Below are 72,089 nucleotides of genomic sequence, written 5' to 3' on the forward strand. Positions count from 1 at the left end.
TAAATCAAGAGTAAAGATGAATTACCATCTAACAACAGCTACTTTCCATGTCAAAAGAAAACCACCACCTTGGCATGTTTGGCATTTGATGAGGCCACGAGATTCACAAGTCACACAAGGAAGTTTTCCATTACCTTTACAATTCAGGCATCTGCAAAAGAGGAGGAAAAGGGATATTTTCAGTAAATCGATTACAATAGTCGGACACCACAAGGATTGGCATTTGTTTCCAGAAATATGAAAGAGAAGGAAATTTAGATGCGAAATAGTACAAGAGTTGCAAGACTTTCATCTATACTTAATCAAGGCAAAAAGAATAAACTAGATCATAAAATGCCAAAAAATTGTGCAACAGTTAACTCTCAGCCAAAAGCTCACATTGTATCAGATCCATCCTTATGAGCAAGTAGACCCCTTCCATAGCAAGTTGGACACTGAGCCATTTGACCCTCCTTGTAAAACCCCGGCTCTTGATCTGCATTGCAAGTTGGACAAACTATATTGCCTTGACCATCACAACCTGTGAAGCAAATAAGCAAAAATCATGAAATGAAAAATGTTAAAGATTACATAGACAGTACAACAGTAAAACAAGAAATAGAGGATGACCTGAAAGAATCAAGTACATTTTATTATATACTTCTTTTAAGTGATTATTTTGTTATGCTATTAACAAATGCAAAATGACTATCCCAGGAACCACACCTATTACCTGAACATTTCTCAATAGTTTCTGAATGGGGAATTCTCAGCCTCGATTCCTTGTAAGGTACAAATAAAACAGGAAACTCAGACCTTAAATCCAGCTCCCATATTCCTGTTTCAGGCCTCTTGTCCTTTCCTTCAATGCTGCCACCGGTGTACAGCTCCTTCTCTACAACTGTATCTCTCTCTTCCGTGAAAGTTTCCAGAGTTCCCACATACACATTGCAGTCTTCAATTGCATGAATCTTCCAGGACCGAGCTGGACGACTTCCCCAACAACAGCGATGGCCAACATGATCTATAAGCAGCTCTCGTACTTCTACCTCGTCCAGCACTTGCCTGCCGAAAAATTTAGTCAATCAAGATGCTGTTGGCAAAACAACCATAAAGCAAAATTAAGGAGCCAAAAAGGAATAAAATATAAACACGCATGCATAAAACTACAGTAATTATCAAGAAACATATTGGAGATCATCTTTATATTGCAACTCAAATATCGTAAGTTCCTTCTATTTCTCGTTACTTGTTTCAGAACACTAATTGGTGTCCTGAAATCAGCAGAAGAGGAAATTAGTGCAGCCATTAACGGTAATAATTTCAAAAGCTTAATATAGCCTATGTAACCCAAGAAAGACCAGTGCTAAAAAGAATGTGGTGTAATTACCTCCGTAGATCACCGGTAGTTTCACTTGCATCTCCATAGTATCCACCCTGATAAACAATCCCTTGCTCTGCAACAAGAGATAATATCATTTATTTTCTAACATGACATTACAAATAAGACATAGTGACGATACTGCAGGGAAGTCCTATGCATACTCCAGGGCAATAAAACCACTTGCGCCGCACAAGTGATCTAATCACAGTTATGAGCTTTACCAAATGAAAAACAAAAAGCAAGTATAAGGCTGGTACATCCTATCATCGGCCAAAATCAGACAGAAACATTTTATCTAGATAGCTTTAGTGAACTCGGAAAATTCACGAGAACCATAGCGGTGAAACTTAATGCAAGTCATAAGGCCAGACATTTCTGGTATTAACTACTAACCAACAGGCAACCATGATGTTGACAAAATGGATGCAAGACCTAACATGAAGAAGAAGATAGAAATTACAGAGAAGAGGATTTGGGAAAATATCTTGCATAGTCGTAATGAATCAAAGTTGTTACAATTATACATGATAGGACAGCTCATTGACAGCTGTAACTAATCACTGAACTCTAACTAACTATTCAGCTGATTAACTAACTAATCACATAATTAGTTTGGTAACTAACTTACAGAATCAGCTAACAGAATCAAGGCACATCAATGCACTTTCCAAGTTCCTTCACACATGAATAAGGAAGCACCAAATGGGTATGGGCTTGTACAAACAACAATAATTACGCCTCAGTCCCAAATAAGTTGGGTATGTTTAATAAATCGAAAAGTCCCTAATCTAGAAAACTATTTGAAAGTGCTGTACTATAAGAACCCGGAAGTTAGAAAGTCGGAAAATTGAGTTCAAGTTTGAAGGCCTTAGCTTTTGGCACCAGGCGGCCCTTCATGGAGCCCTCCACGAGCCGTGGAGAGCAACTGTGAAGGCCACTGGTAAAAAGGGAAATTCTGAAGAAGGGACCACGGAAGGCTTCACGGTCCGTGGTGTGAACCACGAGCTGTGATATGGTCCTTGAACCCAACTCCTCAGGCTCCTGTTCAGGGTGCATACCATGGGAAGGCACCACGCCCCCCCCCCCCCCCACACGTCCCAGATCCAAGTCCGTGGATCGTGGTGGGTTCCCCATCCAGGTGCAATTCCAGTTTTAAGTTGGGGGTATTTTGGTCTTTTCCTATGTTTTCATTTGTGGACGTTTTTTTGGAGTTTATCCTAACCTATTAACTACCCTAAGCCGTCCTAACCCTCTCATTATCACCGAAACACTTTGAATAAAAATCCTCTCTCTAAGAGTATTCTCTCAAGAGTCTCCTTCTTCCTCAAGCAATTCAAGGGATTTCTTCAAGATCAAAACTTCAATTCCTTACGAGTTAAGGCTTCTAAGAGCAAAGATGTGTGGGAATTCTTCCTTCGGCCCTTTCACCCATGGAATCCCAAGTTTTTTCTCAAAATCTCTTATGATTTCTTCTTCTAAAAGCCCTAATTTTATGATGTTGCGTTGGGTCTTCTTACTCATGATATATCTTATGATTAATGATTAAATTATGCATAATTCACATTACATTGCATGATTTCAAGATGAATTTCAATATCCCATACTATATACTAGTTTCAAGTATGTTTTAATGATGATCATGAATTTCAAATAATTTCAATGAAAGTTTTATGAATGATTTTCAAAGTTTATAGATGACTCATGAAAGATTATGAATGATGTTTCAATGATGCTATAAGCAAAGAAGTTATAGTGCAATAAGGTCAATTCTTGCACAATCATGTTAAAGAAGTTAAAGGTTGTGATGGAATTTCCTCACACACTCATGTTGAAGTTGATAGATGAGCTACTCTTATGTTATTTTATAAAGTTGGATTGGTATCTATTATAACATTTCCTAAAGATGTTAATGACTATGTTTTCATGAAGTTCCGTTGGGCTAATGACTAAGCACCGAGAGGACTTTAAGATGGGGTTCGGTCTAGTAGCTATTGTAGCTACCCAAGGGAATCCTAGTAGCAACCTTTAGTCCCTAACTACGTTGCCCGCATAGGTTTAAAGATGCCAATATGGCGAAGCTAGTGGATCCACATATAGCAAAGTTAGAGAAAGTACCATGACGGAGTCTATCCTGGCAAGGTAGCCTCCCCCTTCTCGATGTGGGGATCATTGAATTTCATGTATTAACTCGCATGATCTTAAGTGTCGGTTAATGTCCTATTCTACACCAGTTAAAGAAAAATGTATAAAGTTCTCATGATGATGATGTTTTAATGCTTGACCAATGATTATAATGTTTTCTAAGGTTTTCATGGTTTTACTCATGTTTTAAGATATTTGGTCTTGCATCTTATGATTCATATTGATTATGTCCTATATTCATTGTTCATGCATACTTTTCACATACTTAGTGCATTTCATGTACTAATGCACAATTTTTGCCTATATTGTATCATAATGTAGGGACAGACAATCATCACGCACCTCCTATTCGTGAGTAGATTGAGCTTGATTACTTCCATTGTTGGTGAGTCCTCACCATTCGAGGACATGACATTTTATTTTCATTGTGTCATTTGACTATTTCATTCTCTTATGTTGTCATGGGTGAACTAGGAGCTCGTCTTATGCCCCATCTAGTTAGTAGAGGCATGTTGGATGTTATAGAGTCTATGTTGTCGCTTACTTCGAGTTTGAGACTTCCGTCCCTTTTTGAGACTTTACTTCCACATCTATGTCATGCTTTATTGATTTACTTCCCTTATGTATGCTCATGAATGATATGCTAAGAGGTTTGGTTGGGGTCCCTTGGGATTCTAACCGTCGTGTTGCACCTAGGGCCTAGCTTGGGTCGTGACATGTACATTCTTAAAAAATCAAGTAAAATTGTAATAGCACCAAGCTAAAAGCAACGATTAAGGACCTTTCTTGCGCAGCAAAATAAAAGAGTTACTCCATTTGTTTCATTTTATAATTTTAAACTTCTAATTTCAACTTTAATGGCGTACTGCTATACTACTAGCTCTAATAGTACTTTCCATATGCCAAAAGTTCTCTTTCTTTATGAAAAAATTGTGTACAGTCGAACACTACCATATGATATAAAATGGAGAAGATATATAGAACTCAACGTAGAATAAGCTGGTATGAATTGATGAGTTAGTGGAGAACTTACCATAAAACTGTGACTGGGATTGGGATTGAGGAGAGCTGATCAAGGGGGCATGGAGAGAAGGAGAGTAGGGAACTGACATAGAAGCAGCAGACCGAATCTCATCGACGCTAACTTCTGATCCAGCTAAGGAAGTTGTGGGAATCACAGAACCCTCCCTTCCCACATACTCATAAGAACCCCATTTCTCACTCCCTCTTTGACCTGTTTCACTAGCTACTTTCCCTGCTTTTTGGAAGTCACATGAACACAAAATTAAGCTATGCAAAAAGGAAAAAGCTAGAAAGAACTGAAAAAATGATTCCCGCTTAAAGCAATTAAGGTATACAAAAGGGACAAAGCAAGAAGAGGGTTAAAGAACTCACAGAAAAAATTCAAGCTTTAAGCAATGAAAAAAAAGGCAGCTCGGTGCACTAAAGCCTACGGGGTCTAGAAAAGGCTAGACCACAAAGGTCTATACACAGTATTAACCTACATTTCTGCAAGAGGCTATTTCTACATATTGAACCATTTATGCAAAATTGGACTAGTAATAAAAGGGTATAGGATTTTTAGAGAAAAGATAAAGGGAAAAGCAAGAAGAGGATTGAAGAACTCACGGAAGAGATTCAAGTTTTAAGCAATGAAAAAAAGGCACCTCGGTAGACTAAAGCTACCGCAATGTGGGTTAGGGAAGGGCCACACCACAAGGCTTATATACTGTCGTACCCTATATTTCTAGGCAAGAGGATATTTCTACGGCTCGAACCATTAATGCAAAATTGGACTAGTAATAAAAGGGTATAAGATTTTTAGAAAAAACATTCAAGCTTTAAGCAATGATTCTGTGCAAAAATGGGAAAAGCAACAAAAAGGGTATAGACAATTTATAAGAAAGATTCAAGCTTCAGAATATAAGGTATGCAAAAAGGAAAAACCAAGAAAAGGGCATATAAAATTGACAGAAAAGGTTCAAGCTTTAAGAAACTAAGCTATGCATAATGGGAAAAGCAACAAAAGGACATACAAATTAACAGGAAAGATTCAATCTTTAAGCAATTTAGCTTATATAAAATTGGAAAATTGTTAAATCAAGGAAAAGGTATAGAAACTGACATAAAAGATTCAAGCTTTAAGCTTTAATGATGATGGAAAAAGACTAACCTGTCAGCAGTGGGTTTTCCATTGCTCCGAAGAATTTAAAAGAACTCAAAAAATGGATCACAATTCAAATTGTGGATTTTAGCATAACCCCACATGATATATATAACCAATTTGTGCCTTAATGAAGAAGAAAGTAGATAGTCATACTGTAAGATATGAAGAAGATTTATCCTCTCACACGCCATATGCTGTGGGGTATAGAGCATTGCTGGCACAAGGCTGTGGAGAATCATATGTGGAAAACTTGGTAAATGTCAACCATCCTTCAATTATACTCCAAACTTAAAATTCACAATTTATAGTATTTATTATATATTTTTTAAAATATTTAAATATAATTTTTATTGAGATGATTCAATCCAATTCAATTTTAAAGATTAGTTAAATTGATTATCGAGAAAAAAAAAGTGACATATAAATTAAGATAAAGAAAGTATTAGAGAAATCATAATTTTTAGTTAAAATATTTTTAAAAAAATTATTAAAGAATTTAAATAATAAAATGGATTAAGGAGAAAAAGTGAAAGTACAAATACCTAAAAAAAAATAGGAGGCACCACATGTTTATCCATCATTTATTCAAACTTCACTTACATGGAAATCTTAAAAGACAATTGCTATCATATGCACCGTAAATTTGACTAATATAACTAGAATTATCAAATATCAGCTAAGAGAAAGACGAGAAGAACAAAATATGAAATTCGAGGTTTTAAGTTGTTAGTTTATTGACCAATACTAACGAAAAGATAATCTTATCATTTTCATAATTGAAGGATGTTTTTTTGTTTACTATAATAATAAAAGGATGATGTTTAAATCTGGGATATAATTGAGGAATGATTTTGGCCAAAAGTTCTCTACAATGTCACTCACAAATTTTAATTACTTCACGCTGCTCTTTTTAAAGAGTTAATGACTAAAAAAAACTTAATAATTTATTATAGTTTTGTTAGTTTCATGTTTAAATTTTGAAAAAAAGTTAAAATTTTCGTAGTTGTTATAAAATTAATCTAAAGAAGTAGTGCAATATATCAAAAGATAAAAGTAAAAACAATAAAGAGAAATAAGAGGAGCGTATTTTTATTTCTTTCTTTTATGTGTTCTTATTATAAAATAAACTAACTTAGCAAAATAAGAAGAAGAGAATAAGAGAAAAAGAGAGAATTCTTTCCATATCTGTATCTCTTAATATCATGACCTATATGCTATTTATAGCCGGGGAATGGGAGGGAGTTAAAATAACAAAATAAGTTGTAGGAAAAAGTAAGGGGACAACAAATGGTGGGTAGGAAAGAAAAATGGACAGCCACCACTTGTGTCCACTTGTATAACACTTCCCCTTGGATGTCCATATGCAATGTGCCTCATTAAAAACTTTTACAAGAAACAATATACATAGTTATTCTGAACACCCATTGATGTTGTGCCTCGTTAAAACCTTACTAGGAAAAACCAGTGGAAAAAAACCTAGTGAAGGAAAAAGAGTACACACATTTGATAATAAGCCTTGAGTGCTGCCTTATTAAAAACCTTACCAGAAAAATCCAATGGGACAAAACCTTGGTTAAGGGAAAAAGAGTGCAGCGCGTATTTTACTCTTCCTGATAAAAACTTCATTTGATATCTTGAAGACGACGCATTCCAATTTTGTATCTCATTTTCTCAAAGGTTGAAGTCGTCAATGGCTTGGTAAACATATCTACTAAATTGTCACTTGAACAAACTTGTTGGACATCTATTTCGCCCTTCTTTTGAAGATCATGAGTAAAAAAGAATTTTGGTGAAATATGTTTTGTTCTGTCTCCTTTGATGTATCCTCCCTTCAATTGAGTTATACATGCAGTATTGTCTTCATACAATATTGTTGGAACGTCTCTTTTCAAAGAAAGACCACATGTTTCTTCAAGTGTTGAGTTATTGATCTTAACCAAACGCATTCTCGACTTGCTTCATGGATGGCTATTATCTCTGCATGATTTGAGGAAGTGGCAACCATAGTTTGTTTTGTTGAACGCCATGATATAGCTGTACCACCACATGTAAATAAATAGTCTGTCTGCGATCGACCTTATGGGGATATTTCGGCTCTTATACATGCTGCTGTCACCTTTCAAACCAAGCTCTTGTGCCTGCTTTAGCTTGCCGGGATCAGACAAATATCCCGCATTTGCACAACCAATCAATTGTGACGTGGATTCATTTGAGTAAAACAATCACATATCAATGGTCTCTCGGAGGTATTTGAATATATGCTTAATTCCATTCCAATGTCTTCATGTTGCAGAAAAACTAAATCTTGATAACAAGCTTATAGAGAAAGCTATATCTAGTCTAGAATTGTTGGCAAGATACATTAATGCACCAATTGTACTAAGATATGATATTTCAGCACCAATAAGCTTTTCATCATTTTCATGAGGTCGAAACAGATCTGTATTAATATCAAGAGATCTCACAACCATTGGGGTACTCAATGAATGTGTTTTATCCATATAAAACCTCTTTAAAATATTTTCACTATATGTTGACTGATGTATAAATATCTCATTTGTAAAATGTTCAATTTGTAGACGAAGACAATTTTTTGTCTTTCCGATGTCTTTCATTTCAAACTCCTTTTTCAGACATTTTACTGTCTTTGAAAGTTCTTTCGGAGTTCCAATAATTTTTAAATCATCAACATATACTGTTATTATGACAAATTCAGATCCAGACCTTTTCATAAAGACACAAGGGCAAATTGGATCATTTTTATATCCTTCTTTTAGCAAATATTCGCTAAGACGATTATACCACATGCGCCTGATTGTTTCAATCCGTATAAGAATTTCTGAAACTTTATTGAGCAAGTTTCTCGAGAATCCTTGTATGCTTTAGGCACTTGAACCCTTCGGAAATTTTTATAAAAATGTCGTGGTCCAATATGCCATATAAATAGGTAGTGACCACGTCCATTAGGTGCATTTCAAGCTTTTCATGAACTGTCAAATTCGTTAGATACCTGAAGGTAATTGCATCCACCATAGGGGAATATGTTTTCATATAGTCAATGCCAGGCCTTTGCGAAAAACCTTGGGCTATAAGTCGTGCTTTATATCTTACGACTTCATCTTTTTCATTTCGTTTACGCACAATAACCCATTTGTACCCTATTGGCTTGACACCTTTAGGTGTTCGGATTATTGATCCGAAAACTTTACGTTTTTCAAGTGAATTTAACTCTGCTTGAATTGCATCCTTCCATTTTGGCCAATCATTTCTCTGTCTACATTCATCGATAAATTTTGGTTCAAGATCCTTATCTTGTTGCATTATTTGAATGGCAACATTATAAGCAAAAATATTATCGACCACAATATCATTTTGGTTCCACCATTTTCTTGTCGAGACATAATTTATTGAGATTTCTTCATTCTCATTATTTTCAAGTACTTGGACCTCCTCGGTGGTATCACCATTTGTTGTGTCTCTAGGCTCTTCTTGAGCAATTGTCCCCAAATTATGATTATCTTGATCATTTATTCCTTTTCTTTTTCGAGAATTTTTATCTTTGGAATCAATTGGTCTTCCACGTTTTAAGCGTGGCCTAGACTCATTTGCCTGAACAAATTCTTCTACCGGGACATCAACTCGAACTTGAACATTAGCAGCTAGGATATGCTATTTAGTAGCCCGTGGAAGGTTAGTAAATGCATCCGATAGTTGATTTGCAATATTCTGCAAATAAATCATCTTTTGAACTTCTTGCTCACATTGATTTGTTCGAGGATCTAAATGAGATAGTGATAATGAATTCCAATCTATCTTATTTTCCAATTGCTTATGTTCTCCCCCTAATGTTGGGTATACTGATTCATCAAAATGACAATCAGCGAATCTTGTCGTCAATAAATCTCCAGTCATATGTTCCAAATATTTTATAATAGAAGGAGATTCATACCCAACATATATTCTCAACCTTCTTTAGGGACCCATCTTTGTGCGGTGCAGTGGAACAATTGGGACATATACCGCACACCCAAATATTCTAAGATGAGGTTTATTTGGCTCCCTTTCAAAAGCCAACTGTAATGGGGGAAATTTATGAAAACTTGTTGTCCTTATGCGCACAAGTGTTGTTGCATGCATAATAGCATGCTCCCATACCGAAAAAGGAAGTTTTGTCCTCATTAGCAATGGTCTAGCTATCAATTTGAGGCGTTTAATCAATGATTCTGCTAGACCATTTTGAGTATGAACATGAGCGACCGGATGCTCAACTTTTATTCCAACCGACATACAATAATTATTAAAGGTGTTACACCCTACACTCTTGAGCTCGGAATGTCTCTTAAGCTTCTTAGAAGTTATGAAGTGAGTCGGATAATTTACTACACTATCACACAACTCTAAGGACGGGAGAATGTGATACTCCCTAGTAGGGAAGGTGGGAAATAGGGTCATGAGAAGTCGGAAGGAGTTGGAGGCCAAGTAATGAGTCGTATGACTCAACTTACCTACGTAAGCTATTAATTTAGAAATCTTACATACTTAAGCTACTTGAGTACATATCAAGCTTACGTAGCAAGAAGTACACGGGTTCTTAAAATAAGACGAGATTACGAACCCACAAGAAAGAAGAGAAAATGACACGTGGCAGCATGGGAAGGTGCCACGTGGCAGCAGGTGACCCACCTGCTTGGGGTCAAGTAGGTGACCCACTTGCTTAGGGGGTGGGCCCCACAAGGACACATGGCAGCCTAGGAGGCAAGGCATGGATCCGTGGCCCAATAGGGGCTGGATAGGGATGACACGTGTCACCTCCAAAGCCACCCAATGTATGTATGTTATGTGACTAAGTACTGCATTGTTCATCAAAAATTCAGCCAAGAACAAAGAGAGAAAATGTGAGAGAAAGAGAGACTAGCTACGGCTTAGAAGAATTCAAGGTAAGCTCTCTAATTTCTCTCCGTGAATTAGTTATCTACGGTGTTCCTCAATCACGTGGAGATGTATATATATATATCTTATGATTCTTACGGAACCATATCTTCAACTTTACACTTGGAACAAACAAGAGAAAGTTGAAAGAAAAACCTAGAGGGGCAAGGAGAGGGGCTACGGGTTTGGTCTCCAAAAGGTGAGCCTCCGACTTTCGTTCCGTAAATTAATTATTTACTGTATCCCATGGTTATATATCAGTGTTTAATAGCATAAAATCACAATTTGGGGCAGCGGAGAAGTGACACAAACAGTCCACTCCATTTCAGCACATCAAGAGGTTTCCGAAGTGGGGTTTGGCGAGTTCTGACCAATTTCGGGTAAGGTAAGGCCTTTCCTTTAAATTTGGAGTTTATGGTGTTGTTATTAAGTGTATTACATGTTGTGTAAGTGGATGGAAATATGAAAAGTTCATAAAGATGTTTGACGTTAGAAACAATCTAATGTGAAGCTGTTATAGTTAAATTGAAATCGAATACGGTGTTGTGCTATGGTGTTGCGGCTGTAGGTGGTATGGTGCTGTGTTGCAGGGCCTAAAAGTATTCTAAACGAGGTGTGGGAGCTGCTAGTTGCAGCCACACGACCCTCCACTTCGTACGGTTAAAGGTTTTACAAAATAAAGACTAGAAATCCTATTTTGGTATCGTAATTTTCAGCAAGTTGTTTGGAGCTTGTGTGGTGTAATGTTGTCATGTTTTGTGTGTATATGAGCTGTAGGTTATTGTTGTTGGTTGGCTGTAGTGATTAGGGATATAATTGGAAATTCGGATAGGGCATGTTATAGGGGAGGTGCTGCCCAATTTTTGTTAACTCCTTAACTAGCTAAAGAACTAGTCGAGAAGACGAACGAGGAAATGAGTTCTATGAATACTCGTGTGCAACTTAAGATGATAAAAAGTCAAGGATTGTTAATATTCGTATTGCTTCCGTGTTGAATAGGTTCAAAGGACGACGAGGCGAACGTGATAAAGAGTAAGTCGTAAGAGGTATGTAAAGCTGTCTCTCTTTCCTTTTGGCATGTCTTAGCCGTAAGTGAATTGTATGTGAAATGTGGGGGTAATTCCATTCCCAGAACTCCAAGTACGCCTCATAATCCCTATCCACTGCTTGGTATTGGAACTCCTGAAAGAATTGAGTATTGCCTGTTAAGGCTTCTACATGTTAAAAAGTAGTGCGTGAAAGGCTATCTCTCCTTTCTCTTGATATGTACTTGGTATTAAAATAAGATTATGATGCCATAGTTGTTCACCGAGCCCCAGGATGGGCCGGGTGCGAAATATGTGCATGATGACCACATGAAGGAAAGGACAGACTATATAGAGTTTATTCTCTTTCTTTGTTTTTGGCATGTCTTAGTTGTAAGTTAAATATGATATGAGCTCCGGGGTAATTCCATTCTTAAGCATCTCTTATTTACTTCTGAGTATTGAACTCTTGTAGTATTTGAACTATTTCCCTGGAAACTTCTATATGTTAAAGAGGATACTCGAGATGACTACACTACTACTCGGATCCTCAAGCAAAAGCTTAACTTTCTTATTCTGTCAAGTCTCTGATAATGATTTAAATTGCATATAGTTACTCACTACTCTACTCGTGAATACTGTAACCCTTCTATCACTGAGTCTCGGGCCAGGGTATGTTCTCGTACACAGTTCACTACATTATCCACCGAGTCCCTCACTAAAGGGCCGGGTACACTATACGAGGACATGATAATGCAATGACATGAAAAACTCACTGAGTCCCTCACTAGAGGGCCAGGGTACGTATGTATAAATATAATGATGTGTTGCAATAAGATGGTGATGGCGTCGGGCCTATGATGGTCCTACAGAGGTGATTCACTGGATCCCCGAAAGGGCCGGCTATATTGTATGATTTGAGCATGCATGGTTTTATGATTCATTGAGTACAGGTACAGGTTTCTGATTTGACATTTTATCCCCTGCTTCTCTATTTCAGATATGCCTCCAGTCATATTATGTTATGTTTTACATGCTCAGTACATATGTCGTACTGACCCCCTTTTCTCGGGGGGCTGCATTTCATGCCCGCAGGTACAGATACAGGTTTTGGGAGTCTGTCAGCTTAGGATTCCGTTAGGCTCAGGTGGAAGAGGTTCCATTGTATCGGAACCTGGTTTTTGGCACTGGCCACTGATGTATATCTTTGTTTTGTTTATCCAAGGGTACGGCGGAGGCCCTATCCCGCCATATGTTGTCGTTAATATTTTTAGAGGTCTGCAGATATGTATATGTGGGTTGTGTATGTCAGTTTGGTTCAGCTGGGTCTACATGATGTATGGTATATGTTATTATGTTATGGCGGCCTTGTCGGCTTGCGTGCCCTTTCATGATGTGATACAAATGAAAGAGGCTACAGATTTATGAAAATGTTATCACCCAATAGGGTTCTGTTGCATGGTATTATGTTATTTATAGTTCGACTTGACCACAGCTGATACACATATATACGGGAGTTCAGATCGGACCCCAGTCGCGGCCTACGGGGTTGGGTCGTGACAAAAGGATTGAGATGTAAATTCACCAGCATTATCAAGACAAATTGTCTTTATTGCATAATTTCAAAATTATGCTCTTAACCTTAAAATTTTAGTTAATAATCTTGCAAAAGCCATGTTGCGAGTTGATAATAAGCACACATATGACCATCTTGTAGATGCATCTATTAAGACCATATAATATTTAAATGGTCCACATGAAGGGTGAATTGACTCATATATATCACCCTGTATACGTTCCAGAAATGCAGGAGATTCAATCCCAACCATAGTTGCTGATGGTTTAATAATCAATTTTCCTTGGGAACAAGCAACACAAAAGAATTCCTTAGATTGAAGAAATTTCTGATTTTTCAAAGTGTGTCCATGTGAATTCTCAATAATTCTGCGCATCATATTATAACCGGGATGGCCCAACCGGTCATGCCAAATGATAAAATCATTAGAATCAGTAAACCTTTTGTTTACTATGTCATGTGATTTAACAGTACTAATATTTGTATGGTACAATCCAGAAGAAAGTGCAGATAATTTTTCGTGCACAATTTTCTTCTCTGTATTTATTGTAGTAATATAAAGGAATTCAACATTTCCTTCATTTGCAGTCTTAATATGATAGTCATTTTGGCGAATAACCTTGAAACTTAACAAGTTTCTTTGAGATTTACTACAATACAATGCATTATCAATTACCAATATCGTTCCTCCAGGTAGTAATAAAGCCCCTCTTCTAGCCTTCAATCAATTTTGTACTATCGGATATTGTATTGACATAGGCCTTTTTCATAAACAAATGACAGAAATATTTTTTTTCTTTTAATATTGTATGAGTTGTGGCACTATCCAAAAGGCACATATCTCCATTACTCATATTGGATTCAATTGAAGACTGAAAAATTTACTTATGTTCATAAAATAAAAATACATTATAAGAGATAAAATAAGTAACAATATTGCTAGAAAAAACATAAGTCCTTTTTTCTTTTTTTAAAAAAAAATAGATAGACGTAAAAACATGATAATCAAAAATACATAAAAGCGACAACATATTGTAAATCATATAATGAAATTAAACATCAATTATAATCCTCAAAGAAGTCTTCAACCTCCAAATGAGTAATATCATTGAGGTCATTAAAATCGTTATCCTTCAAAGCCAGATTTACTTCAATATTATCATTATGCGAAGGTCTTGCCTCAACATTTTTTTCAAACGCCAAGTGTGACTCTATCCGAGCATTTAAAGAAGAGGCACCACCTCTATTTGCCTTTTTTTAAAAGGAATTTTGATAAAGCCTTACAAAATATTCAGGCGTCCGACATTTATTTTTCCAGTGGCCTTTCATGCCACAACGATGACAGTTACTTCTTGAAGGGCTACTTCGAGAACTCATATTATTCTCCCTTTTATGTTGACCACCACCACGACGATTATTATATCTTCTTCTGTCATTGTCACGTTCACGCACATTATTGTGGCCTTGATTTTTATTTTATCTTCTTTCAGACTGGCCATGTGTTTCTACCACATTTGCTTTCGGTAACGGAGCAGTTCTAGTGGGACGAGCTTCATTATTTTTTATTAAAAGAGCATTATGTTGCTCAAACACTAGAAGACATAAGATCAATTCAGAGTATTTCTGAAAACCTTTTTTGCAATATTGCTGCTGTAATATCACATTGGAGGCATGAAAAGTAGTTAGTGTCTTTTATAACACGTCATCATCATTTATATTTTCCCCACATAATTTTAATTGGGAAGTTATTCTAAATACAACAGAATTATACTCAATTATAATTTTAAAATCTTGAAACCATAAGTGCATCCACTCATAACGAGCCCTTGGCAATACCGTTGCCTTGAGGTGGTCATACCTCCTTTTTAAATCTTTCCACAATTCAAGTGAATCTTTCACTGTCAAGTATTCAACCTTCAGGCTTTCATCTAGATGATGACAAAGAAAAATCATAGCCTTCGCTTTATCCTGTCTTGATGCTTTATTTCGTTCGATTATAGCATCACCAAGACCCTTAGCGGTAAGGTGAATTTCAGCATCAAGTACCCATGACTAATAATTTTTGCCAGAAATATCAAGTGCCACAAACTCTAATTTTGACAAGTTTGACATGATGAAAATTAATTTAAAAATAACAAAGAAAACTAAAATTAAATTTCTTCAGTAGATATACCTAATATAGAAGTTAATTTTCTGGAAAAAAAATTACAGCTTCGTGCTGATAACGTATTATAAAATAAACTAACTTAGCAAAATAGGAAGAAGAGAGTAAGAGAAAAAGAGAGAATTCTTTCCATATCTGTATCTCTTAATATCATGACCTATAGGCTATTTATAGCCGGGGAATGGGAGGGAGTTAAAATAACAAAATAAGTTGTAGGAAAAAGTAAGGGAACAACAAATGATGGGTAGGAAAGAAAAATGGACGGCCACCACTTGTGTCCACTTGTATAACAGTTCTCCAAATCTTCAAGTGCGTTTATAATATGACTTCTCGTCCTATTATGATTACATACAGGTAGACAAAGAGAATATCATAAACATGACATGAAAGGGAAGATCATAAAGAAGGTAAGAGACATAGCATTAAAAATTTGAGATTGTGGAGGATGTGGAAACTAATTGTAAAGAGTAGGGGGGGCACATTTAATGAACATTCACATAAATAATATATTTTATAACACTCCATCTTGACTGTTAATTGATAATGTGTCTCATTAAATTTACTAGAAAACATTCAGCAGAAAAAAAATTAGTGAAGAATTATACATATCTTGAAACACACATTGCTTGCTGCCTCGATAAATATCTGGACAGGAAAATTTAATGGGATAAAACTAGCTAAGCAAAAAAGAGTACAACTCTTATTTTACTCTCCCGATGAAAATATCACATTATTTTTTGGAGACATACATTCTGTTGATGCTCGTGTCTGAAAAAGAACATTGAAGAAATGTATTTTATTTTGTCTTCTTCAGTATATTCTTCTTTCAATTGAGTTATGCAAGTAGCATTGTTTTCAACAATATTAGTGTTATGTCAAAAAATGAACAAAGTGTAAAATTAATTTCATCTTTATAAGAAAAAATTAATTTTAGTAAAAGAGGAGTCGCCACTTAATTTTTTAAAGAAATTAAGAAAACTTAATTTAAAAGACCCTAACAGATTTAAGTCTTAAAAATTCAGAGAAAAAGGTACGAGGTTCCTATTACTATTTTAAGAAGGTTTTAGCACTTAAAATAGCCGCTAACATGCTGTTATCCAACGACATAAATTATTTGACTATTTAAAATATATATATATATAAAAAAAAAAGACACCTGAGTTTGTTTTGACAAATTTAGTTATTTGAAAATACTTAAAATATTTGAAAGGAGGATTTATGATCAAAATGAGCAAGAAAAGAAAAATAATATAGATATCATTTAGGTAAAATCATTTTAAAAGGATAAATATTTCATAAGAGAAAACAGTTCCTCTTTTGGGGGATTTAATAAGTTAAACCTAACTACAATTAATATCTAAGCAGAATAAATAACATAAATACGTAAATAAATTATTACAATCCAAATTAAATATAAATGAATAAAAATAATAAAAATCTGGTCCGACACTTAATTTCTGTACGTCTGGACTAAGTAGTTGGGCCACCTGCATTTGGGGGCTTTAGGCCCAATTTTCTTTGTATACAGTGTATACAACTTCTGTAGAGTGTGTATACACCAAGTGTATATCTCCGGTTATCTTGTATATTAGCTTCCTTTTCCAGAATATCCGAGGCTGACTCGATAAGAGAAATTTGAGCCTCCATGGCTCAAACTCAGAAATGCATAAAGGAAAGATAATCCACAAGGGACTCGGGTAGAGTTCACATGTAACAAAATAAAATCACATTAGCTAAGTAACATGAGATAGAATTATTCTAACACATTTTAAGAGGATGAACAATCACTAAACCACTCAATACATTCGAATGTAGTCAAACATAAACAATACTTGATCATTCAAAATTTAATTAACTAATGAGACAAATTAGGTGCTTCATTCAACAGCTATTGGAATGTTATAACGAGAATAAACTATAAATACAATTATTAAATTTACATGGCAAGTAGGAGCGGTAAGATATCCTTCAATTTTATTACAAATAATAAATCATTTAGCAAGTTTAACATTACAATGACTAAAAAAGACAATCATAATTTAGTTATCAAAAGGTTCACAGTAAACATATGCTTAAATAGTTATCATCCTTATCTTCACAACACATTTCGATAATCTAAACAGGACAGATTTAGCCATTGTTTCTTCAACTTAGCAAGTAATTAAAAGTAGGAAGAACGAAAAATGGAGAAATTGATAGTTTATATATTTGATTAAGATACCCATTAAAATTATGAACTACCACAATGATAATCAAAACATGCATATCATTATAGGATGCTAAACCAAACTAAAATCAAATAAATCATACTCAACAAATAACTTCATGATTTAAATAGCTACTAAACTAATGATAAGCAAATGATATATGACCTTAGGTTCGACATTACGAGATTACATTCAAATTGTTATCACAGTAAAATGGCAAAATAGAGTAAACGAGTATGCAGACCAAAACTTTAGACGAGCATAAGGCTTAAACGGATTGGTCATGACAGAAGAAAAATATTAAACCAATTTGAACAAGAATCCAGAGTCATTAACAGAAGCGAGCTTAAACAGCCACAAACTCAAGACAAATTACAATCTAAAAATTTAAACTTGAACTACAACAGTAACATAGTAAACTTAAGACATACCATAATCTAAAATCTAAATAAGGTAAGAGCAGAATCATACTATAGCGAATGAAGCCGGAACTAAGCTCGAAACAACGAGAGAGAGTGGAGATTTAAATGCGAATCGAGATACTTAACACTTCTTTATGACAGCAACAAGAACAAAATACATAATTTATATTCAACTAAAATATAACAATAAGCTACTGAAATGAAAATCTTTAAGGAGAAAGACTAAGATTTAATTCAATCTTCAGTCCAAACCCACAACATATTTACAAGCAACACAAGAATAAATGTAACTAGAACAAACCAAGAACAGAAATGAGTTTACCTTTTTCGGAGCAGCGAACTAGAAACGAGAATGAGCTAGCCGTGTTTGAGCTTCCGCCACCACAATTTCAAATCGAGGAGTAGAGAATAACGAACAAAGTTTTCAATTATCGTCCTTGTTTTTTTTTTCTAAATTTTTTGTTGTTCTCTCTTCTGTCCCCCCAAAAAATCGCCCCCCCCCCCCAACAAAGAAATAGTGCACGATATTTCTCGAGGAAAAGATTATTTTTTCTTTTCAAAAATCTGAAGTTGTACCATTTTTTTTGTTTGGGGATGGGTAAATGCTTATTTTATGTTCTAATGGCTGAATGGGATTATGGGGTATATAATTAATATTAGGGGAAGTAGGCGTGGGGGACAAAAGGGAGATGGGAATGTGCAATCATATATTATATATATATATATATATTCAGATTGGCATATAAAATTTAATAAATTAAAAAATTTAACTCTTAATTTTTTGACAATCAATTGTGTAAGACAACATTGGTCGATTGGAAGACCATTACATTTAATTATGTTATATTATTATTTAATGTGATCGTTTATATCATTGTATTTTATTTAATATATATATTTTTATTATTATTATTTTAATAGAAGGATGGGCGGAAATATTATTTATTGTTATTATTATTATTATTTTTATAAGAAGGGATGACGGAAATTTTATTTATTATTTACTTATTTTATAAGAAAGGATGGTTATATTAATATAGTAGTGTTGGGGTATGGGTATTGTAATATTTAGTAGTGTTAGAATATGGGAGGGACACGTATGAGTTTTCTGAAAAGGGGTGGGAATATTGTATGGGTTAGAGTTAGTAGTATGGGATGGAGAATATAATAATGTAAGGAGTGGTTAGATGTATTTTAAATGGTTATAAAAAATGCCTACAACAAAAAAATAATTAACCTAATCATAAACTAATTAATTCGAAAAATAAAAGTTGTTAATTTACGAAATAATTTATAATAAAAAAAATTAATATAATCTTTTTTTTAGATCAATTTTGAATATTCTTAAAAGGTAATAATTATACAAACCATATACATTATCTTAAAACAATAAAAATGATAAAACTACTAAAAATAACTAAAAAAATATTTTAGTATTTTACTAAAGTAATTATTTTGAATTGCTTAAAAATCAAAAAAGTTCGATAACTAATTTACATTGCGGATGATCAAAATTGGGTGTCAACAATTACAATCTTCTTTTCAAAAAAAAAAAAACTACACATCTCCAATGTGTTGAGTCATTTGCTTTAGAAGTTGTTAGTATTTTAATAAGACTTAAATAAGTATCAATAATTGACTGTCTTTTAGAATATGATAATATGACACTATCCTCACATGCAAATAGAAAACTTTCGTGTGATCATTAATTATGTAGATTAAATAATCTTTTTGCATTTACATAATCAACAATCTCTTGACAAATTAAAATAATAAATTTATGCTAACATTTGATTTCAATCAAAATATCTTCACATAAAAGTAAAATTATATTGTGCGTGCATATTAATAAAAAATATTATGTCTTGAATAGTAGTAGTGGGATATATAAGTGCACCTTGCATTAAGACATGATACTTTCTAACCATTTTCATGAGATCAAAATTGATTTTATTTATATTAAGCTATCTCAAAAGCATTGTGGTATTCAATGGAATCGCACACAACTAAAAGATGAAGAGAAATCGACGGACTAAAACTGACCGATTATGTAGGTCTTTTGATGAATTTATTAAACAAAAAAAAAGACGGACTTTAAAAGAAAATTGTTGGATGTCTGTTAGTTATTTTTTGCGCAAAATTGCGCCAAAAATATATATAAAATAATTTTCTTATAAGAAAAATCGACTGAGTATCTCAATTTATTTATTTATTTTCAAGAAAATTGAAGGACTGCATCGATTTTTGAAATGTAAAATTACAGTTAAGGAATATAAATAAAAAACAACCAAAGCATTTCAACAACAAGCATGTGTGGTGTGTTGGGATTTAAAGGTGTGAACAAGAAATAAAGGTTTGTGACCTTTACAAAAGGTTGTACCTTTTCTAAAGGGTTATGACCGTTCTGAAAGATTATGCATTTTCCAAAGAGTTGTGACGTTTCTAAAATGTTGTGACTTTTGCGAAGGATTGTGACTTTTTTGAAAAATTGTGACTTTTTTAAAGATTTGCGACTTTTCTGGAAGGTTGTGATTTTTGCAAAGGGTTGTGACTTTTTTGATAAGGCACAATAAACACCTGGTCATACTACCCTTTATTGTCTGTAAATGGGGGATTTTTCACTCATTTTTCAACATCGAATTTCTCCTTCTTCTGCATATATTTTCTTACAAACAAAGTTGAGTCTTTGTGTGATTTCGTTGCTGACTTTTGAATTCGCTGAAATTATTGAAGTTTGCGGTACTGCTACTTCTTTAATAGGTTATTCATTTTATCCTGAGAGGAAATAATCCATAAGCTTGAGTATAGTGATGTGATTAAATTTCTTAATGACACACAGTGAAATTTTGTGGACTCGGATAATTTCATTTCTTTTCATCTTAAAAGTATTTTTATTTTACTATATTGAATACAAGGGAAACATGGTGTAAATTGTTCAATGCCACGATAGATATTTGAGTTTGATTCCAAGTTACTACATTTTTTATATATGTATTTATGAAAATCGATGGACAAAAATTTCGGTCCGTCAATTTTTTTTAAAAAATTATATCAATTGTATGGAGTGGAGTGTTGGCCAGTAAAGAACTCTCATGTTTAGAAGATGCATGTTGCGGACATGAGGATATTGAAATGGATGTATGGACACACTAGGAGTGATAAGATTAGAAATGAGGTTATTCGGGAGAAGGTGAGAGTGACATCTGTGGCAGACAATATGAGAGAAGTGAAATTGAGACGGTTTGAGCATGTGCAGAGGAGGGGTGTCGACGCCCCAGTTAGAAGGTGCGAGCGATTGGAGTTGAGGGTTATGCGGAGGGGTAGGAGTAGACCAAAAAAAGTATTGAAGAGATGTGATTAGACAAGATATGGCGCTACTGCATATCACCGAGGACATGACCTTAGATAGAAATGAGTGGAAGTCGAGGATTAGAGTAGAAGGCTAGTTGGGATAGAATGGTGTCTTGCCGTGTGTCGGTTTAGAGGGGTCGTAGGTCTAGGCGTGCCTTTATAGTTGTGTTGTTATTGTCTTTGATTATCACATTATTTTGCTATCGTTATTGTTCTTGTCTTGTAAAATTTGCATCACTTTTTTTGCCATTATGCTATATATATATTGTTTGTTTTTCTCTCTTACTTGGGACTGTGACTTTTGAGTTGAGGGTCTTTCGGAAACAACATCTCTATTTCCATGAGGTAATGGTAAGGTCTGCGTACATCTTACCCTTCCCAGACTCCATTTGTGGGATTTCACTGAATATGTTATTGTTGTTGTTGTAAAGCTGTCAGTTGATTTTCTAAAATTGATCCGTCATTTTTTGACATAGTCAAATTCATTGATTTTAGGCAAAAAATTGCGATCGTCATTCAATTTTAGCACTCAAATTTTGATCTTTTTTTAGTTGTATTAAAACCGTTTAAATTCATCAAGGATTTTCATATAACTTTATTGTCTATCTAGACATGAAAATAATTTTATTATACGCATAGCAAATTTTTCATGTATTGTCAGACTCATAAGTAACTTGAAAAATAATTTCATCCACTACAGGAGGACCTCACCATATAACAATGCCATGAATTTTGGGATTTTCTTTTATGCCAAAGGCACAAGCCATACTTGATATATTGCAACTCTACTTTTTATTTCATCTTTTGCAGAAGGGTCTATGTGTACCTTACTGACATTACATCTTAAGGTCTTGGGATTATAGGTCTAAATTTTCAGTTTTTCAAGAGAAATAAATTATATTTGAATTGCGCAATTTTGTTTGATCAATCATTTGTTTATCAACATTTTTTGACAGTTTGGAATTCAAGATTTTCGTTATTATTTATAATATTGAACGCTAAGTTATATCAAAAATATCATCGACGATCATTTTGATATTGACTGTCAATTGAGTCATTCTGACATCAAGCCGAAGAAAGGAGAAATTGGCACTTCGAAGTTCGAATAATTACTTTAGGTGGATATTAAAGTAAAGAGAATAAACATGCTAGATAAATACTTTACTTTTAATGGACATATGTATTCTTTTCCCTAATATTTTTGTGGGCTAAGTAGGTGTTGGATATTTTTTTTTCTTGGGATAATTATGCCATGTGATCATTCGACAAAAGTAATTATCAAAAGAATAATCATTTGATATATAGCCATATATAGTTAGTGTATATTTTATATATAGTAAAACTATTCAGTTTTTGAGTGTATAACTCATGTATAAGTAATCTATATTATCTAGTCAATATATACTTTCTATGACTTTTGGCGAGGTATATGTTATAGTCACTGTATATTTCCTTTGATTTTAACTATTTTTTATTTAAATAAAATATGACTATATTTATTATAAACTAATTTATTTATTGTATATATTTGAAATTGTCCTTTTTTTATTATAAACTAATTTATTTATTGTATATATATTTTTGTAAAGAAATGTCTTACTTTTGATGTCATCATGAGTCTTATTAACTTCCACTGTTTTCAATTATTGCTGTAAGGGGTCGTTTGGTTGGAAGGTATTTTATGTTAGAGATTAGTTATGGTGGGATATATTATGTTGTGATTAGTTATGTTGAGATTATTTTTTATTAATTATTTGATTTGTCATATGCAAAATAATATTCATTGCAAAATTTTTAAGAATAAGTTGTTTGTTTTACAAAAATATCCCCCATCTTATTTAATTTTTTACTTTTTTCATAAGGTTTAGTTATTCATTCTTAAAAATAAAGTTTTTATCTTATTTAGCTTAAATATTTTTGTACGTGCATTTTCATGATAATGCCTTGTGTTTTTAAATATAAAACTTCCATATTATTAATCTTCAAAATAAAACTTTTATTTTAGGTTTGTTAAAGTAGAGATTTTATTTTTGATGTTACTTCATTTAAGCATATATCACTCCTATATTATAAAATATTAAAATTATCTTCATTTTTATTGATATATAAATACAAAATTTTAAGTGATTAAAAGATTATTTAATTAAAAATATGTAATTCAACAGTGAAGTCAACATTTTAAGAAAAATCAAATATAATTAAATAAAAGAATTCGTCAAATAAATTCAACGTATAATATATTCATAAACAAAAACTATATTTATATTGTGTAATTTTTTAATGAAAAAATATATTATCATAAAATAACGAATAGTGAAGGTTGAAATTGTTATCATAAATGAATATAAATGTAAAAGTGATATATAAAAGAGGGTTTAAGGGGTACTTTTGTTATTTTGCCTTTTTTGTTCAGGGATAAGTTATCCCAATATTACTATTCCACTCATACATAAGAATAACTTATCTCAGCCATAATTATTAATTATAAGATAAGTTATCCATATTTTGTAACCAAACAAAGAATTGAGAGGTACTAAAAACTTATTTCAAAATTATTTTTCTTATCCATCACACCAAACGATCCCTAAGGACATATCCCCTGTTCATTTAACCTGCCGTCCTTATTAAAAATAAATAATTCAAATTAATAATTATTTAAAAATATTAGTTGTTTGTTTTTATTTCTATCCTTAGTTATAAAAATTAAGAGATATTAATATGATGCAAAAGACAGAAGTAATAATAATTTAATCAAATTATTCTAAATGACTATGAAAGGCCAAGAAAACCTGAATTAGCATCAGCTCTTCCTTCTATGATAAGAAAACACACCTTTTTATATTCCTAAAACATTTCACTTCCATTCCTAAGTTAAAACCATTTTGTTCAAGAAAAAAAAAAGGACATTTTTAGCTTCCAAGATTCAGATGGCTGCTAATGATCAAGAATCCAAACTTCCCCTGAAACTTTTGGTAGATGAGAAGAAAAAAAGAGTTGTTGCTGCTGAAGCCAACAAGGATTTTGTGGATATATTATTCAGTTTCCTCACATTTCCAATTGGAACAATAATCAGACTAACCAACAACAACCAGCCAATGCCAAAGATTTCAACTTGTATCAACAATTTATATAAAAGTGTTGAAAACCTTAGTGTTGACCATCTTTACACAGAAATTTGCAAGTCAATACTTTTAAATCCAAGAAATCCATGTATTGAAGATTGTTTCAAGTTGAAAGTGAAGATAGATGATTCTGTTTCTAACAAGTATTTCAATTGCTCTAATGAACTGAGATGCTCTAGAAAGAGTTGGTTAGTCAATGTTAAGTGTTATTGTGGAGGGAATACAACTATGGAGGTATTTTCAAAAATTGAAAATCCAACAAATGATCATTCAGGTGTTTTTATGAGGGGAGGGATAGGGTTTTTAATAAGTGATGACTTAAGAGTATTGCCTGGTTCTCCAAGTTCTCTTGTGCAGCTGTTTTCTGATCTTGGCTACAATCACATGAATCAGATAAGGGAGATGTATGTGGAAGTTGGAAAGGAGGAGGTAAGTATCTTGCTTTTTTTCGATTATTGCTATATTTTCAATAAGCAATCTAGAGTAATGCCAAGTCTTTCGGAAACAATGTCTATCTTCGTGAGGCAGTGGTAAGTTATGCGTAACTTACCATCCCCAGATCCCACTTGTGGGATTTCACTGGTATGTCGTTGTTGTTATTAATCTAGAGTAATGAATCGTGTTGTTGATTTCTTTGATGATCACTCAGCTAATACGAGTAACTATTCCTTCCGTTTTAATTTGTTTATTTCACCTACCTTTTTAGTCCTTTTTTTAAAAAGGTGCTTATGTTCCCTTTTAGCCTTAATTTCAATTTTTTATTTTTATTTCAATTTTTTTCAACAAATATAATGACTTTTGAACTAATAACTATTAGTTGAGTGACCATTTGAGAAATCAATTCTAAATTGTGCATACTTAGAAAAAAGTAGGATGCAATGAAAGGAAAGAATCTATATAGGCGTACCAAACAGTGTGGATTGAGTTTTAGGTTCTATGAATTCTAGTAGTCGTTTAATTATATCAAAGATCAAAGATTTATATTCAGTAGAAATTATAGAGAACTTCAAGTACTTTTTATTTTTATGTTGCATAATATTGGACTAAAATGAAGTTAAATGGAGCGACGACATAGTCAATAAAGATTCACATAGCCAACGGCATAGTAGTTGTTGCTTGCTGTTGTAATCTAGAGCATTGAACTTGATTGAATATTCTACTTGGAGAAAACTAGGTTCTTGATCTTATCATTTGACTGAAGTATCTAACTTAAGTTTAGAAATAGGCATATATAGCAGATAGCAAAACAAATGCTATCAAATGATAAAAATGGACAATGTAGCACAGCAGAATGTGGAAAAATGGTATGTCAATTTAAGAATGAATGTGTTCTGTATTAGATGTACCACTGCTTTGGAAACAACGGGCACTCATTGCAATTCAGGTGATGTGTTGAAAAGGTATGAGAAATCAGTTTAATGTAATAGAAAGAGGAAAAACAAAAGAGGAGATCGATTCAGGAAATAAATTACAATTCAGGTGATGTGTTGAGAATTCACTCTTCCTCTTTTTGATGTTATCTCACGTGCATTTTCCTCGTTTTTCTTTGTCTAGATATTAAGACTGCTCACTTCTTCATTGATCTCAAAATCTCCCTTAACTGAGGTGTTTTTGAACAAGCAAGCTATAGTTGACAACAACATCATGACTGAGCCAAGAATTTCTCAAGTGTTTCACGACCTGCAAACCGGAAGATCCAGTAAAATAAACATGAAGCTAATATTAAGCAAGTCTAGAAACAAAATACTGTATGCTGAGGCAAATGATTCGTTTGTCGATTTTCTGTTCAGTTTCCTCACTTTTCCTATTGGATCAGTGATCCATGTTCTAAAAGGGATTTCTGGACTAGGATGCATAGACAACTTGTATAAAAGTGTGACGGATTTGGAGTCCCAATGGTTTCTTTATGGCCAACACAAATTACTCAATCCTGGTGTTGCTCTGAGACATGCATGCCAGGATCCGTTGCTTCCAATTTCTGTGGAACTTGCAAATCATAGCCTTATAGATCCAAGGGACACAAGTGGTTTGGCACGTGAAGTTGGCAGATTCACAAAGTCACCTTCCTTGTTTATTGTTTCGGACGATTTGGAAGTCAAACCTGTGTGCTCTACATCAAGTTTTGGCTTACTCAAAGAACTAAATGTGCCCTTGTTTGACATTGAAGAGAAAGTGATCACCATTGGTGAGGCAGAGGTAATTTCTTGTCTCAACCTAAAAGCTAAATTGCATTGCTTTAAATCGAAACGTCAAACTAACACCATGATTTCTATGACAGGCCCTGTGCTTGCTTCAGGCGGCTTTAATCGGATCATCATCTGCTTTAACAATTGCCTTGACCTCTTTCTTGAGTACACAGAAAGAAGAGAAGGACTAAAATGCTACAAACAACAAAAGCAACTTGGCTTGGTGGCTATACCGATTATGTTCTAATATTAGTTTCTATATTGCTGGTTGCGAGTATAAAGGAAAATGTCTGTGGTAAGTTAGCAGCCCGTATAAAACTAGTCAATTTATGATGAATTCAGTTTGTATTTCCTTATGGACAAGTTTTTATTGCCCTGCTAGTTATTTCAGATTTCCTAATTAAATGAGGTGAAGTTAGCTAGTAAAGCTAGCAACTTGAGTGATCTTATAAAGTAGTTTTTTGTGATACAACAATTATATTTGACGTAGGAATGAGTCTTCTTTCTGACAAGTAACAACCTAAAGATTATGACTTTTGTACTATACTAGAGGAACAAATAATGTCCCCCCCCCCCCACCACTATAGGGGGAAAAAGTCGCGTTTGGCAAAAAGGACAAATCAGACCATGACATGTGGTTGAGTCGGGACCAAAGAGACAGTGCTCGTACTTGCTCTGGCTTAGGAAATTTGGGGGGAACCATCTCCGGCGTGACTTGGATCGATTTTGCCTGTGTGTAACCAAGGTTGCTCTATGACCGGGTAGCATGCCCTCTCTGGGAAGAACCACTTTATAGTTTTATCGTCCTTATATTGACCCTCGGGCAGATTAACAGTTGATGTCGAGCATATTGTCAATCTGCCCCCCAATTAGCCTCGAGTCTAGCTCCAACCTGCCCCCAATCAGTCTTAAGTCCAACGTAAGAGCCCAAGAACGTGCAACTAGATAGCCTTAACCAACTTGCATTTAACCCCGCTTTATAAATTTTTATTACTAACTAAATTAAAATTTTTCCAAACACCATTGGTAGTATTCTTAACAAGTTTGTGATTCTGTCTGTCTTTTGTTCAGGTTCATTTCCCAAATATTGTTAAATATGAATAATCTTGCTTCTCTCATTTGTTATATTGTAAGTTATTTAATTTGATATTTTCTTCCAAATACTCTTTTACAATCCAATTTTAAATATATTTTTCTTTTGTTTTTCTCACTTCAACCAAACATCGTATAAACGCTGACCTATTCAAAACTAGTCAATAAGTGTGTGTGTTGCACATATATTTCATGTGAATTTGAACAACATATCCTTTGAAAATATCATATAGTTGTTGTCATTTCTTTGACCTAATGTTGAATCTAAAATAATAAAATATTTGTTATATATATTTTTTATCACGATTCTTCAATGATCTATCAAGAAACACAAATTTTAAAATTTAATCTTTTGGTCTTTTAAATATTTGGAAATGAAGAGGTTGATCATAATAGCTCCTAAAAAATAGATAAATAAATATGAAGTCTAAAAATAATTAGTCTTGAATGAATAATCTACAACAAAGTAGGGTAATATATAAAAACTACTGGAGTTATTTGTTGGCATGACCGGAAACAACAACAACATAGTCAATGAAATTTCATAAGTAGGGTGTGGGGAGATTGAATGTAGACAGACCTTACCACTCTCTTGTGAAGGTTGAAGGTTGATAGGTTGTTTCCAAAATATCCCTGACTCAAGTGTATCCAATTCAGGTACAAAGTAGGAGGCAGTGAAGAAAATATAGCAAGCAACAAGGAAATAGTGCAAAGTCTACTAAAAGGGAGCAAAAACAATAATAAACAATGATAACTATAAAAAATAAGAACTACAGTGATACTATTAGTACAATGGCAAACACCAATCACCTTAAGCAAGGTAACACTACACTACCTACTAACCTTCTACCATAATATGTGTCCTAGCCTTCACGCCCTCCAATCTAAGGTCATATTCTCGGTAACTTGAAGTAGTATCATATCATGTCTTATCACCCCCAATACTTTTTTGGGCAGCTACCTCTGCCTCTCCCGGAACCATCTATAAGCAACCTCTCGCACCTTCTCATTAGTGCATCCACGCATCTTCTCTTCACATGTCCAAACCTTCTCAGTCTCGCTTCCCTCATCTTGTTCATTGCGAAGGCCACACACACCTTATTTCAAATATCCTTATTTCTAAGCTTATTGCTCCTAGTATGATCACACATCCACCTCAGCATCCTCATCTCCGCAATATTCATCTTTTTGACATGGGAGTTTTTGGCTAGCCAGTTGTTATGCCCCGTACTTTTGTACTTCGAAAAGCTTTCTTAAACTTTTTAAAAGTTGCCACGTGACCAAGATTATCTATAACGTTACCAAATAACTCTAAGGAAGGGAGGATGTGATGCCCCATAATAGTGAAGGTTGGAAATAGGGCCACAAGGATTTGAAAGAAGTTGAAGGCCAAATAACAAGTCGTGTGACTCAACCTACTTGCGTAAGCTACCAAATTGGGTGTCTTACATATTTAATCTATTGGAGAGCATGTCGAGCTTACGTAGTAAGGGTTACATAGGTTCTTAAAGGAAGACGAGATTACAAACCCACAAAAGAGGCGGAAGGAGGCGTAGCACCTACTCGAAAGCAAGCAGGTGATGTACCTACTTTGACTAAGTAGGTGATGCACCTACTTGGACCAAGTAGGTGACACACCTACTGGGGTGGGTCCCATGCTGCCACGTGGAAGCTTTGGATTGGTTGCATGGGTTGAGGTGGTGCCCTAGGGGGCTGCCACGTGGCACCTTCTAAGGTGGTATATATATATATATGTATAAGATGACTAAGAAGTCATTCTTCATCCATTTTACACTTAGAATTAAAAGAGAACTTAGAGAGAAAGCTAGAGGCAGCCACGGTTTTGGCTAAGATTAAGGTGAGGCCTCCGACTTTAGTTCCGTGAATTAATTATTTAAGGCATCCTACGGTGATATAGCGGTGTTTAATAACGAAAAACTTCTATTTGGGGCAGCCAAAAATGTGACATAAACATCCCCAAACAGTCCGCTAATTTTCAGCGCGCTAAAGAACTTCCGAGGCTAGTTTTGACAAGTTTTGAATAAGGTAAGGTCTTTCCCTTCAATTTGGAGCTTTTGATGTTGTTATGGAGTGTATTATACGTCTTTTAAGTGGTTGGAAATATGAAAAGTTCATAGGGATGCTTGACGTTCGAAATGAACTAAATTGGAGTCGCTATAGTTAAATTAAAGTCGAGTAGGGCGTTGCGCTTGTGGTGCTGTGGCTGTAGGTGGTGTGGTGATGTGTTGCAGGGCCTAATAGTATTCTAAAAGAGGTGTGGGAGCTTCTGGTTGCAGCCACACGACCCTCCGTTGCATATGGTTAAAGATTTTACGAAATAAAGATTAAAAACCCTATTTTGATATCGTAGTTTTAAGCGAGTTGTTTGGAGTTTGTTTTGTGTAATATAGAAGTGGTATAATTGTGTGTTGGCTGCTGATTGTTGTTGTTGGTTGGATGTACTAATTGAATATGTGATTGAAAATTCGGATAGGGTGAGTTATAGAGAAGATGCTGCCCGAATTTCGTTAACTTCTTAACTAGTTAATAGACTAGTCGAGACTAGTCGAGAAAGGCGAATAAGGAGTTGGTTCCTATGGGTGCTTGGTTGTGGATTTAGAAGCTGGAAAGTTAAAGGTTACTAATATTAGTATTACTTTCGTGTTAAATAGGTTTAGAGGACGACGAGACAAGCCGAGTTAAAAGCAATCGATAAGAGCTATGTAAAGCTATTCTTCCTTCTTTTGGCATGTCTTAGATATAAGTTGTGAATGATTTATATATATGAAACATGGGAATAATTCCATTCGTAAAGCTCCGAGTACATTCATAATTCTTATCCACTTCATGATGGTAGAACTCCGGTAATAGTTGAGTTATTGCCTTTTAAGGCTTCTATATGATAAAAGGTAATCTAGGTAGAGCCTATCGCTTCTTTCTTATGGGATGTATTAAATGTAAATGAAATGAGAAATCATTTGAGTATAGAGGTAGTTCCAGTTGTAAGTTCCGAGTATAACTCGTGACTCGAGTTCACTCCTAAATGCTAAGGGTCTTAAAGTAGTTAAACTACGACCTATGAGCCTTCTATAGGCTGAATAGTGATAGGATACGTAAGCTCCTATACCTAGGGACTCTTGGGTATGCTTTATGGTAATGTAGAAGGATGTTTGATATGTTACCGAGTTTTACGTGCACGTATATGCATATTACATTATATACGGATCGGGCCGTCATACCTCGGCATTGTTATATGAGATACGGATTGGGCCGTCGTTCTCCGACATTATTATACAATATGTGGATCGGGCCGTCGTACCTCGGTATTATGACATAATATATGGATCGGGCCGTCGTTCCTCGGCAGGTACTTGCTATATACATGGATCGGGTTGTACATTCTACAGCGCTAATAACATATATATGCCTATCCTGATAGATGATGTGTTTGTACCATCGAGCCCTCTAGCGGGACGGGTATAGGGTTGATAAGGGTATACACAACTCTATTTTGTAAGATGCAGGTATAGTGCTTTATTAAATGTTATACTTGTTTCCTGCATCCCTACTTCAGTTATTACCTCAGTTATGATATGTATGCTTTATATACTCAGTACATATATCGTACTCACCCCTCGTTCTCCGGGAGGTTGCGTTTCATGCCCGCAGGTACAGATATTCTATTCGGGGATCCACCAGCTTAGGATTTCCACTTAGCTACGTTGGAAGTGTTTCACTGTTCCGGAGCCTAGCCTTTGGTGCTGGTCTGCAAATATATGTATTTGTTTATTCAGGGGTACGGCGGGGGCCCTTTCCCGCCATATGTTACCGTACTATTCTTAGAGGTCTGTAGACATATGTATGTTGGTTGTTTATGAGTTTGTTTCGGCTGAGTCTGTTTGACATGTTGTAAATGTTTTTATGTTGTGGCAGCCTTGTCGGCTTGCGTGCCCTTTCATGATATGATACGAATGAAAGAGGCTATATATACATGAAAAAGTTTTGACCCATTGAGGTTTTTTGAGTACTATCACATTATACATAGTTCAATTTGACTATAACTCATAGATATGTATACGGGGGTCCAAGTCAGAACCCAGTCGCGGCCTGCGGGGTTGGGTCATGACAGAAGTGGTATCAGGGCAGTTCGTCCTTGGAGTGTCTACAGACCGTGTCTACTAGAGTCTTGTTTATCAGTGTGTTGTGCACCACATCTATAAACAGGAGGCTATAGGACATTTAGGATGTTACTTTCTGTTACATTCCGTATTTTTGCATTTTGGATTATTCGTACGCTAACGATTATAAATTCAAGGACTTTTAATTTTGAATTTTAAAAGGACATGATTTGTTGTAGATGCCAAGTTATATGAATAATTTATGTGTAGTAAAATACATCTCAAGAAGGACCCTTAAGCCAAATCAAAATAGAAGCCATCAAATATGTTTTTCTTAAAGTTACGTTTCGGGTAAGCTGACTTCGGGAGGCCATAACCTCTTTATAATTTGAGAATTTGGGAAAACTCTCAACATGAAAGTTGTAGATAATTGAAATATCTTTCCAACCATAGGTCGTGGGACGAAATGTGATATCGGAGTAATAAGATATAGACGTTTTAAGTCTGACAGGCCAAACTAAATAGTGAATTCGGCCCAACCCAATTTTAATTCGGGTCAGGCCCAATACCCACGAAATTAATCAAAATTCTATGTCTTCCTTCATAGTTTAGACCAAGAAATATCTGGAAATTTCCAGAGAGAGTAAGATAAGGGAAAGCTAGAGAGAAACACCAACATCCACCACAATTAAAGCCCCGAATCTCAAAGCTCTTGAAGAGAAAATTGTTGTACGTCGCGTTGGCTTCAATTTGAGCTAGAAATCAGCCAATAAGGAGAAGATTTTATGTGGTGCTGCAAATTTAAGGTAATATTAAAGTCTCCTTTTCATTGTTAATAAGTTTAGTTAGAGTTTTAACGGATTAGAACGGAGAAAATAGTGTTATAAACTAGTTTGGTGATTTGTTGAGAGTTATGGGTTAAAGGGTTGATTTAGGTAGATTAAATAGATGGAATTATCTTAGTGATGATGTATAATAATGTTTGATATTGTTTTGATGTTGTTGATGAGTTGTTGTTCTTGAATTTGGAGGAAAAAGGTGTATGAAGATTGTGAATGTTCAAACCCGTTTTTGGAATTGAGTAGCTGGTAGTAATTTTGGAATATCTAATTGTGTAGACCTTCGATTTTAGATATTAAACATGTTTTGGAAAGCTAATACACGTACCTACAACTCTTATGTTTATGTCTTAGTCTATATCTGCTGTTATGATGTCGAAAACGGAGCATGAATCTTAAGACAAATTCTGTCCAGATTCTGGATTGAAAATTCCTTCATGTATAGCTGTTCGTATTTTGATGATATCTCTTTGTAGAAAATGAATTTTGAGTTGATTTCTTTTGCATTGGAAACTTAAGACATAGATCTAAATGTTTCATGAAGGTTATAAAGTCCAGTTTTGCCGTTTTCATTTTCAAATTTTAGATACAACGTGAGGTACTTGACTTTCCGAATTTACTGCTTTGGTAACATGAATAATAAATCTTATTTTGTGTCAATATTTTGGATTGTTGATGTTGGTTGATGATTATATGGCTGGTTTGAAAGTGGGAAAAGTGAGTGGTATAGGGGAGGTGCTGTCCAATTTTTTTTAGAAATAACCTACTAACGATAGACTACGTTTTATTCTTGTCCATAGCTTAATCATAGTGCTTAACGTTTTAATATAGGTTGAGACAATATTGGACAACATATACGTATAAACGCTAAAGGTATGTAAAGTTAACATCTTCTTCTTTTGGCATGATCCATATGAAACGAACGAATGACGTATGCTTAAATTCCAAAGAAACTCGTATTCGTAGATATACTCGGATGGCTACCGTTCTTGATTTTCAAAATTTATATTGTTATGTCTTGACTCATGTGTATGATTCCAGCCATCCTAGTTGGTATAACTCATGTTGTGGTATAATTCATATTTTAGTATAATCCATAATTGATGTGATTCATAATGACTATTGTCTTGGTTTTCAAATGATGGACTATTTTGCTTATTCTATTAAGTCTCCGATAATGATCAAATTTCGCAAGGTTGCTAATGATACCTTATTCGTGCATATTGTTATGGTATTATTCACCGAGTCCTACGATAGGCCAGGTATGTTATCATGTATGGATTCCACTACATTATTCACCGAGTCCCTTACTAGAGGGCCGGGTACGTGATATGATAATATGATATTATGATGATATGACGATATGATTATGGCACCGAGTCCCATAATGGGCCGGGTACGGTATCAGTGTACACTACTCTATTCACCGAGTCCCTTGCTAGAGGGCCGGGTATGGTATATATATACATATGACGATATATTAATATAATTGTGACACCGAGTCCCATAACGGGCTAGGTACGATATATGATGATATGCATGTCTTCATTTTATAAGACACAGGTACAGTGATTTATTGATTATGATACTTAACTCCTGAATCTTTATTTCAGATGTGATCTCCTTTACGGTATTTTATGCTTTATATACTCAGTACATAGTTCGTACTGACCCCCTTTTGTTCGGGGGGCTGCATTTCATGCCTGCAGGTACAAATACTCATTTTGGAGAGCCGCCAACTTAGGATTCTACTCAACGAGTTTGAAGTGCTCCATTGTCTCGGAGCCCAAACTTTGGGTACTAATCCTTATAATGTATATATTTGTGTATTTAGGGGTACGACGGGGCCCTGTCCCGTCATATGCTATTGTTAATTCTCTTAGAGGTCTGTAGACATATGAGTGGGTTGTATATAGATGTTGTCCGGTGTACTAGTATGACTTATGTTTTTGGACGTTTACATTCAGAATGGAAGCCTTGTCGGCTTACATATTATGTTATCTTATTTTTGACAATTAAGACTCCCCAAGAAATAGCTGATTTTGGTATATATATAAGTGACCGTTTGAGATAACGTGCTACCCATATAAATTCTATATCGTGTTTAATTGTCGATTGATAATAGATAATATGTGTGTATACGAGTGTCCAATTCGGACACTAGTCACGGCCTACGGGGCTAGGTCGTGACACTTTCTTTCATATCTAAGATCGTGCAATAGAGCCGAGTCATAGGGAATGACATTCCCCATACTAACCTATGATTTCAACAGAAGGGCAACATCGACAAAAGAAAGTGACTGACGATATTGGAAGTTACAAAGCACGCAGGTAAGGTGTTGAAATACGATTGACATATAGGGTTGAAAAGTGAAAGGAAAAGTAAACGAGAAAGTGCAACATGTGCAATTCGAATGGACATACGAGGTAAGTTCATTTTTATACTGTTGATATTGAGCGCCCTGTGAGGCTGCGATATGATATGATATGAATATATGTGTTGGCCTTATGAGGCATTGTTGGCATTTTCTGCGTGCAGGAGTTGGGATAGTAAGAAATACAGAGGAAACTCTGCCCAAAGTTTCCTAGAAATAAAAGGAGAATGAGATACAAGGTTGTAGTATGCCTTGCCCATAATAAGGATGAGATTTGACTAAACTACGAGTATGGATGACCTCGAGAAATGAGTTAATTGCTGAATTGATGGCAATAGAAACTAGAAGGTCAATACTGGTATGGTAAAATGAATTTGAAAAAGACTGGTGATCCTAAGAAGATGGTTTAAGGAAGACTGATAGATCTGGATGGAACAATATATTAAGGTACCGACTGAATTGATACACAAGGATAAACTATGACGAGTTATAGTTAAAAGAAGTAACAATATGATTAAGACAAGAGTAATATGGAATTCCATGCGAACAACAAAAGGACATAGACAAGAGGAATGAAATAGTTACTATAGAAAGCACTTAAGATAGATATGATTAATTAAGTAGGAGTACCAAAAAGAAAAAGATGAATAGATAACTACGAATTGAAGGTGTAGTACAACGAAAAGGGTAAAAAGACAAGACCTCTATTAAAGCGAATTTGACATGATGTTGAGAAAGTAAGCATTGGGTACACGACGAGGGTGAAAGGTCATGGGGCATAAAGAAGTATTGTGCATAGGTGACTCCACCTTAGGGAATAATGAGATCCTTTGAGGATAGGAAATGTATATTTGCAAATCAACCGCTGCATCGCGAAGTTATTAGAAGAATAAGTGGTATCCCTTGGGATTAGATAATATTATAACAAAGCTTGAGACACGTGTCATCAGAGTATAAGTGCTCCCGAATGGAGGATTTGAAACAATTAAAAACACTGGCTAATTACTGATTAGAATGAATGGAATGTGGGTTTGAATAAATTGCTACATGACTCGAGTACCAAAAATTAAACTAGGTTGTGTGCTATATATCGAGAATTCTAAGCACCTCGCGATTGTGTTAAGGTTGCATACATGGGTAACAGAGTTACTGGCTACTGATATTGTGATGAATAAGTAACAAAAAAGGAAAGGATGAGAAATCTCTTCTATAGTGAAATAGGAGAAAACTTAAGGGTAAATAAGAAAAGCGAAAGCAAGTGTGACAAACTAAACTGCGAGTGCGTGTCGGTACAATGAAATGTGTAAAGCAGAATAAGTTAAGACGAAGAAAGACTATGATGGAACGCACTTGGTACAAATTGTATAGAATAGTTCTACAACCTACGACTGTTGGTATGTTAAGGGTGAGATCAAGTGGTTACTTGATAAAAACAATAGGAAATCAGTAACAGCAATGTGATTGCAATATTTTCGGTACATTAAAGAAGGTATGAGATAGTTTGAGACAAGACTATTGAGTTATGGTTAGTAGTGAGGGCAAAAGCAATAGTGAGCCCTGATATCAATTGAAGGGGGTAAAAGACAATATAGGGTCTGCATAAAGGCTAATAGTGAAAAATTAAGGCATCGTCGAAACTGACTAAGTATCTACACATGTTCGTGTAAGGATTTCAATATAACGTGGGGTAAGAGAACTAGAAAGAAAATCTGAGTAAAGGCACAATGGACTATACCTAGAGTATTACAAGTTGGCATAAGAGAAATTGTGAAATAGTTTAAACAAGATCGAGCATCAGAAGCCTAATAACTTATTACAGGAGATAGAAATCCTGACTTGAAAATAGACAGGCCCAGATGTGATCCAGCCAGTTATTGATAAAGCGAAGTTTATTCGGGGTAAAACTATTAACTGCCCAGAGTCGACAAAAGTCATACACAGATAATTGACGTCGACCCGTAGAGTTTTGTAACACCCTCCAAAATTTTTCACTAAGATTCGGACTCTTCTTCGTGTACGTGTAGGATCGAACTCGACTATTGTGAAGTGTATGCATGAGTTAGGATGAGTTCCTAAGTAACTGAAGAGTGTTAGAGGTGATTTGGAGTCATAAGGGATCCTAGAACCAAGCTAAGTCCAAAGAATTCGTCTTGGCTAAGTTTTAGAATGGGTTCGTATAAGGGTCGACTTCTAACGACCATATCTTTTGAAATATGATGATATGGGTGGACCATGACCTATTAAATTAAAGGTCTTCGAGTCTTATTTCCAACTCCACCAAGATTGTAATTTTTGGAGTTCGGAGTCAAAAGTTATGACTATCTTAAGATGGACCAGTACTGTAGGAATTTCAGGCCTGGGCTGTAAGTGCAGAAAACCTGGGCTTGGCGCCGCAGTGGCGCGACGCGCCATTATAGCGCCAGGAATAAGCCTCAGTAGTTTGGTCCCTGGCGCGGCGCGCTATTAGGCCTGCAGGGTTTTTAAGCCCATTTTTCAGAACCCAGAAAACTTAGGCTTGGCGCTGTAAGGGTGCGACGCGCCACTATAGCGCCATAAAACAGCCTCAGTAGTTTGGTCCCTGGCACGACGCGCCACTATTAGGTTGCAGGGTTTTTAAGCCTATTCTGACTTGGCGCTGCAGTGGCGCGGCGCGCCACTATAGCGCCAGGAGAGTTTTAGCCTGTTTTTCTAGATTTTTGGAGAAAGGGCAAATTGGGCATTTCCCAAATTATATATATATTAGCCTTGGGATGTTTTGGACCATTATTTTCAGTCCCTTCCTCTCTCTAAAAGCCCTAGAAAATCTCCTCTCTTCTCCTTCAAAATCCATCTCCAACAAGGATTGCCTTCAAGAACTTCAAGAATTCAAGCCTTTCATTGAAGACCTAACATCAAGGTTTCTTCAAAGTCTTCACAAGGTATGTAAGGCTACTCAAAGCATGGGTTGAGTCCACCCATGTGCCCTATATCTTCTTTGAGATTGATTGTGCATAAGAATGGAGTTTATTGATAGAGTTAGGTCCAACTAGGTCTTTTTCATCTATTATCCTAATTTTTATTATGTTGATGTTGTGGAGTCAAGAAAGTGATATGCTACATGTTGGTATGAGTTGATTGAGATGAGAGGTTGAACATATTTTTGTGGATATTTCTTAGCTATGTTGACTATGTTAAATATGTTAATTTTCTTAAATATGTTGCTCACTTTAAATTGTTGATTTAGAATTTTGGAGTTGTGATGAGTCCCAAAAGATTTGTTAAATGAATAGAGGAACGATTGGATAGGTTTGTATGTTATTATAAATGCATATTTAAACTACTCTTGAAAGATATGATTGGGATTGATCGGATAGTAGTATTGGGAGAGGTTTGATTGTGATAAAATTGATGATTTGACAAGGTTCCAAATGAGACTTATCGATATGATTTGATTGAGTTGATTGGATGGAGTTTTATGAGCATTGAGTCTTGAGAGGAGTATCGAGCACCGAATTGGGTAAGAGTAAGTAATAACTCGAATTCAATAACTACGTCGCCAAACGTAGGAGGGGATTGAACAGTTAAAGTCGGATGCTTCTCCAAAAAAATTATTGTCTTGACATTATAGGACTTGGTTGGATTGGATCCATGATTGGTTGATTCGTTCATACCCTGGCAAAGTATGAACGGACGTGGCAACAACGTCGGTTTGTTGTACTATCACTGGCTCATAAGTGATGGTTGTCGGATAAGAGAAATTCTCATATAAGTCTTGATAGTAATCTGAGTCGGATTGGGTTGAATTGTATGTATTGGTCCCGTCTAAACCATATTCTTGTTTAGACTTAGGACACTTGATTGAGTTGTCTTCTTCTTGAGTTGAGGTTCCGAATTGGTTTGATTCTTTCTTGATGTTGTTTTATTCGGCCATTTTACATACTCGTATATTCCATGTACTGACGCCATTTGGCCTGCATTATTTCATGATGCAGAGACAGGTACTAGAGATCATCAACCAACGCACCGTTGAAGATCTACTTACTTCCAGCTAGTTGGTGAGTCCTTCCTATTTCCGGAGGATACCGAGATTTATCTTTGTAGCTTTGATTTGTTTCCCTTATTTTGACTTTTGATAGCCATGGACTTGTCATTGGCACCTTTTGGATTGTTGATAGAGGCTTCATAGACTAAAGTGTGGAAATGTTGATTTGTTCGTTTTGACTAGTTTTATTCTAGCTAGTTATTGATTTGATATTTGTTTGGCCTTTGGCCCTAGATTATAGATAGTATTCCTATAATAGAGTCTTCCGCCGATAGAATGTGATTGAATGATAGTGTGACTGGACCAGGTGGTTCGCTTGAAGGCCAGAAATGGCTTTCGAGTGCCGGCCACGTCTAGGGTACCCTCTTGGGGCGTGACAAGTTTGAAGTTAGAGATTGGGAGTTCTTAAAAGCCTCACCAATCAAAAGAGTAATGAGATGCGGCCAGAAAGGGAAACTTATCCCAAGATGCATGGGCCCTCATCAAATCAGTTGTAGGATAGGCAGAGCTGCCTATAAGTTGGACCTACCATCGAATTTGGAAGCAGTACACCTAGTTTTTCATGTGTTGATGCTTCGCGAATGTATCAGTAATCCTTTTAGAGTATTCCCCGTGGATGATGTACAGGGGACAGAGGAACCCTCATATGAGGAACACCCTATAGCCATGCTTGATTACCGAGTTAGAAAGTTGCGAACTAAGGACGTGGCTCTTGTCGAAGTACTATAGAAAAATAAGAATAAAGAAGAAAACTCCTAAGTTGATCGTATTGATGAATAAGAGACTTATGAATGACAGCTATTACGAGGAATTCCTAAAGTCCTCGCAAGACCTTATGAGACTAGTTAACATTCGAGGACGAATGTTCTAAAGGGGGGAAGGATGTTATGCCCCGTACTTTTGTACTTTGAAAAGCATTCTTAAACTTTTTAAAAGTTGCCACTTGACCCAGATTATTTATAACGTTACCAAATAACTCTAAGGAAGGGAGAATGTGATTCCCCATAATAGTGAATGTTGGAAATAGGGCCACAAGGATTTGAAAGAATTTGAAGGCCAAATAACAAGTCGTGTGACTCAACCTACTTGCGTAAGCTACCAACTTGGGTGTCTTACATATTTAATCTATTGGAGAGCATGTCGAGCTTACGTAGTAAGGATTACATAGGTTCTTAAAGGAAGACGAGATTACGAACCCACAGAAGAGGCGAAAAGAGGCGTAGCACCTACTCGAAAGCAAGCAGGTGATGTACCTACTTTGACTAAGTAGGTGATGCACCTACTTGGACCAAGTAGGTGACACACCTACTTGGGGTGGGTCCCACGCTGCCACGTGGCAGCTTTGGATTGGTTGCATGGGTTGAGGTGGCGCCCTAGGGGGCTACCATGTGGCACCTTCTAAGGTGGTATATATATATATATGTATAAGATGACTAAGAAATCATTCTTCAGCCATTTTACACTTAGAATTAAAAGAGAACTTAGAGACAAAGCTAGAGGCAGCCACGGTTTTGGCTATGATTAAGGTGAGTCCTCCGACTTTTGTTCCATGAATTAATTATTTAAGGCATCCTACGGTGATATAGCGGTGTTTAATAACGAAAAACTTCTATTTAGGGTAGCCAAAAATGTGACACAATCAAACCCCAAACAGTCTGCTAATTTTCAGCACGCGAAAGAATTTCCGAGGCTAGTTTTGATAAGTTTTGAATAGTTTTGTTAAAGAGTGTATTATACGTCTTTTAAGTGGCTAGAAATATGAAAAGTTCATAGAGATGCTTGACGTTCGAAATGAACTTAATTGGAGTCGCTATAGTTAAATTATAGAGGAGATGCTGCCCGAATTTCGTTAACTTCTTAACTAGTTAATAGACTAGTCGAGAAAGGCGAATAAGGAGTTGGTTCCTATTGGTGCTTGATTGTGGATTTAGAAGCTGTAAAGTTAAAGGTTACTAATATTAGTATTACCTTCGTGTTAAATAGGTTTAGAGGACGACGAGACAAGCCGAGTTGAAAGCAATCGACAAGAGATATGTAAAGCTATTCTTCTTTCTTTTGGCATGTCTTAGATATAAGTTGTGAATGATTTATATATATGAAACATGGGAATAATTCCATTCGTAAAGCTCCGAGTACATTCATAATTCTTATCCACTTCGTGATGGTAGAACTCCGGTAATAGTTGAGTTATTGCCTTTTAAGTCTTCTATATGAAAAAAGGTAATCTAGGTAGAGCCTATTGCTTCTTTCTTATGGGATGTCTTAAATGTAAATGAAATGAGAAATCATTTGAGTGTAGAGGTAGTTACAATTGTAAGTTTCGAGTATAACTCGTGACTCGAGTTCACTCCTAAATGCTAAGGGTCTTAAAGTAGTTAAACTACGACCTATGAGCCTTCTATAGGCTGAATAGTGATAGGATACGTAATGTCACGGACTTAGACTTCAACTAAGACCTCCGTGCGGCACTTGACAACTTACTCACGAATCTTTCACGATCTTGTAAGCTCAAGTAAGCCTTTAAGACTAGATCGTTAAGGGAATGCTAGATTGTAAGAAAGACAAGAGAGCTTTTATGAAGAAGGCTTTTGTATTGCTTGGAAGAATACTTGTTTGCTTGATGGTTTACAAATGAATGGCCCCTTCTATTTATACTACTCCTAAGGGGCTTAAGTGTAAATAAAAATTACTATACAAGTCCTCCCATATTTACAAAGAAGTCCCTACTCTAGAACTCTCCACACACTCTAGAGAATTCCAAGTCTTTCTAGACTTCTCTACAAGCTTCTATAAGAATCTAGAGTCTTCCACTAACCTCTCCAAGACTCTAGGTTCTTCTACCTTCTTCAAGATTTCTCTTGAACATTCTAGAGCCTTCTATTAACCTCTCCAAGACTCTAGATTCCTCTACCTTCTTCTAGAATTATCTTGGACATTCTAGAGTCTTCTATTAACCTCTCCAAGACTCTAGATCTTTCCCCCATCTTCATGATCAAGTGGCGGGTCATGACACTCTCCCCCACCTGATATGGCGACGACCTCGGCGCACTACTGCTACAAAAGCCTCCAGACTTAGTCTTGAAACTGCCACAAGTCTTCATGCCATTCTTATGTGGCCTCTTCCAGAGATTGTCCCTTCTAGTGGACGAGGAAAATGACAGTGGCCTGTTATCCCTATTCCTGCTTGGTTCAGTCAACACTAGCCTCCGTTCTTTCTGGCACTTTAGAGGCAAGTGTCTTGGCAACTTCTTCGGCATCACGCTCTTCTTTATGCAAGGTGGCAATGCCTCTCTAGCACCATTGTCTTCACTCAAACTCGCAATGGTGTCTATGAACGTAGGTACTCCCTCCTCTAGGCCCTTCTCAAGCTGCATGGCCGAAAGTTGGGTTGGTCCTTCCGTCTTCGGCACCTTGACTAGGGGCACCATACATGATCCCTCTTGCTCCATAACCACGAGTTGTTGGAGGTAGGGATCGATCACCGTATGACATCGCTGGAAGAACTCCTGCCCAAGAACGATATCAAAGATATCTAAGGGAGCGACGGTAAAGTTGGTCTTACCTTGCCACTTGCCCAATGTGATGTCTACTCTTTGAGCGACTCCGCACACAGGTGTAAGTGGTGCATTAACCGTCCTGAGGCAGGCGTCACTTGGACTATAACTTAGCCCCAACTTCATAGCTGCTGACTTGGTCATTATGTTGGCCTCTGCACCTGTGTCAACCATTGCACGAGCGGGTCGTCCATTGATCATGATGTCTACATATTGTGCGTCGTACTCCTTCGACTTTCCTGATTGCTTTGCGATAGCTCCGCATAGTCCAATCAGGCCCAATTGCGTTGTGTCTGAACCTTGCTCTTGCCCTTGTGCATCTTTCTCCTTCCATTCCCGTAGGATGGCCCCAAGGTTCTTCAGTTCAGGACACCTTGCATAGCCATGCGGCCCTCCGCATATGTAGCATCCATTCCCCTTCGCATTCTGTGCCTTTCTGTCGGTATCGCCTTGTCGTCTAGCCTTCTTACCATTGGACTTATAGTAGTCGTAGTTTTTGGGATGAGGCTGTTTCTCTTCACAATCTCCCCCACCTTGGTCATGACTACCTCTCGTCTCGTCTCCTCTTCCTCGGTCATGCTTGTCATGCCTGAAGTCTGTCAAAGCTTCGGCTTGTGTGATGGCTTCATCGATGGTGCTGACTTGGCGACGCTCCAACTCTGTCTTGGCCCAACTCTGTAGTCCATCCATGAAGTGGAAGAGCATGTCTTCATCCGTGAGGTTGGGAATCTGAAGTGTGAGAGTAGTGAACTCCTTCACATAGGCCCGTATGCTACCCGTTTGCTTCAATTCCCAAAACTTGCGTTTGGCCTCATAGATGACATTGTTGGGGAAGAAGGCCTTCTTGAACTCATTCCGGAACTGCTCCCAGGTGTTGATTGTGCAAAGACCCTTCCCAATCTCAGACTCCTTGCGCTTCCACCACAACATGGCCATCTCCGAGAGGTATAGCACGGCCGTGTTGATCCTCGTCTCGTCATTCTTCACTTTGTTACACTTGAAGTAATTTTCCAAGTGCCAAAGGAAGTTCTCCACCTCTTGTGCCTCACGGGCACCTTTGAACATAGGTGGCTTGGGAGCCTCAATCTTGGCCTCCCTGTCCGCGCTGGACATCACGCATCTTCCCGCTTCCACATCTCCCTTGAGTGCTGCTATCTCGGCCTTCATGGTCTCCATCATGCTTAGCGCGTCCATGAGCCGACACTCCAAGGAAGTAATCACCTCCTTCACCTCATACTCGGCAGCCTTACGCACCTCCAACTCCTTCCGGATGTTGTCGTTCTCCTCAAGGGTGAACTCCTCTAGGGACTTGAACTTGCCGTCGACCTTGTTCAAGCGCTTGCCTAATATCTCCATTGCTTGCCGGGCAGCATCCACCCTTGCAATCCACTCCATGCCGGGTGTGACGTCCACGGGCTCCTCGCCTCGCTTATCGTCACTCACCTCAGTGGCCGAGGGTGAGTAGGATGTTAGGGCCTCGCTTGGTGTAGGCTCAAGCGGCACCTCCTCATTTCTCTTAGAGTTTTTCTTTCCCTTGCGGTGCTTCCTTCCAACATCTTGCTTGACGTTGGTGGCGGTAGTGGCGTTGATGTCTCCCTCACTTGCCATATCCCTTAGTAGAACCTCGCTCTGATACCACGTTGTCACGGACTTAGACTTCAACTAAGACCTCCGTGCGGCACTTGACAACTTACTCACGAATCTTTCACGATCTTGTAAGCTCAAGTAAGCCTTTAAGACTAGATCGTTAAGGGAATGCTAGATTGTAAGAAAGACAAGAGAGCTTTTATGAAGAAGGCTTTTGTATTGCTTGGAAGAATACTTGTTTGCTTGATGGTTTACAAATGAATGGCCCCTTCTATTTATACTACTCCTAAGGGGCTTAAGTGTAAATAAAAATTACTATACAAGTCCTCCCATATTTACAAAGAAGTCCCTACTCTAGAACTCTCCACACACTCTAGAGAATTCCAAGTCTTTCTAGACTTCTCTACAAGCTTCTATAAGAATCTAGAGTCTTCCACTAACCTCTCCAAGACTCTAGGTTCTTCTACCTTCTTCAAGATTTCTCTTGAACATTCTAGAGCCTTCTATTAACCTCTCCAAGACTCTAGATTCATCTACCTTCTTCTAGAATTATCTTGGACATTCTAGAGTCTTCTATTAACCTCTCCAAGACTCTAGATCTTTCCCCCATCTTCATGATCAAGTGGCGGGTCATGACAGTAAGCTCCTATACCTAGGGACTCTTGGGTATGCTTTATGGTAATGTAGAAGGATGTTTGATATGTTACCGAGTTTTACATGTACGTATATGCATATTACATTATATACGGATCGGGCCATCGTACCTCAGCATTGTTATATGAGATACGGATCAGGCCGTCGTTCCTCGGCATTATTATACGATATATGGATCGGGCCGTTGTACCTCAGTATTATGACATGATATATGGATCGGCCCGTCGTTCCTCGGCAGGTACTTGCTATATACATGGATCGGGCTGTACGTTCCACAATGCTAATAACATATATATGCCTATACTGATAGATGATGTGTTTGTACCACCGAGCCCCCTAGCGGGCCGGGTATAGGGTTGATGAGGGTATACACGACTCTATTTTGTAAGATGTAGGTATAGTGCTTTATTAAATGTTATACTTGTTTCCTGCATCCCTACTTCAGTTATTACCTCAGTTATGATATGTATGCTTTATATACTCAGTACATATATCGTACTGATCTCCCGTTCTTCGGGGGGCTGGGTTTCATGCAGGTACATATATTCATTTTGGGGATCCACCAGCTTAGGATTTCCACTCAGCTACGTTGGAAGTGCTCCACTGTTCCGAAGCCTAGCCTTTGGTGCTGGTCTGCAAATATATGTATTTTTTATTCAGGGGTACGGCGGGGGCCCTGTCCCGCCATATGTTACCGTACTATTCTTAGAGGTCTGTAGACATATGTATGCGGGTTGTTTATGAGTTTGTTTCGGCTGAGTCTGTTTGACATGTTGTAAATGTTTTTGTGTTGTGGCAGCCTTGTCGGCTTGCGTGCCCTTTCATGATATGATACGAATGAAAGAGGCTACATATACATGAAAGAGTTTTGACCCATTGAGGTTTTTTTAGTAGTATCACATTATACATAGTTCAATTTGACTATAGCTTATAGATATGTATACCGGGGTCCAAGTCAGAACCCAGCCGCGGCCTGCGGGGTTGGATCGTGACACCAGCACTCCAGCCCATACAACAATATCGGTCTAACCACCATTCTATAGAGCTTACATTTGAGTTTTGATGGCATCTTTTTATCACACTAGACTCCAGAAGCAAGCCTCCACTTCATCCATGTCGCATCAATACTATGTGTTATATCCTCGTTGATGTCCCAACTCTCCTAAATTATAGACCCAAGCTACTTGAATATGTCCCTCTTGAGGATATTTTGTGTTTCAAGCTTCACTCCCATGCCTACCTCATGTATTGCATCATTGAATTTGCACTCCGTATACTTTGTCTTGTTCCTGCTTAATCTGAAACTTTTAGTCTCCAAAGTTTGTCTCCACACCTTTAATTTAGCATTAATTCCATTGCGTGTCTCATCAATCAGTATTATAGTACTATATCATTGGTAAAAAGCATACATCAAGACGCCTCATCTTAAATATCACATGTTAATTCATCCATCACCAAGGCAAATAGAAACGGACTAAGAATTGTCTTCTACAATTTCATCCTCTCATTCTTTTAAGTTTTCATTTTAACCAATTGACTTATTATTATGAGAAATTTTGGTATATAACTATCAAAAGGTTGTGAGATTTTAATTAAGAATGAAGCGTAGCAAATTTCTTTTTATACTTCATCACAAATATTATTTTAGTTATATATTTACTTTTAAATGAAATCAATAAATTAAACACAAAAAAATTATAATATTTTTTAATTTTTTTTTGCAATTGATCAAAATATCCTCAGTTCTTGTATATTATTATTCAAGTACAAAATTAATAGCTTGTTTGACCAAGCTTTCTGGAGTTTAAAAGTGTTTATTTAAAAAAAAGAGGTGTTTGGCCAATCTTTTGGAGAAAAATAAGGGGTCATTGGTACAGAGATTAGAAATGCATGGATTAGTAATGCAGAGATTAGAAATGCATGGATTAGTAATTCAGAGATTATTTTTTATCAAGTGTTTGGATCATTTCTTCTCACCTAATCTTATGTTTGGATTAAAACTCTACAAAACGCATCTTTTCAATTATACTCTTAAATTATTATAATATCTTTTATTTTATGTAATTGAGTCTAGATAGATAAATGACGAATTAGATTATTATTTTTTGTGGGCTTCTAACTAGCTAGGAGAAGAACAATTTTGTTGTCATGTTTTCTATTTTCTCACTTGAATTATTTAAGGGTAGATAATTGTAATCTTAAAAAATTGATCACTCACAAAACATTAATTTTCAAATTTAAAAAGATACACCATCTAATTTTAATTGATAGACCATCTAATTTTAAAATCGAAAAAAGGGTAAACGATTGTAAAATCGAATAAACTATCTATGTTTACACATAAAAATTGCACGTTGTAGTTTTAATATGTACGCAATTTTATAAATAGTTCAAAATACAAATAATTAGAAAATCACACACACACACACACACGCACACACGCACGCACGCACACACACGCGCGCGCACACACACACGCACGCACGCACACACGCACGCGCGCACGCTCTCACGCGCGCGCGCACGCACGCACACACGCGCACACGCACGCGCGCACACACACGCGCAAAAAATCCATGCAATTAAGTATTGATTTGTATTTGATTTATTTAGCAATAAATAACTCGCTCTAAATAATAAAATATGTAATCTAATTTATTTAAATAAATTTACTAGTACAAATATAAAACTTAAAATCAAGAAAATAAATAAAATGATTAAAAGTATTTGAGGGGTATTTTTGTCTTTACATAACTTAATCGCATGGTATTAAACTTATGTATTACTAATACCACCAAATGGAAGGTATTAGTTATCCATCATTTATTACCACGTAGGGTGTATAACTAATCCATAGATTAGTTATACATAGGCCCAAAATTCCTACCAAACATAGTACTAAACAATATCGGCCATATGTAATACATGTTTTATTTCTCCTAATACTTCCTACCAAACGACCTCTATACATGTACTATTTCTCCTAATACTTTCTACCAAATAACCTCTATACACGTACTATTTCTCCTAATACTTCCTATCAAATGACCTCTAAGGGGTCGATTGGTAGGATGTATTAGAATAAATAGTCCATGTATTACGTGTGATATTATTTAGTACTATGTTTGGAAGAAATTTTGGGCCTATGTATAACACCCTACATGGTATTATAGGATGTATATATTACTAATACCTTCCATTTAGTGGTATTAGTAATACATATGATTTAATACCATGGGATTAAATATGTAAAGACAAAAATACCCCTCAAGTCCTTTTATTCATTTTGTTTATTTTCTTGATTTTATGTTTTATATTTCTAGTTTTGTACTAGTAAATTTATTTAAATAAATTAACTTACAAATTTTATTTATTTGTGAGTTCACATTTACCTAATATATAAAAAAAATTGTCATGTCAATTTTTTAAATTTTATTTATTTGTGGGTTCATTTACATAATATAAAAAATATATTTTTCCATGTCTTTTTTTGATAATTAATTTTGTTCAGTGATTTTGTTGATATAAAGGCATAATTGAGTGATTTTACTGATGCAAAATAAAGCTCTAGATAAATTCTCAAAGTTGAGTGACCTTTTAAGATATTAACTCCATATTAAAATTATAACTTGCAATTTTATGTGTAAACATAGATGGTTTTTCGATTTTACTATTGTTTACCGTCTTTCCGATTTTAAAAGTAGATGATCTATCTTTATTAAATTGAAAATTGACGTTTTGTGAGTGATCAATTTATTAAGATAATAATTATTTACCCTCAAATAATTTAAGTGAGAAAATAGCAAACATGACGACAAAATTATTCGTCTCTTAACTAGTTAAAAGGCCACAAAAAAATATTGTCCGACAATTATCTACCTTGATACAATTACATGAAATAGAAAATCCCATAATAATACAAGGGTAATATTGAAAAGAAACTTTTTGTAGAGTTTTAAACCAAACACAAGATTAGGTGAAAAACAATGAACCAAACACTTGATAAAAAATGGTCTCTGCATTACTAATTACTGCATTATTAATCTTACATTACTAATTCTTGCGTTACTAATCTCTGCGTTATTCATTTTTACCAAATGACCCCTAAGTGTTTTTAAAAACTAACAGAAGTTATATTTCAGAAGCTAAAAAAAAAAGTAATTTTTTTTCCAAAAATATAATTAAAAACACTTTTTAAAGGTCGAAACACTGAGCACTAGTACTTAATTTATTTATTTAAATTTATTGATCAAACATAAGTTAATTTTAAAAATTTAACCAAAAGTGTTATAAATCCGTTGAAATAGACATTGAGCGAGAAAAAGAATTAAGTAAACAATTGAGCAGGAGAAAAAGATTAGTGTTAAAAAAAATAGCTAGAGGAAAAAAGAGTAGCATTCAGCAGTGTTCAAAGAAGATGAAGACAGCAAAATAAGGTATTTTTCTTTCTTCTATAGCAGAATCATCCCTTTTTTTAACTGTAAGTTATTTTTCTTAGTATGTAAAGATTGTGGATTGAGTGAGCAAAAAAGGTGTGAGCAGGATTTTCTTTTTGTTTGAAGTTGATACCACTATCAAAGAAGATAAATTTTCAGCCACATCATGAGGTATGAGATGTAAAACCTAAAATCCATTAAGAAGAAGAATCCTACTGAAAATCAAGTTCAACATGTTATTTGACTAAAACTGAAGCCTGTAGCTTGTATTTAGTATTTTCCTTATTCGTAAATTTGGCATGCCTTCCTGTGCCTTTTGTGGTATCTCTTGAATATTACTAAATTGTTTTCTTTGTGTACCTGTAAAATTAAAAGCATGGTTAGTGAAAAAATCAACAAGTGTGTTCCCCTCTCGAAATATATGCACCACCTCCACTGCATTACTCAGCATCAAATTCTTTATGAACTGTACATCTGGAAAAGACATACTTCCTCTATGCTTAATCACATTCTTCCTCTTCCAGATGTTCCATATTATAAAGGCTGGCACAACCTTAAAAATAGGCTTTAATTTACAAGAACAGTCAGCCTTCCACCATTCTTCTAGAACCTGTTTCACCTGCATAACCTGGAAATGTAATCCTGCAGCTTGGCTGAACAATTTCCAAATTTGATTGGATTCAGGACATTCAATAAAAAGATTCTTGAATTTATAGTTACAACAGCTACATGCTACAGAATTAGTGATACCTCTTCTGATCAAAACCTCCCCAATAGGAATTCTTTTAAACCACATCCTCCATAGTAGAAAGGATACCTTGAAAGGTAAGCCTTTCACCCATATGTTAGAAATATTTTCAATAGGATCCTTCCTGTATCTGCATAACTCCCAGGCTGAACTAACCTTGAATTATCCAGAACCACTTGGCATTCACCAAGGTCTATCTCTGCCATCAGTAGGAACCAGATTTCCCATGAAACAATTAATGTGATTGCAGACCTCTTCATTGAAATTATTTTGTAACACTGCCTGATCCCATCCATCCTCATTTAGCAACTGATTAACAGACTCCACTTGGTTATGATCCTGTTGCATACTTATGCGGTAATACAAAGCCCCCAGTTGTGTCCAATTATCAAACCATACACTGGCATGTCCTTCTTTGGGTTTCCACCATATTTCTTGATCAAAGAAATCTCTAGCAAGTAACATGTTTTTCCACACCTGTGATCTACCTTTCCATTCTACAATTTGTGGTCTATTCCTCTTGCAATACTTATTCCACATATAATTAGACCAAATAGTGTTAGTAGTCCTGAATTTCCACCGAAGTTTAGCAAATAAAGCCTTAGAGATATCAAACAGAGATCTAAAACCCAATCCCCCTTCCTCCTTTGGCACACAAATATCTCTCCATACAATCCAGTGAGTAGATCTACCTTCCTCCTTGAAATTCCGTAAGAATTTTGCAAAAATTCTATGGATATCATATACAACTCATTTAGGAGGATTACAAACAGATAAAAAGTATATAGGAATGATTTGTAATACACTATTAATAAGAACAGCTTTGCCCCCATAAGATAATAATTTTCCTTTCCATACCTGAAGCTTGCTTTGGATCTTTTTTATCAATTCTGAGAAATGTACCTTCAGAAGGGATGGAGGATAACTTGAAAGAACATAGAGATGAAGTAGTGTTGAAGCAATGTGATATGGATAGTGGTATGGGCTATTATATTATCAGATGCACAGGAGAGGGAGAGAGATTTGAAATTGAGCAAGGAGTTGGAAAATGCAGTCTATGAAGAACCTTTACAAGTAGCAGATTCTTCAGATCCGAAGAACCTGGTGGAGTTAAATGCCATTAATCCTGCAATGGCACATATGTCTGTTGGTAAGTCTGCTCCAATGGAGAAGCTGCATGATTTTATCTCTCATCAGTGTCTTCATAAGGATTCTAAAATATTGCAAATAACAAACACTGGTTCAGAAAAAAGTTCAGATGTTGAAGATAAAGAAGAAGAAGATAGTGACACAAACATGCAGAAAATCAGTACAGAGGCCGGTCTATCACCCAAAATATCCTTAAAAGTTAAAAAAGGCAAGGGTAAGGGAGAGATAAGTAGTAGCCTTGCCTACAAGAATTCAAACCAGAAGGGTGGTGAAAGCAAATTCTAAATGAGTTACAAAACTTTGTTTTGGAACATTAGGTCTGTTAGAACACAACATGCCTTCCATAGAGTACAAATGTTACATAGACATCATAAATTTGTAATGATTGCATTGATGGAACCATTTCAGAATGTTAGACACATTCAGAGGTATAAAAGAAAGTTAGGGATGCAATATGTCAATTATAATGCTAATGGGCAGATATGGGTGTTTGTTAATCAGCATGTTCAGGTAGGGGAGGTTTCAGATTCTGATAATCAGTTGACTTTGCATCTCACTCTTGAGGATGGAAATCAGATATTAACTACTGTGGTCTATGCTAAATGTTCTAGTTTGGAGAGAATAAACCTGTGGGATGAGCTTAGTTCAATAAGCCATAATTTTTCTATGCCTTGGTTGGTGGGTGGTGACTTTAATGTGATTCTAGGGGATGAAGAAAAGATTGGTGGATTACCTGTTTATCCACAAGAATATGAGTACTTTGCCATGTGTTTGAATTCTTGTGACCTTTCTGATATTAATTTTTCTGGAATCCCTTTTACTTGGTGGAATGGTAGGGTAGGTGAAGATTGTATTTTCAAGAGGCTTGATAGGATTATTGTGAATCAGTCTCTGATGGATTTGTATGGTAATATTGAGCTAAAACACCTTGCTAGAACTGGATCTGATCACTCACCATTGCTTCTTTCTTGTGGGGTGGCTAATGTTTATGTTGGAAAGCCTTTCAAATTTTTGAAGGTTTGGACTGAAGGAGAAGACTTCAAGGAAATTGTTAGGCAGAATTGGGTGGCTGAGAGTACTGTTGACATTTTCATCCAATTCAAGCATAAGCAGGGGAGGACTAAGAAAGCTTTGGTTATATGGAGTAGGGATAAATTTGGAGATATTTTTAAGCAGTTGGCTATCCGGAGGATATTGTGAAGATTAAAGAAGCACTGTTTCAGAAAGATCCTTCCCCAATTAACAGAGCTATTCTATAACAAGCACATGCAGAATTAAAACTTTATCTTCACTATGAAGAGGAGTTTTGGAGACAAAAGGCTAGTGTTAATTGGTTTGAGGAGGGGGATAGAAACGCAAAAAAATTCCATGCCCTTGTTAGGGGTAGAAGGAGAAAGTTGTCACTGAAAAGAATTTTGAAAGCAGATGGATCCTGGACAGAATCAGATTCTGAGGTTGTTAAAGAAGGAATTGATTTCTTTGAGAAGCAGTTTACTGGTGGTATTAATGATGGAGAGATGTCTTTGTTACAATTTATTCATCCTCAGATTTCTCAAGAAGGTAAGATCTGATTAATGTTGTACAAGATGAGTCTGAGATTAAAAGGTGGTTTTTGATTTAAAAGCTGATAGTGCTTGTGGTCCTGATGGTTTTTCTGGATGTTTCTATCAGACTTGCTGGGATATTGTTGGTAATGATATTGTCCAGATTGTTCATGCTTTTTCTCAGGGGGCCACTTTACCTAAATCTGTTACTCACACCAACTTGGTTTTAATACCTAAAAAGGATACTATTCAATCCTTTTTAGATCTTAGACCAATTAGTTTGAGTAACTTTATCAACAAAATCATTTCAAGGGTTATTTATATCAGACCGGAAATATTTCTGCCTAGATTAATCTCTCAAAATCAAGCTGGCTTTGTTAAAGGAAGAAATATTTCAAAAAATGTTTTATTGGCTCAGGAAGTGATTTCTGATATTGGTAAAAGGGGGAAACCTGATAATGTTATCATAAAGCTTGACATGGCCAAAGCTTATGATAGAGTAGAATGGAGATTTTTAATTAGAGTCCTGGAGAAAATGGGATTTGATTCTAAAAGTCTGGATGTGATTTGGAGACTTATTGCTAATAATTGGTATTCTGTCTTAATTAATGGATAGTGTCATGGTTTTTTTCCCATTCTACTAGAGGGGTTAAGCAAAGAGATCCTTTATCTCCTGCTCTTTTTATTCTGACTGCAGAAGTATTATCCACAGCTTTGAATCAATTATTTGGTAACTATGAGTACAAGTGCTATGGATTGCCTAAATGGAGTGACTAGTTGAACCATTTGGCTTATGCAGATGATATAATTATTTTTGCAGCAGCAGATAAAACAACTTTACAGCTAATAATGGAGGTTTTGAAGAAATATGAAGAGCAATCAGGACAATTGATAAATAAGGATAAGAGTTCCTTTCATTTGTACAGTAAAGCTTCACATACTTCTAAACATCTTGTGGACGAGGTTACTGGGATCTCAGAGGGAACATTTCCTCTGATGTATTTGGGTTGTCCTATTAGACAGAGTGTTATTAAATTTTAGGTTTCTGATGATATATTATGTATGGTTTTGGAAGTGATATTTTAGTAGTTTTGGACTCGTAAGATTGTTGTGCTGGCTTTGGTGCTTGGGATGAATGGCAGTATTAGGATGTTTTGTTAGTATAATATTCATTTTGGCAGGTGTGTTTATGTTATCCCAGATAGCTTGGCTACCATTTGGCCATAGATTTAGTTGAAACTTTTAAAAAATGAGTTTTTGAATTAATTATGTTGAAAAATAGTTTTTGGAACTTGAAGTCATGAATGGACATACTGGAAAATTTTTGTTGTTTTGCGAGTGGAATTGAAATTTCACCCCAAAATTTGGCCAAATTTACTCTCGAAATCTATGGACAAATGGGAGCTAATTATTTGTTGGTTTAGGTAATATAGATATATAAATTTGTCCCCTTAATTGTTAAAATGTTTGTGTCCCCTTGTCCATATCTAGGCTATCTAGTTTAAGTACTTCTTTCCTTTCTTGAACAAACTTTTACATGTTTTACTTTGAGAGCTAGAAATCAATTTCTTGATTCTGGACTGATTACTTTTTTAACTCAGATCAGCTATTAGTTTGCTAATTAATGATTTGAGCCTTCACAAGTTAACTGCTTTATGATGGCTAACAAGCAAGAAACCATTAGGTGGATGAAAAGAAAAATAAAGTAGTTGCAGCTGAATCTAATGTAGATTTTATGGACATACTCATTAGCCTTCTCACTCTACCACTGGGAACGATAATACGACTCATTAAAGCAGATACCAGAGCTGTTGGTTGTATGAACAACTTGTACCAAAGTGTTAAAAACCTTGGCGAAGAAAATCTGTACACAGAATATTGCAAAACCATGTTGCTAAATCCAAGAAATCCCTATGCAAAGTATTGCATGAAGCTGAGAGTTAACGTGGATGATTCAGGCTCAGATAAGTACTATCAGTGCTCAGGTTGCCCTCAAAAGAGCTATTACACGAATGTTAAGTGCCATTGTGGAGGGATGATTAATAAAGAGAAGTTCTTGAAAGATTCAGTTGAAAATACCTGTCTTGATGAGTATGTATTTTTCAAAGGAGGGATATCGTTTTTAATCAGTGATGATTTGCAGTTCAAGTGTGCTTCTCCAAGCTCTCTTACTCAGATGCTTTCCAATGTCGGCCTGAGTGACATGAATCAGATCACGGAGATGCATGTAGAAGTTGGAAATGATGAGGTAATATCCTTTACCATCTTCGCAATAGGGCCAAGAATTAATGAATACTAATTTACGAAGACTTTATAAATAAATCTAAATATTATTGTCTTTCTAGTGATAAAATGGTCTCTTGTTTGTTCATTTTACATGTTTTATTGTACTTTCCGTAGATTGTCATTTCCAGCTAGTAACATGATCCTTTTCTCAACCATTTAGGTAATTCATCTACTTGCACGTTCACTGTTCTCAAAGACTCCCTTGTCTGATGTGTTTCTTCCCAAGGAAAAACAAAAACGAGCAAGATTCGACACCATCCCAATGCCTGATTTTGAAAATTTGTCGTCCATTTCTGATAATGAAACAAGTAGTAACACAAAGAAATTAGAGCTGAAGCTAACAGTAAGAAAGTCTACAAACAAGGTCTTGTGTGCCGAAGCAGGCAATGATTTTATTGATTTTCTCTTCAACTTCTTGACGATTCCTATAGGATCAATTGAAGATGTTCTAAAAGGGAATTCTGGTTTGGGATCCATAGATAACTTGTACTAAAGTGTGGAGGCTTTAGATTCAAAATGGTTCAATACGCCGCCTCCAAATAGTAATATTTACAGACGTAAGGAGAATCTTAAGAACCATAAATCCAAGAATTTTCTGCTGCAGATTAAAGAAGAAATAGAACCTTTCTTCCATGATCCAAGGGAATCCGTAGGGGGTAGTAATCGTCGTTAGATTAAAAAGTTTGCAAAGGAACCCTCCCTTTTCTATGTTATGGACAATTTGGAAGTGAGACCATTGTCTTCTACATCAACTATTTGCTTACTCCAAGAACTAAATGTGCCTCTACACGATATTGAAGAGCAAATGATCAGTGTTGGCGAGTCAGAAGCATTGAGCTTGCTGAAGGCCTCTTTAACGTTGTCATCATCGGCATTGACAGTGGGCCTAAACCACATGTTGAAGAAGCTGATAGACGAAGATCTGAAGTGTAACTTGAAAATATGATCTCAGGCTGGTTAGCAAACACATATATATTATAACTTTTTGCAGTACTGCTCATTGTATTTTGCACTCACTTTACTAGTTTCTTATGTTTAGCCTCGAAACTTGGTTCCCTGTACATCTTTTGGAGGTTTGTTTAATCAACTGATGATTAGTCCATGAAATTAATTTTCTTCTAGTTGGTTAAGGGCTCAGTTTTTCGGCCTGCCTCATGATGGTGTGAATGATTTGGAGCTAGAACGAATTGCTTTTGTATTATCGATGATAAGCCCGTGTAAAGGAAAAAGGTCGCGATATGTTGACAGCCAATGTAAAACTAAACAAGTTGTGAAGAATCTTTTCCACATTGCCTATTAGACAAAATCTTATTACCTGCTAGGTCATTTAATTTTCTGTGCTCTTTATCAAGTTTTTTGGTGATGCAATTTGATGTAAGCATTAAAAAAAACACTCAGATTGGTCTCCAGGAAAATATAAATGGAGCTCGTAGAAATGACAAGCTATACTGAAGTTCTGTTATATAAACAGTACATAGCTTTTCTCCATTGGCAATGAGGGAAAATAGCTGTTTGGGTCTTTCCGCTAACATAGGCCTGGGACTCCTTTTTCCGCTGAAGCCCAGTTGTGGATCGACTTAATTGTGATGATGGGCCGGCCTCCTTATTTACTTGGTTGGGGCAAGCTTCTTCCCATCTCGAGATAAATTATTTGGGTGAATATTTTTTAATAAATAATTATTGATTTTAGTGATATTTTTTATTTATTATCATTTGTAGTAATACATAACAATAGTTGATAAATCTATTATGTATTAAAAGTGAATTATGCATACAATATAAATGTATTATAAATGTTTTAAAATATATTATGCTTGTTTGGTAAGAAATTGACACAATGCATTATAAATGTATTAAAGTGTGTGATAAATGTTTTATCCATGAATAAAACTTGAATTATATGTATTTTATAAATTATTCTCCGTAATATGTATTAAAATTGTATTATAAATGTCCAGTGAATAAAAAGTTATTGCTATAAATGATAAATATTTTCTTAATCTAGTATATTTATGTAAGTTTTCCTTATTTATTCATGTATATATAGTTGTTTTATCTTCTATCCTACATAAAATAATATATAGATTTTATCATAATTTATATATATATATATATATATATATATATATATATATATATATATATATAAATTATACAGATTTTTAAATTGCAAATCAAACACTATATTAATTTTATACATAAATAATAAACCTCTTAAATGGCAATGATTTATTGGGTGGGTTTGGAGGTGGAGATTTATTTTTTCATGTATAAAATTATTCATGCAAGGATTCGGTAGGTGGGTTTGGAGGTGGAGAATTTTCTTTTTCTTCATTTTGTTATTGAAATATTAAATTATTAAGGATTGAAAATTATTTTTTTTTATCTTTCAAAATTTAAAATTCATTTTTAATAGTTAGATTGGGCCCATGGGCCACGTTCATAGTATTATTTGTGACTTTTTAAAGATATTTTGTGTGAGCTACTTTTTAAGCTAGTTATCATTTTGTATTTAATAGATACATATTTGTTAATATTAGAATGTCCAATAATTACAGGATCTAGTTGAGGGTGTCTCCGTAAATTATTCAGATCATATTTTGTGGGAAAAAGAGATAGAGTAAATAATATAGCATATAAAATAGAGACAATTTGAAATATATACAATAAGCTAATTAGTTTATAACCAATAAAGTCATATTTTATTTACATAAAAAATAGTCAAAACCATAGAAAATATACAGTGACTATACAATATAGTTTGTCCACCTTATGAAGGTGGATTGTCCACCTTATGAAAGTGAATTGCATGAAGGTGGATTGTCCACCTTATGGAAATGGATTGTCCACCTTGTAGACATCATTTTCACATTGTTCTTTTCATCCCTATAAAAGTCATGTCTTGGCATTGTAATATGATGAACAAGTATAACAACTTCATCTTCCTCTCTCACCTTCATATTTCCTACTTCTTGAATTGTGAAGTTATTTAATATTTTGCTTCTTTATTCTCCTCCTACTTACTCTAAAATATTTTACCACAATAGTTAATTTATAACACGTTATCAGCACGAAGCTCTAATTTTCCAGAAAATTAACTTCTATATCAGGTATATCTACTAAAGAAATTTAATTTTTAAGTTGTCTTTGTTACTTTCAAATTAATTTTCATTATGTCAAACTTGTCAAAATTAGAATTTGTAGCACTTGATATTTCTGGCAAAAATTATTTGTCATGGGTACTTGATGCTGAAATTCACCTTACCGCTAAGGGTCTTGGTGATGCTATAATTGAAGGAAATACAACATCAAGTCAGGATAAAACAAAGGCTATGATTTTCCTTCATCATCATCTAGATGAAAACCTGAAAATGAAATACTTGACAGTGAAAGATCCACTTGAATTATGAAAGACTTAAAAGGGAGGTATAACCACCTTAGGGCAACGGTATTGCCAAGGGCTCGTTATGAGTGAATGCATTTACGGTTTCAAAATTTTAAAATTGTAATTGAGTATAATTCTGTTGTATTTAGAATAACTTCTCAATTAAAATTATGTGGGGAGACTATAAATGATGAGGACATGTTAGAAAAAACACTAACTACTTTTCATGCCTCTAATGTAATATTACAGCTGCAATACCGTGAAAAGGGTTTTAAAAAATACTCTGAATTGATCTCATGCCTTCTGGTGGCTGAACAACATAATGCCCTTTTAATGAAAAATCATGAAGTCCGTCCCACTGGAATTGCTCCGTTACCAGAGGTAAATATGATAAAAGCACTTGGCCAGTCTGAAAGAAGACAAAATCATGGCCACAATAATGTGCGTGGACGTGACAATAACAGAAAATAATTTAATAATCATCGTGGTGGTGGTCAACATAAAAGGGAGAACAATATCAGTTCTCAAAATGGCCCTTCAAGAAGTAACTGTCATTGTTGTGGCATGAAAGACCACTGAAAAAATGAATGTCGGACGCCTGAGCATTTTGTAAGACTTTATCAAAATTCTTTCAAAAGAAAGGCAAATAGAAGTGGTGCCTCTTCTTCTAATGCTCGGATAGAGTCACACTTAACGTTCGAAAATAATGTTGAGGCAGGGCCTTTGAATAATGATAATATTGAAACAAATCTGGCTTTAAGGGATGGTGATTTTAATGACCTCAATGATATTACTCATTTGGAGGTTGAAGATTTTTTTAAGGATCTTAAATGATGTTTAATTTCATGTTTTTCAATATGTTGTCATGTACTTTGAATTATTGTGTTTTTGCATTTATGTATTTGAAAAAAAAATAAAAAATCAGGGCCACATTTTTATGATAATTGTATAATGTTTATTATATTATGCTATTTTACAATGTTGTAATTAATTACTATTAGTGTGCTATTATTTAATCTTAATATCATATTGTTATTAAAAATAATATTCGCTTTATTTAATGTCATTATACTAATTGTTTATTATTGTTAATATTTTAGACATTAATATTATATAATGATTGTATTATTTTTGCCAATAAACAAGTTATCTATACATGATGAATAATATTATATTAATGTTTTATAATTTTATTTATTTTATATTTGTTATAATACTTATGTATAATATTTATTTAAGGTTAATAAGTATATTCTACCATAAACTTTTTGAATTCTAAGTTCATTAAACTAATTCACTAGTAAATTATTAATTTATATAAAATTATGTTTATTATTAACGTGTTACACCTCAGTTTGTTAATTCTTATAATTTGGTACGTTAGGTTCATATTATCAATCATTTTTTCTATGTTATAAATTCATTACAATATAATTTCATAAACTAAATTATTGTAACATTCATCATAATTGAATTCTATAATTTTTTTAAATTCTAAATTACCATAATTTAACTTTTAAAAAAAAGGGGGACTTATATTTTTCTAGCAAAATTGTTACTTATTTTATTTCTTACAATGTATTTTTTTATTTTATGAAGATAAATAAATTTCTCAGTCTTCAATTGGATTCAAGATGAATAATGGAGATATGTGCCTTTTGGATAGTGCCACAATTCATACGATATTAAATGAAAAGAAATATTTCTATCATTTGATTATGAAAAAGACCTATGTCAATACAATATCTGGTAGTACAAAATTGATTGAAGGCTCTGGAAAAGCGGCCTTATTACTACCTGGAGGAACGATATTGGTAATTGATAATGCATTGTATTGTAGTAAGTTTCAAAGAAACTTGTTAAGTTTCAAGGTTATTCACCAAAATGGCTATCATATTGAGACTACAAATGAAGGAAAAGTTGAATACTTTTATATTACTACAATAAATATGGAGAAGAAAATTGTGCATGAAAAATTACCTGCACTTTCTTCTGGGGTGTACTATACAAATATTGGTACTGTTGAATCACATGTCATAGTAAACAAAAGGTTTACTGATTCTAATGATTTTATCATTTGGCATAACTGGTTGGGCCATCCCGGTTATAATATGATGCACAGAATTATTGAGAATTCACATGGACACACTTTGAAGAATCAGAAAATTCTTCAATCTAAGGAATTCTCTTGTGTTGCTTATTCCCAAGGAAAACTGATTATCAAACTATCAGCAACTAAGGTTGGGATTGAATCCCCTGCGTTTCTGGAACGTATACAGGGTGATATATGTGGGTCAATTCACCCTTCATATGGACCATTTAAATATTATATGATCTTGATAGATGCATCTACAAGATGGTCACATATGTGTTTATTATCAACTCGCAACATGGCTTTTGCGAAATTGTTAGCTCAAATTATAAGGTTAAGAGCACAATTTCCAGATTATGCAATAAAAAAAATTCGTCTTGATAATGCTGGTGAATTCACATCTCAATCATTTAATGATTGTTGTATGTCGGTTGGAATAAAAGTTGAGCATCCGGTCGCTCATGTCCATACTCAAAATAGTTTAGCAGAATCATTGATTAAACGCCTCCAATTGATAGTTAGACCATTGCTAATGAGGACAAAACTTCCTATTTCAGTATGGGGGCATGCTATTTTGCATGCAGCAGCACTTGTGCGCATAAGGCCAACAAATTATCATGAATTTTCTCCATTACAATTGGCGTTTGGAAGGGAGCCAAATATATCTCATCTTAGAATATTTGGGTGTGCGGTAATGTCCCAATTGCTCTACCGCACCGCACAAAGATGCATCCCCAAAGAAGGTTGGGAATATATGTTGGGTATGAATCTCCTTCTATTATAAAATATTTGAAATCTATGACTGAAGATTTATTTACGGCAAGATTCGCTGATTGTCATTTTGATGAATCAGTATACCCAACATTAGGGGGAGAACATAAGCAGTTGAAAAATGAGATAGATTGGAATTCATTGTCACTATCTCATTGAGATCCTCGAACAAATCAATGTGAGCAAGAAGTTCAAAAGATGATTTATTTGTAGAATATTGCAAATCAACTGCCGAATGCATTTACTAACCTTCCATGGGTTACTAAATCGCATATCCCAGCTGTTAATGCTCAAGTTCGAGTTGATTTCCCGGTAGGACAACTTGTTCAGGCAAATGAGTCTAGGCCACACTTAAAATGTGGAAGACCATTTGGTTCCTAAGATAAAAATCCTCGAAAAAGGAAAGGAATAAATGATCAAGATGATCATAATTTAGAGGCGAGTGCTTAAGAAGAGCCTAGAGACACAACAAATGGTGATACCACCAAGGAGGTCTAAGTACCTGAAAATAATGAGAATAAAGAAATCTCAATAAGTTATGTGTCGACAGGAAAATGGTGGAACCGAAATGATATTGTGGTCGATAATATTTTTGCTTATAATGTTGCCATTGAAATAATGCAACAAGATAAGGATCTTGAACCAAAATCTATCGATGAATGCAGACAGAGAAATGATTGGCCAAGGTGGAAGGATTCAAGCAGAGTTAACTTCAATTGAAAAATGTGAAGTTTTCGGATCAATAGTCCGAACACCTTAAGGTGTCAAGCCAGTAGGGTACAAATGGGTTTTTGTGCATAAACGAAATGAAAAGGGTGAAGTCGTAAGATATAAAGCACGACTTGTAGCCCAAGGTTTTTCGCAAAGACCTGTCATTGACTTTATGGAAACATATTCCCCTGTGGTGGATGCAATTACCTTCAGGTATCTAATGAATTTGACAGTTCATGAAAAGCTTGAAATGCACTTAATGGACGTGGTCACTGCCTATTTATATGGCTTATTGGACCACGACATTTTTATGAAAATTCCCGAAGGGTTCAAAGTGCCTGAAGTATACAAGGATTCTCGAGACAATTGCTCAATAAAGCTTCAGAAATCCTTTTACGGGTTGAAACAATCAGGGCGAATGTGGTACAACCGTCTTAGCGAATATTTGCTAAAAGAAGGATATAAAAATGATCCAATTTGCCCTTGTGTCTTTATGAGAAGGTCTGGATCTGAATTTGTCATAATAGCAGTATATGTTGATGATTTGAATATTATTGGAACTCCGGAATAACTTTCAAAGGCATTAAAATATGTGAAAAAGAAGTTTGAAATGAAAGACCCTGGAAAGACAAAATTTTGTCTTGATCAACAAATTGAACATTTTACAAATAGCATATTTGTCCATCAGTCAACATATACTGAAAATATTTTAAAGAGATTTTATATGGATAAAGCACACCCATTGAGTACCCCAATGGTTGTGAGGTCTCTTGATATTAATACAGATCCGTTTCGACCTTATGAAAATGATGAAGAACTTATTGATGCTGAAATACCATACCTTAGTGCAGTTGGTGCATTAATGTATCTTGCCAACAATTCTAGACCAGATATAACTTTCTTAGTAAACTTGTTAGCAAGATTTAGTTCTTCACCAACACGCAGACACTGGAATGGAATTAAGCATATATTCATATACCTTCGAGGTACCATTGATATGGGATTTTTTTACTCAAATGATTCCATGTCACAATTGATCGGTTACATAGATGCGGGATATTTATCTGATCCTCATAAAGGTCGATCGCAGACAGGCTATTTATTTATATGTGGTGGTACAACTATATCATGGCGTTCAACAAAGCAAACTATGGTTGCCACTTCCTCAAATCATGCAGAGATAATAGCCATTCATGAAGCAAGTCGAGAATGTGTTTGGTTAAGATCAATAACTCAACACATTCAAGAAACATGTGGTCTTTCTTTGACAAAAGACGCTCCAACAATATTGTATGAAGACAATGCTGCATGTATAGCTCAACTGAAGAGAGGATACATCAAAGGAGATGGAACAAAACATATTTCACCAAAATTCTTTTTCACTCATGATCTTCAAAAGAAGGGTGAAATAGATGTCCAACAAATTCGTTCAAGTGACAATTTGGCAGATATGTTCACCAAAGCATTGCCAACTTCAACCTTTGAGAAAATAAGATACAAAATTGGAATGCGTCGTCTTCGAGATGTTAAGTGATATTTTCATCAGAGGGAGCAAAATACGCGCTGTACTCTTTTTTCCTTAGTCAAGGTTTTGTCCCACTGGGTTTTTCTGATAAGATTTTTAATTAGGCAGCACTCAAGGCGTATTACAAGATGTGTGTACTCTTTTTCTTCACTAGGTTTTTTCTCATTGGATTTTTTCCTAGTAAGATTTTAACGAGGCTCAACATCTATAGCTATTCAAATTTTTTACACGTGGACATCCAAGGAGGAGTGTTATGAAGGTGGATTATCCACCTTATGAAGGTGGATTTTCCACCTTATGAAAGTGAATTGCATGAAGGTGGATTGTCCATCTTATGGAAATGGATTGTCCACCTTGTAGACATCATTTTCACATTATTCTTTTCATCCCTATAAAAGTCATGTCTTGGCATTGTAATATGATGAACAATAATAACAACTTCATCTTCCTCTCTCACCTTCATATTTCCTACTTCTTGAATTGTGAAGTTATTTAATATTTTGCTTCTCTATTCTCCTCCTACTTACTCTAAAATATTTTGCCACAATAGTTAATTTATAACAGATACATATTTGTTAATATTAGAATGTCCAATAATTACAGGATCTTGTTGAGGGTGTCTCCATAAATTATTCAGATCATATTTTATGGGGAAAAGAGATAGAGTAAATAATATAACATATAAAATAGGGACAATTTGAAATATATACAATAAGCTAATTAGTTTACAATAAATAAATTCATATTTTATTTACATAAAAAATAGTCAAAACCATAGAAAATATACAGTGACTGTACAATATAGCTTGTCAAAAGTCATAAAAAGTATACACTGACTATATAATATAAATTACTTATACATAAACTATACACTAAATATATATTATGATATATTTTATACATGAAATATATATTGAATATACATGAATATATACCGAATGACCATTTTTTAATAGTTAAAATGATCTAATGACCATCTACTGTAATTATCTCTTTAAAATAAACCTTAATGTAAAGAATAGCAGAGTAGCTTTCATGAGTGCTCATTGAAGAAGAAATCAACCGGTAATTTTTCCACCTTCCTTTTTTCTTATACCAGTTCTTAGAATTAAAATTGAAAGATGTAGAGTAGTGGAATTAGGGGCTGTTCAAAATCGAAATGCAATTGTACTATTGAAACAACCCCTAATTTTTACAAAAATTCCCTTGAACTATTGAAACTTGTACAAAAATGTCATTCATCCATCTATTGCATTTCGATTTTGAACAGCCCCTAATTTTTTTAAACACGTGTCGGTCATCTATTGGTTACAATTTAATTATTTAAAATTAATTATAAATCAAAATTTATTTAACAGAATTTTAATTACGGAAAAGGGCCTAAAATTCCCTTGAACTATTGAAACTTGTACAAAAATGTCACTCATACGTCCTGTTTAAAAGAAATAGTTAATTATATTTAATTTATTTATCTGAATTATTACTTGATAGTTAAATATATTTTTTGAAATATTTTGAATTGTAAAATATGTTTATGTAGTTCATAAATATGTAATTGTTACAATTTTACAATTCAAAATATTTCAAAAAATATATTTAACTATCAAGTAATAATTCAGATAAATAAATTAAATATAATTAACTATTTCTTTTAAACAGGACGTATGAGTGACATTTTTGTACAAGTTTCAATAGTTCAAGGGAATTTTAGGCCCTTTTCCGTAATTAAAATTCTGTTAAATAAATTTTGATTTATAATTAATTTTAAATAATTAAATTATAACCAATAGATGACCGACACGTGTTTAAAAAAATTATTCAAATTATTTAATTAAAAATATTTTAAATAAATTTTAATTTATAATTAATTTTAAATAATTAAATTATAACCAATAGATGGCCACCACGTGTTTAAAAAAATTATTTTATTAAAATTCTATTAAATAAATTTTGATTTATAATTAATTTTAAATAATTAAATTATAACCAATAGATGGCCACCACGTGTTTAAAAAAATTATTTTATTAAAATTCTATTAAATAAATTTTTGTTTATAATTAATTTTAAATAATTAAATTGTAACCAATAGATGGCCGCCACGTGTTTAAAAAAATTATTCAAATTATTTAATTAAAATTCTATTAAATAAATTTTTATTTTTAAATAATTAAATTGTAACCAATAGATGGTCGACACGTGTTTAAAAAAATTATTCAAATTAATTAATTAAAATTTTATTAAATAAATTTTAATTTATAATTAAATTGGTACTAATAAATGGCCGCCACGTGTTTAAAAAAATTATTCAAAATATTTAATTAAAATTCTATTAAATAAATTTTGATTTATAATTAATTTTAAATAATTATATTGTAACTAATAGATGGCCGCCACATGTTTAAAAATATTCAAATTATTTAATTAAAATTCTATTAAAAGGGCCTAAAATGCCTCTGAACTATTGAAAATGGTACAAAAAGGCCGCTCATTCAGGAGCGGATCTACATTGGGTCGAAGGAGTTAAAAATTACGACAATATTTTTAATTTATGTGTAAATATTTAATATTGAACCCCCTAAGCCAAATGACTAGTTCAGTGGCAAAGGGGGTTCAATATTTCACCTTAGCTTGTCTCAGCTCGCGAGTTTAAATCCAAATAAGCACACTTTTTTTCTTCTGATTTTAGGTACGTTTTAGGCTTAGTTTTTGGCGTTTTTAAAATTAAATGTAAATTAAAAAATGACTTCTTAACATATTAATTTTTTTTAATTTTAAATCTTTAATTGAAAATTCAGCAAATAAAAAAATCCCTCTTTTTCTAGGGATTTCATTATTTTATTTTCTCCCCCAACTCTTCTCTTCTCTTTCGACCAATCGACCTTTTGTTGCTGAGTGCTGCCTGCTGTCGGTTCTCCGTTGTCGTTTCCCGCTATCGCTGCCCGTTGCTCGCTGCTGTAGCCTACAAGTTCTATATGGCTTTGGCTTTGGTATAATGATATTTATTTCTTATTTATGTGTTCTTTACTACTCAATCTCAAGCTTCAACGAAGAAGTATTTCACCAAAGTTTCAAAATCAAGTTTAGCCTCTCATAGTCATAGTCAATCTAACCAAGAAGAAAATGCTAATCATTCGTAAGTATCATTACATTCTTCTTAAGAATTTGATTTGGGTTCTTTAAAGTTTGATCCTGGCGAAAGAATCTCAATATCGAACTATCATCCAAATCATCGTCATGTTATTAGAAGAGCATACCTTTTGAATGGTCCTTGCCAACCTCGTCTAGCGGTGCATGATTATCCTCAAATAAATATTTTTGGATCAATACATCATTTTAATCATGAATGGTTTGATGATGTATATCATGATTGGTTGGATTATAATGTTAGTAAAGATGCAGTCTATTGTTTGTATTGTTATCTAATTAAAGACCATAACATTCATCAAGGAGGAGGTGAAGTATTTTCAAGAGTTGGATTTAAGAGTTGGAATAAAAAGAGTAGTCTTGACAAACATATTGGCCTACCAAATAACATACATAATCAATCAAAAAAGAAATGTCAAGATTTATTACGACAACGGCAGTCTATTCAATTTGCATTTGAAAGCCAATCTAATCAACTCAAGTATGGATATTGAATTCGCTTAAGTGTTTCGGTTGATGTAGTAAGATTTCTCATAACTCAGAGATTTACATTTCGAGGTCATGATGAATCTAAATCATCACTTAGTAGGGGTAACTTTCTTGAAATTCTCTCATGGTATGCAAAAAAATGTAATAAAATTTGTGATTATGTACTAGAACATGCTCCTCAAATTGATCAAATGACTTCTCCAATGATTCAAAAAGATATTGTGAGTGCATGTAAAATAGAGACCGTTAAAACTATTCTTGAGGAATTAAATGGTGATTACTTTGCCTTGCTAGTTGATGAATCCTTTGATGTGTCACGCAAGGACGAAATGACTATTGTATTTCGATATATTAATAGAAAGGGATTTGTGAAGGAGCGACTTATTGAAATTATTCATATTCAAGATACTAGTGTTTCATCTCTAAAGGAGGCAATTGTTAATTTACTTGCTCAACATTCTGTGAGTCCATCAAGTGTGCGTGGACAATGTTATGATGGGGAAAACAATATTCAAGGTGAGATCAATGGCCTTAAAATGTTGATTAGGCAAGAAAGTAGATCGGTTCATTCCATCCATTATTTTGCTCATCAACTTTAACTAACTCTTGTTGGGGTCTCTAAAAAGCGTGTTGAAGTGGAAAAACTTGTAGTATTGGTCTCTGTAACACCCCTCAAAATTTTTCTCTAAGATTCGAACCTTTGTTGTTCCCGTGTAGAGTCAATCATATTTATTTCGAAGTATGTGCTTGAATTACGATGAGTTCCTGAGAGATTGAAGAGTGTTGGAGGTGATGTGGGGTCATGAAGGACCCCTAGGACCAAGCTAAGCCCAAAAGATTCGTCGTGGCTAAGTTTGAGGAGGAGTCCGCATGAGGAGTTGACTTCTAACGACCTTATCTTTTGATATATGACGATCTGGGTGGCCCATGACCTATTAAACTAATGGTCGTCGAGTCTTCTTTCCAACGCCGCCAAGAATATAATTTTTGGAGTTCGGAGTCGAAAGATATGGCGATCCTAAGATGAATTAGCACAACAGAGATTTTCAGGCCTGGGTTGCTATTGCTGGAAAACTGGGCTTGGCGCCGCAGTGGCGCGATGCGCCACTATCGCGCTAGAAACATGCCTCAGTAGTTTGGGCTCTGGTGCGGCGCGCCACTATAAGATGTGCAGGGTTTTTCAAGCCAATTTCCAGAACCCAGAAAATATTGGCCTTGGTGCCTTAAGGGCGCGACGCGCCACTATCGCGCCAAGAATGTGCCTCAGTAGTTTGGTCCTTGGCGCAGCGCGCCACTACGAGATGTGCAGGTTTTAGGCGTAATCAGCCTGGCGCTGCAATGGCGCGACGCGCCACTATCGCGCCTGGTGCATTTTTAGCCTATTTTCAGAACTTTTGAGGAGGGGTAATTTGGGAACTTACCCAAATTATATATGTATCACCCTAGACTATTTTGAGATCATTATTTCCAGCCCCCACTCTCTCTCTAAAAAGCCCTAGAAAACCTCTCTCTCTCTCTTCTTCTTCCTCTCCAAATCCTTCTCCAACAAGAAGAGTTCCAAGAGCTTCAAGATTTTAGTCCTCCATTGAAGACCCAACATCAAGGCTTTCTTCAAGTCTTCACTAAGGTATGTAAGGCTATCTAAAACATGGGTTGAGTCCACCCATGTGCCCTACTCTTGTTTTGAGGTTAGATGTTTATGAAAATAGAGTTTCTTGGTATGGTTTATGTTTGTATGAACTTTGTCCCCTATTTATTTGACTCTATATATGTTGATGTTGTTGAGCCAAGAAGTTCTTAAAATGAGCCTTTGTGTGAGTATGAGTTGATGAAGATGAGTTGTTAAATATGCTTTATTGATCTTTTTAAATTGTGTAGATTATGATAAAGGGTGTTATTTTCTTAAAAATGTTGTTTATTTTGAAATGTCGATTGAAAGCCTTGGAGTTGCGATGAGATTCAAAGATTGATTTCAATGGATAGAGGAAATGATTGGTTATGTCTATATGTTGCTATACATGTACATTTAAATTTCTTTGAATGATATGATTGAGATTGATCGGATAGTATGATTGAGAGGGATTTGATTGTGATAGAGTTGATGAGATGACAAGGTTGTAATGAGACTTGTCGATACGAGTTGATTGAGTTGATTGGATGGAGTTTTATGAGCATTGAGTCTTGGGAGGAGTATCGAGCACCGAATTGGGCAAGAGTATAGTCCATACTCGAACCCAATACCTGTGTTGCCAAACGTAGGGGGGATTGAACCGTTAAGTCGGATGCTTCCCCGAGAGATTTATCCTGACATTATAGGACTTGGTTGGATTGGATCCATGAGTGTTTGATTCGTTCATACCCTGGCAAAGTATGAATGGGCGCGGCAACAACGTCGTTTTGTTGTACCTTCACTGGCTCATAAGTGATGGTTGTCGGATAAGAGAAACTCCCAAATAGGTCTTGATAGTACTCTGAGTCAGACTGAGTTGAATGATATGTGATTGGTCCCGTCTAAATCATATTCTTGTTTAGACTTAGGACATTTGAGTAAGTTGTCCTGTATATATATATATATATATATATATATATGAGTTGAGATTCCGAGTTGACTGATTCTTCCTTGATGTTCGTTGTATTCGGCCATTTTACATACTCGTATATTCCATGTACTGATGCCATTTGGCCTGCATCGTTTCATGATGCAGAGACAAGTACTAGAGATCATCAACCGGCGCTTCATTGAAGATCCACATATACTTTCCGCTAGTTGGTGAGTCCTCCTAAGTTCCTGGAGGATGTTGAGCCTTCTTGTACAGTTTTGTTGTCATTTCCCTTATTTTGATTGTTGGTAGCCATGGACTTGTCATTGGCACCTTTTAGACCTTGATAGAGGCTTCATAGAATGGAGTGTGGGGAGGTTGAATGGTTATTTAGAGGAGTCTTATTATATTTGTTTGTTGGGTTGATAAATGTTTGGCCTTCGGCCCCCATATTATGAATAATATTTTATTGACTGATTTTCCGCTAAGAGAATGTGATTGAATGAATGTGTGACTGGACCAGGTGGTTCGCTCGGAGGTCAGAAATGGCCTTTGGGTGCCGGTCACGTCTAGGGTACCCTCCCGGGGCGTGGCAGTCTCAAATATTTTAAATGTATTGAAATCTTCTTTTAAACGTATGGATGAATTACGTGATTCTCAAAAAGAAACAATTAAAGAGGCATTAGATATGGGTGAACTTACAATCGGTAGAGGCTTGAATCAACAACTTGGTCTTTCAAGAGCTTGTGACACTCGTTGAGGATCTCATTATAAATCCTTTAATAATTTTAATATTATGTTTGGCTCTATTCTTGATGTTTTTGAATCACTTGCTCTTGATGCATAGAATTTGGATGAAAGAGCTAATTAAGGCAATGAGACATCTCAAAGCTTCCCGAACATATGAGGTTGCGTTCATGTTGTATTTAATGAGAGATGTCTTATCAATCACAAATGAGCTTAATAAATGCTTACAAAAAAAGGAGCAAGATATTGCAAATGCCATGCTACTTGTTGAAGTAGCAAAAAGAAGGTTGCAAGTTTTAAGGGATGATGAATGAGACTCTCTTATTGCTAAGGTATCTACATTTTGTATCAAACATGATGTTTTGATACCTAACTTTGAGGAGCCATATGTTAGCTCTTTAAGATCACGACGAAAGCTTACTAACTATACAATCTTACATCATTATCGTGTTGAAGTGTTTTGCAATATTATTGATTGGCAACTTCAAGAACTTAATGATCATTTTGATGAGGTGACTACCAATTTGCTTCATGAAATTGCTTGCTTAAATCCAATTAACTCATTTTCAAGTTTTGACATCAAAAAAGTAATGAGAATGGTGGAATTATATCTGGATGACTTTGATGAATCTAATATGAGTGCTCTTGAGAATCAACTTGCTAGTTATATTATTGATGTTCATGATGTTGATGAAAGGTTCTCCGATCTAAATGGACTTTGTGATCTTTCCAAAAGATTAGTTTAGACAACGAAATATTCTACTTATCCTTTGGTATTCTGCTTAGTGAAACTTGCTCTACTTCTACCAATTGCCACTGCCTCCGTTGAAAGAGCTTTTTCGGCAATGAAGTTTATCAAGAATGACTTGCGGAGCCAAATGAGTGATGATTTTTTAGTGGTTGTTTGGTGCCTTATTTAGAAAAAGATGTATTCGATAGTATTTCTAATGATGCTATTATTAAGACATTTCAAGATATGAAACCTCACAGAATACAATTGTAATTGTATGTAGTTGAATTTCAATTGTAAAAAAATGTTTTGATAGGCTTATTCGTGTGTTTGGTTTCTTAATCCCTCTTCAAGGTGGTGTAATTATCACTATGTTTTGTACATATCAAGATATAATAATTTCTATTGTTCAGGATATTTTTGTATTGTTTTGAAGCCATTTTATGTTTTTTTTTTGGAGGAGTGCTTTTACTTTGAGTTAGTGTTTATTTTAAGTCTTTTTAATGTAAAAGTTTATGTTTGCTCTCCATTTGCACTTTCAGGAGCTGAAGAGAATTCAAAAGAAACTGAAAAACTTGTAGAAAGACCCCTACTTCTTGCAAAACAGGTATATTTGACCCGACCTATTTATTTATGGATATAATTAGAGTGTTTAATTTTTTTGAACCCCCTTGATAAAATTTTTGGCTCTGCCACTGCTTTCAATTATCTATTGAGCCTAAAATGCCCTTGACATCTACCTTTAAGGGCATTTTTGTACCATTTCCAATAGTTCGAAGATATTTTAGGCTTTTTTTCGTTCGATTAATGGTTGGGGAATCCTTGAGTCAAGGGTCTATTGGAAACAATCTCTCTATCTCTCAAAATAGGGGTAAAGTCAGCCTATACTCTACATCT

The 72,089-nt window shown here is 35.0% G+C and overlaps 2 protein-coding genes and 1 long non-coding RNA gene across 4 annotated transcripts in view; 2 read left to right on the forward strand and 1 right to left on the reverse strand.

The window, feature by feature from the left end:
- LOC129882337 (uncharacterized) overlaps positions 1-5,896 on the reverse strand; it is a 7,779-nt gene extending 1,883 nt beyond the window's left edge. The window contains exons 1-6 of one of the 2 annotated variants that reach the window (XM_055956585.1): positions 5,679-5,896; positions 4,539-4,760; positions 1,370-1,436; positions 713-1,044; positions 379-520; positions 26-151 (exon numbers count right to left, since the gene is read on the reverse strand). In XM_055956585.1, coding sequence (XP_055812560.1) covers positions 26-151; positions 379-520; positions 713-1,044; positions 1,370-1,436; positions 4,539-4,760; positions 5,679-5,700 — 911 coding nt within the window. In that variant the 5' untranslated portion in view covers positions 5,701-5,896. The remainder of the gene's footprint in view (positions 1-25; positions 152-378; positions 521-712; positions 1,045-1,369; positions 1,437-4,538; positions 4,761-5,678) is intronic. The other variant, XM_055956586.1, reaches the window with a different exon arrangement.
- An 18,280-nt stretch (positions 5,897-24,176) lies between these two features.
- LOC129882340 (uncharacterized) lies at positions 24,177-27,089 on the forward strand. Its single transcript, XM_055956588.1, has 3 exons — positions 24,177-24,897; positions 26,023-26,664; positions 26,747-27,089. The coding sequence occupies exons 1-3, from the start codon at positions 24,274-24,276 to the stop codon at positions 26,843-26,845; spliced, it is 1,365 nt and encodes a 454-aa protein (XP_055812563.1). The 5' UTR covers positions 24,177-24,273; the 3' UTR covers positions 26,846-27,089.
- A 5,028-nt stretch (positions 27,090-32,117) lies between these two features.
- LOC129881511 (uncharacterized) lies at positions 32,118-34,800 on the forward strand. The gene is made up of 3 exons (XR_008765600.1): positions 32,118-32,670; positions 33,535-33,576; positions 34,413-34,800. It is a non-coding gene; the product is annotated as an uncharacterized LOC129881511 (long non-coding RNA).
- Positions 34,801-72,089: the final 37,289 nt, after the last annotated feature.

The sequence above is a fragment of the Solanum dulcamara genome, chromosome 3, assembly GCF_947179165.1.
Source record: "Solanum dulcamara chromosome 3, daSolDulc1.2, whole genome shotgun sequence".
Classification (NCBI taxonomy): domain Eukaryota; kingdom Viridiplantae; phylum Streptophyta; class Magnoliopsida; order Solanales; family Solanaceae; genus Solanum; species Solanum dulcamara.

What these genes read in the sequence shown, in the direction of transcription:
- LOC129882340 (XM_055956588.1), top strand. Translation starts at nt 24,274, where the DNA reads ATGGCTGCTAATGATCAAGAATCCAAACTTCCCCTGAAACTTTTGGTA. An exon ending in TGGAAGTTGGAAAGGAGGAG is followed by an intron (nt 24,898 to 26,022) that starts GTAAGTATCTTG and finishes TTCTTTGTCTAG; the next exon opens with ATATTAAGACTGCTCACTTC. An exon ending in TCACCATTGGTGAGGCAGAG is followed by an intron (nt 26,665 to 26,746) that starts GTAATTTCTTGT and finishes TTTCTATGACAG; the next exon opens with GCCCTGTGCTTGCTTCAGGC.